This window comes from Meleagris gallopavo, chromosome 4, assembly GCF_905368555.1.
Source record: "Meleagris gallopavo chromosome 4, MGAL_WU_HG_1.1, whole genome shotgun sequence".
NCBI classification, from domain to species: Eukaryota; Metazoa; Chordata; class Aves; order Galliformes; family Phasianidae; genus Meleagris; species Meleagris gallopavo.
The window spans coordinates 997,668-1,069,756 of record NC_139407.1 but is presented as its reverse complement, the minus strand read 5'-3'; the positions used below and the strand labels follow the sequence as shown (position 1 = coordinate 1,069,756).

Sequence of the window (72,089 nt, the reverse complement as noted above, 5' to 3'; positions counted from 1 at the left end):
ACACCATTACAAACAGATCAATAGAATAAAATGTCACACGTATCTTTTTTTCCAGAATTTTCAATAACAAAACACTGACCTTTATAAAGAGGTACAGAGCTGTGAGAAATAATCTGATTCATTTTGTCTAATGCTATAAACCTAAAAGCATCAAAGAGAAAAGACAAGCCAAAAGATATTAGTCAGACTTTAAATAAGCTAAAGGCTTTCTGAAGCTAAAAGTTCTATGTTTTTGGAAGAGTATCAAAGACTCCTACAGTCTACATCAGGTAGTTCAAATTTTTCATAGTATGGCTAATCTGAAAATAAAATAAACAAACAAAAGTCAGAATTGCTCTTTCAATAGCATCAAATGTTTTATGAAAATCTGTTGGTCTGATGAAAGTTTTACCTTCTCATTATCACAGCCAAATTTTGATCAGAGTATGTGCCAGTCCTTAGACTAAGAATGTTCCTACAAATCTCAACTCATTTCTTTGTGTAAGGCAGAGGAATGGTTTGAGACTGTCCCATTTCTCAGCTGACTGGCATATCTGTCTCTCGGTGATACTGAGTTGGGAATCAGCCTTCTTCCTCCATGACCTCTAAAATGGAGAACCTTCAAAATTTCAAAACCTCCTAATCAAATTGTTATTTTCCAATCAACCCCACTGCTCTGGTAAGTCATGGGCTTAAGTAGCATGAGTAAGCTTCCAGCTTAATGTTTCACCACTGTAAAAATATTTAACAAAACACGTACAAGTATAGCAGGGAACAAAAGGACATTCCTCTGTTGTTGGGACAAGTGGTGTCCAGTATTGATTTCCTACTGTCATTTTTCTCTGTCTTTCTGCAGAATTCCATGAACCACAATAAGTGAGTGAGAAGAAGAAAAAAGAAGTCTCTTTATTTCTGCATGTGATTGCAGTGGTTCAATTGTAACCTCACACAGCTTTTTAAAGAAAAGCATATCTGGAGAATAACTGGAATTAGAAACTAATTTTAATCAAGCATATTGCTGCAAGATTTTGGGTTTGTTTTTGTGACTTCTTAGGGAGGAGGTTTATTCAGGCTAGCCTTTGGAATCTATTATTCATGTCACGAAGAGCCTCAGAGAACAGCTGATCCTCAGTCTAAAGTTGATATGCAAAGTTAGATTTCCATCTGTGCAGAAGTTTGATTGTTGAGATTTATAGTCATGGTACCTTACTTTGCTAAATGCTTTCTGTGAGGCTGTAATTCCACATGTTGTGGTACAGGACAGCAAAAGAAACCCTTTAAAGTACAACTGTGCAGCAACTGTGCAAAAAAGCAGCAATTTTAGCAAAAGTAGTAGCTGGATAAAGACAGGCTGTTTTATTGTGCAATATTTATAGCTTTGCAGAAAAAAAATGTAAAGGTGTTAAAAAATGCTACAGCTTTCTTTCTATTGTAATACTCTTATTTTTTTTATATTTTTGTTCAGATATGTACACTTCCTAGCCACAAGGCAACAGTATATGCTGAGAATAATATCTGTTGCTATAGCTTATACAAGAGGAAAGTGTTCTACCAATTCATCTTTTAGCTAGCCAACGCAGCCACATCATTTATGGATATCAACTGAAAGACTGAAAGCTTAAAGGATGCAGAGGCTTCTGATTTTCTGTAGCAATGTCTTTTTCCAGTCAGGAAAACCAACTCCCATAAGAAAGTCAGGTCTTATATTATCATAAGACCCAACGTATCCCATTTAGTGGGAAAAATGAATGCCCTAAATAGCCTTGCTGATGAGATTTTTTTCTTTTTTTTTTTTTTTTTTTTTTTTTTTGTTGTTTAAATGGAATTTCAGATTTACATGCCAAAGGAGATGGGCTGCTGATTAAATTTGTTTGATCACACGTCAGTAGACTGAAGACCTCCCACTGTCTTCTTTAACCACTCCCTCAATTTTTCAAATGCATGTCTTTATTATTTAGACATCATCCACAGCCTTGTTTAACAAAAATGAAATCATTTGTCTGGTATGTATTTATATCACTATGATACCAGCTCTCTGTTTTCAAAAATTGATTTTCAGTGTGCCATTTCCACGTATGTTACAGTATTGCACATTCCAAAGCTACACCAAAATAATTATGATGAGATGCTCATTCTAATATAGAACTGAAAGTACATTCCTAATTTGAAGCTGCTTTTTAGTATATATTCAGTGGAGGAATTTACTTTGAAAACAGGAACACAATGATGCATTTGGCTGAGACAATTGCAGTTCTTCTCAAAGAAGAAAGAGGATATTACTTTTGTAACTATATCGATCCTTGAAAAATGGCACAGTATATTATAAACTGCATAATGAAATAGTATCATACCTTTTTATCATGCATTATAAAAGTAATAGGAACATATGACAACTTTTTATTAAATGACAAGAGTGTTGCAAAGGTCAGACAGAAACTACTCCTTTCTTGAGGAGGCAAATGAAGATAGTAACAAAAAGATCAAGGTAACTTCATCCAAAATATCCTAATATTATATGCAAGAAAGCACGATTGTAGCTTGTATAGCTTAATTATAACTTACTCGCATGCACAGTTCTTAGGACTATATGAAAAGTCAAGTCAACATCTAACTGGTTTTTCAGCCTCACAGCAATCATGGCTGACAGGAGAGACAATAAATACGGGCACACATAATTTTGCTGCATAAACATAAGCCTGGGTTTCTTGCTGTACAGGACTGAGGTCATGTCTACACCAGAAAGTTATTCTGGCAGGACTTTGCCCTGATTACAGCTTGTACATATTGCGTTGGAAGGACAGATACGTACTTGCTGAGTTGCCTTTCCTAGTGCCAAGTGTCCTCCTCCTTGAAAACCCATTTTGGCAAACCATAGAATCATATATTATTCTATCACAGAATGGTATCATATGCACACTTCCTGTTGACCCCTGCAAGGTTGCTAAGCAGGGACACCCCAGGTGCCAGCCATGGCACAATATGCTGGCAGTCAGATAGATGCACAGCTGCCTTTTTTTTTCATATCCAAAATTGGACTCTGCCTGGCCAAAATTATTGACAAAGATTAATGAGTTTGAGGCTGGATAGCTCAGTCTGGGAAGAGAGTGTCAGTCAAGTGTGCTAGACAGTTGTAACAAACAGCAACAAGTGGATTTGAAAAAATGGGACACCTGAATTTGGAAAAGCACAGAAGAGTGGTGTCTAATTCAGTCTGGCTTGTGACATAGTGACTCCAAGCACACAGGAATACAGCAACAGCCACATTGGCTCAGTCTCAAGCAAGAGGTCTACTTAGCTTTGAGGTTTTTTTCTGACAGTAAACAGCAACAGATGCTGAGAGAAAACAGCAGACTAGATCTATGGCCACACTTCTCCAAAGCCTCAGGACTTTCTAGGTGCAAAGTTTTCACATTGTGTTTCACAGTATTTGATTAATTCATTTTCCAGCACTTTGCCCTGTTGTTTTTTGAAACTCTCTGCAGTTTTAGTATCCAAGACAAGCAGCAGTAATAAGTTCTACAGCTTTTAGGGAAATTGACTATGGAACTACGTTACTGAATTCTCTTAGAGCAGGTAACTAATTTCATTAGATGCTCATTGTATTTTATGCTGAAAGAAACAGCAAAAAAATTGCTCACTACTGCTCACCATTTCTTGTCCATTTCGGACTTCACAGTTTCCTACCACAGCACTCACACTCACGCAATGCAGATGTATCATGAGCAGTGCTCAGTAGTTGGAGAAGAGGCGTGATGCTGCAGCATCATTTACAAATACAAAATCTTTTCCAACAAAATCAATAAGAATACAAATCCTGGACTTGCATTTCTGGATTTAAAGAGCCAGTGCTCAATGGCTTTGTGGTTCCTTGGTTAAATAAGTTATACCACGAATAGCAGTAGAGGACTGTTTGCCTTTTTTAGGAACAGGGACAACAAAGCTGTTTAATAGGTGCCAAACAAGTGGAAGAATCCTGGCAGCAACTACTCATGGCTAGCCTGAGATGTAATAAGTATTCTTATTGTTGCTACTGCATGTTATAGTTTCCATATTTGTGGAGTGAAAACTATCTGGGTGGAGGAGTGAAGTTCAACAGTTGCTAATTTTGAACAACCTAGCACAACCAGAAGGGCTCAGCAAAGCTGTAAAGGGTCCTTTCAACACTAAATTAGAATTACACAACATACTGCTTTTGTGTAGTTGTTTCTATAACTGGCTTTTATTTGATTTGTCATAACAGAATACAGTAGAGGGTATGTCATAACTTGGAAATATTCATAAATATGATCTTCATACTCCTTAGCTAGGTGATGATTTGAAAACAAAGTTGTATCAAATTGTGATAAACAGCGTGCAAACAGCTGAACACTTCAGAGCTTACAAACTTGGACTCCAGCACTTTTTTTCTTAAATTTAACTGCACTAAAACATGTGTGATTTTTGGCACATCCTATTTTTTTGCCCACAGGGCAGTATATATTTAATTCCAGCAGTTTTTCTTACTTATGAAAGTTGCGTTATACGCTTCCCAGACCTCCTGCAGTTTTCAGCATTTTTCTAATATTTCTTTTGTACTTTTTGTGTTTCTTCAATCATGCTGTGCATTAACTCATCGTGCATCTCCCTGAACTCAAGTATGTTCAGAAAAACACTTGAGGGAGGAATCCTGCCAAGGATAGCTCTATCAACAAACAGCAACAATAACACATATGTTCTCACATGATTAGGATAATTGTCTTTATTTCTTAAAACACAGTTTGAGCTATTATTAACTGACAGGGTACACAGTCATGCTAAACTACACAACCCTTGTTAATCTGAATGTATCTTCTCAGTCTTTCCCAGATGTATAAACGTCTACCACAGTCCCACTGCAGTACATGCCTCATGTGCCTTGGTAGTCTTACAGTACTCCTCCCTTCAGCTTCTGATCTGCTACAGCTTCTCCTCTCCATTTCTGGTGTACTCCAACATTTGTCTGCCTCTTTTTAATGCAATCATCTGCTGCTTGCCCTTCTGCTCCTATTTTGCTTCTTGCTTGCTGATGCAGTGATTCATCACGAAGTCTAATCTTGACTTATAAGTGTTTTAGATAGCCCACAGTCAGGGAAATGAGGCAGTGAAAAGAACTGCCCTGGGAAATTAAATAAACTTGGAACGTATCCATCTTTAGAAATCTGGGAAAAGTTTCCTCATCTCTATCACCTAAAGGGCATTTATGGCAATGCTCCTTCTTCTCTTTGCCTGCCTATCTCTCTTTGGAAACCATGTAAAAATAAACACACGTAAAATAATAAAGTGAATAAAACTACCAGAAAAAAAGAAGGATACCACCAGACTTGAAGCAGAAATGGGCATTCTAGAAAGGAAGAGAAACACAAGCCCAATAGGAACTTCTCAATTAAAACGTGGTTTTATGAAAATCCGCACGATTGAGTTATAAACTCCCAAGAGGGGATAGGTACATGATGTGTGTACGTAAGATTTGAAAACAGAATGATGGTTGGCAGACAGAATAGAAAATATCAGAGCTTTCTTTAAATATTCTGGGCCAGACCCTGCATGAGCGCAAATAACTCTTGTTCCCTTGAATTTACTGGAATTATATGGAACCATAGAATCACTCAGGTTGGGAAAGACCTTAAAGATCATCAAGTCTAACCACAACCTAACCATACTACCCTAACTCCTAACTCCCTGGGGAGCCTTTTCCAGTGCTTAACAGCCCTTTCTGTAAAGAAGTGTTTCCTGATATCCAACCTAAACTTACCTTGGCGCAACTTGAGGCCATTTCCCCTCGTCCTGTCACCAGTGAGAAGAGACCAGCCCTGCTCTGCTGTAAGCACCTTTCAGGTACTGGAAGAGAGCAATACGGTCTCCCCTCAGCCTCCTTTTCCCCAGACTAAACAGCCCCAGTTCCTTCAGTCACTCCTCATAGGGCATATTCTCCAAGCCCTTCACCAGCCTTGTTGCCCTTCTTTGGTCCTTTTGTTTATAACAGCTTCCCATAAGCCCATCTGGCCTTTTTGCTGTAATTAGACAGCTAAGAAAAGAGTGAGGGGGCTGTTTGCTGGTAAAATTAAGCATGAGCCATATTTCTAGGAAAAGTCATATGGGACAATGCATATCTCTCTTCTGTGTGTCTACACAGAACTTTTCTCTGACCAATAAGTGGCATGTCAGTCTTTGTGAAAGGTGCTTCTAACCGTGCGTTACGTTGTAATGTGATTTTACCATAGGACAAAGAAAGCCCAATTAGTCTCCTTTCAAACTTGTGGCATGATCACACGTACAAACCAATTTTAACAAATCATTGCATAATCTATTTTTGGATCAAACAGTTCTAGGCTGTACTAACAGAGCTCTGACTTCAAAATAACCTGCACTCTATTTTCATTCTCATCACATAGTTACGCTTTATTTTTCATTCTTGTTTCGCATCAGCCTGTGACAAGAAGGTACAACATTCCAGCAGAGTTTGTTTTTATTTCCTTTCAAAATTTATATTTGGAAATTTTTTAAGAAGAGGAACTTAGTTTTACTTGTTTGCTTTGTGATTTAGGCTGACAACGGGGGACTTTAACATCCTTAGCACCCACATGCGTGTCTTCTGCTATGCGTCAGCATGCTTAAGTGACACAAGTGCACATTAAAATCCAGTCATTTGGAGTTCTTCCATCTTCTCCATATACAGAATACTACCTGTATATATGCTCTTCCCTCCCACAGAGAGATAAAGAAGTTTAATCTTCTCCTGGGCTCTGCATGATCTTCTTTTATCTCCTTAGCTGTGTTCCATATAATGAAAATGACATCATGGTAGCTTTTTGCCACTTTCCACGTTACTTTCAGACTAATTAATGTCTCCAGTTTAGAATGTTTAGAAGGATTTTAATTTTTATTTGTTCATTTTGGTTTTCATACATCATTTTTCTCTTTTTCTTGGCATATATATATTTTTAGATCAGTGACCTTTTGGATGTATGATTCATGCTGATTTAATTTTTTCCAGCTGGTACACTTTCATTTAACCTGATAGAAATGCAGTGAAATGGATACTTTTGCAATGAAACCAGCCATTACACACCTGTGCTCTCGGATTTTTTTTTTTAATGGAAATAAATAGATTTTCTTCTCTATTTTCTTCCCAACGTGTCAGTAATAAGCTTTTGTCAAAACAAAAACAAAAACAAAACAAAACCAAAAAACAACTATACCAATAAAAAGCACAAACACCTGTACACTAATGTTGGCTGTCACAGATCAGCAGCTATTCCAAATGAATACTAGTTAATTTATTGTGGAACTATCAAAAGCCAAGCACACTTTTTTATTTATTAAAGCAACTAAGTAGATTTAATATCTTGTACATCCAAAAGGCTGAAGAAATATTTCTATACATCCTTCAACTCTGCAAAAATGGTTCTGTGATACCAAGGGCTATGACCTGTATACATGCAGGTCTTTGGACCTACTCTCAAGATTATTAACAAGCATGTTCATCAGCAGCTGCGAATCCAAAAATGAAACATCACAGGATGTTATTTGCCCCTGTGAGGAACAAAACTGAACCTTTAGTGGATTTGATTCCCAGCAGGCATATGTACAGTGTGACAGCAAAGGCCACTTCCATGCTTTCATTCTTGTTTTATCAGGAAGAAAAAAACCCAACCATCTTCAACCCTGATCCCCTTCCTGAAATTCCTCTCTCTCCCTCCACAAAACACATGCTTGCCTCACTCACAATTGGAGAATCTCATTCATCGTCAACCTCAGAAGAAGGGAAACAATTCATTTCCACATCATTTTATACTCAGAAAATACTCTCTACTCCTACATTTTCTGTGTTTACAGGGAAAATTATAAACAGTAACCTAAAGAAAAAAAATAGAGACAGAAATAGAGAAACAAATAGAGAATGAAATAGAGAAAGAAATGGAAGGAAGGAAGGAAGAAAGGAAGAAAAGAAGAAAAGAAGAAAAGAAGAAAAGAAGAAAAGAAGGCAAGAAAAAGCTGTATCAAGACTCTGATAATGAAAGCTTTGGAGAAAAAACATGAAGCTCTTGATTCAAGTATTCAGGCAATATCAGTTGACATGACCATATTACATGTGAAAATGTTAGAAGTGAAAAACAGATGAGAGAGGTTTTAAATTTTGGCCCTCATTGTCTCCATAGTGTACTCTACAGCAAATAGCAAAATGCATAAGGCAGAAACAATCCATGTTACCAGTCAAAAAAACACAAAACCAACAGTCAGAGTAACACAGATACTGCTGATATAAACATATCTTGGAAACTGGCATTTAAATGGGCTTTAAACATCTCTGTTAAACAGAGATACAACAGTATTTTATTGACTGGCTTTTTTCTCATGTTCTCCCAAGAGACTACAATGTCCTTAATTGTTTTGAGTTTCTCATAAAGTTGTTGTCTGAAGAAGCTGACATGCTTGGATTTGTCCACCACTTCCTCTGTGTGATCCGTAAGCCCCATAAGAAGATTATAGTAATGACATCCATGGCAGCCGTGACATAAATTATGTGTCTCTTGGGAGGACAACAGTATTAAGTAGTTTTATTACAAAAAGTTCCAGATGTTGAGCTTATGGGGCAGTGTCTAAATGCACAAATAAATGTTGATCTTATTTTCTGTGAATTGGCACTGGAAATGCTTGGTTAAATAAATCAAAAACTATTCAAGACATGCTTTGTTAATACAATCAAAGGAATTAATTGGCCATTATTTCAGAGGATGGCATTATTTGTTTCTGGTGAAATATTTCTGAAAATGTTGCAAACTCTCTCAGATTTATATATATATATATATAGTCATGATAGTAATTCTTGAAGTACGCAATTACCTGTCATCAGGTATAATATCAGAGAAAATATAAATACACTCTTCTGGGGAGAAGAACCTGCTCCTTCTTATTTCAGTGACCACTCATATGCTATAAATAACAAGCAGCTGATATGTTTAATTTGCTAAGCCATCTACAGTCTGAATTTTTCTGAAAAAAAATTATTCAGCAACTACTTATAAATATTGAATACACACGTAGAAAATGAAATTAGTTTGCATCTATTAGAAATAAATGCTACTATTTCACAAACCTAGGAGGACAGATTCCACTATCATTCTTACTTAGGTCGGTGTTCATTTCTTCCACAAATTTTCTGCTTATCTGCTGGGTCACCTCCAAAGTGAACAGCTAACAGAAAAAGCATTTATTTTTAGTAGTGCAGAAGAGTTAGTGGAGAAAAAGGAGCCATCCTTTGTTAGAGTAATAATTGGTTTTCTGGCTCTGACTTTGATCTCATGCTATGCTGCACTGCAAAAATGCAATGCAGGTCATAATCCAAAGTCCTGGTAGCACCTTTTCCCTCCCAGCTGTCCCCCTGGTGCAGGGTGATAACTCATAGGACAGGTACAGTCTAGCAGGGAGGCTTTCAGGAATATATTTCCAGGCTGCTCTGAGGATAGCAGAGCAACACATTATTAACTATTACTTAATTGCAAGTTGATCAATAGCAATCTACATGACTGTGTTGATAAGGGATAGCATTTAGCTCTTAGAAGAGAATTTGTGGCCAGATTACAAGTTGTTCACATGAAGTTTCAAATGTTGTTTCAGAGGTATAAGTGAGAGATCAAAGCTTAGTTGTGCATCTGGTGTTCAGACTACACAAAATAGCTGCTCACAGCATTAAAAAAAGAAAAAAAGCTAACAGTGTGTTTCCAAAGGATAAAAATAAAATAACCACATTTGTCTCTACTGTAATTTAGTGATTTCCTTCGTGCTTCACATCCTTGCATTCCATGTGAAATGGTTTGGATGCTATTATTCTTGGATTATAGCAAGTAAGCAAGGATAGTTCACAACTGAGGAAGAGAAATACGTAACTTCTTATATCCAAAGTAAACAGAACTTATATCTAGTAAGAGAAAAAAATCTGCTTTCCATGTTCATGTGTAATTTTATACTGCAGTTCTGTTCATGGTCACATTAATATAGCATTTCTTCATGAGAAAAGTTTCAAATATATTTGAAAAACAATGGTGCTGATTTTTGTGACCTCAGTTTTCAGTTCTGTCAGGGGTCTCTATCTTCTGTTAGCAATCAGTTTGCTGGAGAGCTATTGAAATTCAGCTATGCAACAGTGAATTGCTTTCTGAGGTAGAAGAAAATTATTGGGAAGTGTCTGGATCACAGAGATTTTAATAATAATCTTAAAGTCTAACTTCCCTTTAATTTCTATGGGTGATCAGCAAGTGCTCCTCCTTTCCTAAACCTTACATTGTGGGTTCTTCCGTGGCTAGGAAAAGTGGACTCCACAAAAGTAGCAAAAAGAACTTTACAGATTAGTAGAAAGAAAATCCACTGAGGGCTATTAAATATAAATAGAAAGCCATTGCCCATAACTCAGGAATCTTCTGAGCTACAAATAACTATGGGGTGAGAAAGCATTCTGCGGAAATACCATCATATGGTTGCCATGTTCTTTGCCTTAAGAAAGTGCTGTTGGTGACTGCATGAGACAGGATGTTGAAGTAGATGGACCTTTGACATAATTTGATAGCTACTCACAAAATGTAATTGCCTCAGCTACATTAAATGACATGGACAATGATGAACAGTGTGCAGCTAGTGAAATACTAGAATTTATACGAGTATTTAAATCACAACTGAAGCCCATTGTCCCTTAACATACACAGAATCTCACTGTAAGGACTAAAACTGAAAATCAGGCCAAGATCCAATATTCAATTTTGCCAATATGAATAGATGGGAATTAAACTCATATTGCTAAAGGGATAGAATAGGTGGTTCAATTTCTCACACTCTATATCCAGGTTTGTTTTGCCTGCAAGTGTGTTTTTAGAGACTGACACATTTATTCCTTACAAGCCCAGCATGAATTTGTCAAAAAGGGCACTCTGGACAGATACAGCTTAGAAATGTACTGTATAGCGATTAACTCATGTGCCAACTGGATGGAAAGCCAATTGCCAAAAAAATGTTTGCCTTTAAGATATGAAGATGGTTTTTTGTGTGTGTTTCATTAATAAAGAGGCTGTAGTGTTGAGGGATTTGATTTTTAAAATCCAAATACAAGCTACAAACTTGTCATGAATTTGGAAAAGCAACAGCATCTAGCCAAATGTCTCTGATTATTTCTACCAAGGCGTGGCTTCTTTAAGCTCTATCAGAAGTTCAGTTCCCAGAAGAAAAGCAAAGCCTCACGGCAAAATCTTTGTAAGAAAAATATCTTGAGAAGGATATAGCTGGCTGAGACACCTAAAATTCTGCATGGAATAACAAAGCAACAGTGGACACATGAGCTAGTAATACACTCGGACATCCTGTGTTGTAGGAGCAGATGTCCAAATTTGCCAAAAACCACTAAGACAGCACGTTTCTGAACTTTACCAATAAGTAAGAAGATTCTATTATTTAACGCAGGTGCAGTTCCTGTGCATCAGCTGCTCCTTCTCAAAGGAATGCAGTTCTGATCCACAGCTCCTGTTTAAAACAGAAAACACTGAAGCCATTACAACTTGAATAAACATGGTTTCTCGGTGGACCACAGCCAATTAGCAGTAATGTGATGGTCAGCAGAGAGGATGTGCTTGTCAGAATCTTCCTTTATTACGGGTTATTTGGAAAACTGATGAAAAGATCCCTGTTGTGTTTTTAGTGCTTACTGCTTCCAAAGCCTTTGCTAAATCTCACAGAAAAATGACAGAACACCGGTCAGTGCTTAGAGGTTATTCCTCTAATTGAGATCTTTGTTTTCTGGGGATAACTTTGGAAACATACTGTTAGTATGGTTAATGAACAAATGAATGTTTGTTGAGGCCCTGGATATATTTTATAGCAGTTCTATAGCACTGCATTGTCTCTTTCATGTCAGGACAAAGGTTTTACAATTTGATTCCTTTTTTAACCTGGATTACTGTCTCTCATCTAGAAAAGAAAGGTACTATATATTACTAGGACTTCATCCTAGATTCTGGCAGAATGTTTACTTAGGCATGTGCCATAAAATTAAGGATAGCAGAATCCGTGTATTTTTAATTTGATTCTCCTCAGCATATGACAGTGTTTATGTCTGCCAAAATCTCAGCCCTTAAAAGTGTGTATATTCCATCTGCCCCCACTTAATATGCAGTGGATTTCATCATGGCCACAGTATAACTTTAGACACTGCAGACATCACAAGAGCCTTTAGCACGTCATTATATCTTTTCTCACTCCAATAAAAGACAAGAGAAAGAATACAGATATCTGAAACCTGGTTTCTAAGTGCAAATTTCTACCTTTCAAAAATACATTCTACTATTACAAATCTTTGTAAGCAAGTGAGAGTTACAAAGTAATAAAGAGTATAGGAAGAAAGACAAAGAAATTTAAAGTGATTTAAGTACTATAGCCAGGTTTGACATGCTTGGATGATTCCCTGTGGACCATGACATATTTTTTGTCCCATGTGAAAGCCTGCCAAAGCTAAATATAGAACAGAGCACTGAGCAAGCAAAGAAATCAAGCTTTTCAGTTCTGAATTTTCACATCTGCAAATTAACAACTATACATCTTTAGTTCAGTTTCTTCTGTTAGAAAGAAATGGTACTAAATGGAAGTATAGTTGTTTATTTTTAGGATAATGAGATGTAATTCAAAAATGCCTAACCAATCTGGTGGCCTTCTGTGACAGAGTGACAGCATTGGTGGACAAAGGGAAGGTGACCAATGTCATTTAGCTGGACTTGAGCAAGGCCTTTGATGTGGTCCCCCACCACATCCTTATCTCCAAATTGGAGGGATGTGGATTTGATGGGTGGACCACCTGATGGATAAGGAATTGGTTGAAAGGCTACAGACAGAGGGTGGTGATTAATGGCTCTGTGTCCAGGTGGAAGTCGGTAACGAGTGGCGTCCCCCAGGGCTCTGTCTTGGGACCGGTGCTCTGTAACATCTTTATCAATGACATCGATGATGGAATCGAGTGCACCCTCAGCAAGTTTGCTGACAACACCAGGCTGAGTAGTGTGGTTGATATGGTGGAAGGAAAAGATGCCATTCAGAGGGACCTCAACAGACTTGAAAGGTGATACTGGGTGAACATAATGAGGTTCGACACAGCAAAGTGCAAGGTTTGGCACTTGGGCCAGAGGAATTCCAGGTATTCATACACACTGGAAGGAGCGGTCCTTGAGAGCAGCCCTGCAGAGAAGGACCTGGGGGTCCTGGTGGATGAAAAGCTTAACGTGAGCCAGCAGTGTGCTCTTGCAGCTCAGAAAGCAAACGGTATCCTAGGCTTCATCAGAAGAAGGGAGGCCAGCAGGGACAGGGAGGTGATTGCCCCCCCCTTACTCTGCGCTTGTGAGGCCTCATCTGCAGCACTATGTCCAGGTCTGGAGCCCCCAGTACAAGAAAGACAGGGAGCTATTAGAGAGCACGCAGAGGAGAGCCACAAAGATGATCAGGGGACTGGAGCACCTCCCCTATGAAGACAGGCTGGGCTTGTTCAGCCTGGAGAAGAGAAGGCTGCGGGGTGACCTCATTGCAACCTTTCAGTACCTGAGGGAAACAGGAGGGCAATCAACTCTTTGAAAGGATAGATAACAGCAGGACAAGGGGAAATGGTTTGAAGTTGAAGAAAGGAAGATTTAGGTTGGATGTCAGGGGGAAGTTCTTTACTATGAGAGTGGTGAGGTGCTGGAACAGCTGCCCAGAGAGGCTGTGGATCCCTGGAGGTGTTCAAGGCCAGGTTGGATGGGGCCCTGGGCAGCCTGGGCTGGTATTAAATGTGGAGGTTGGTGGCCCTGCCAAGTGGCGGAGAGGTTGGAGATTCATGATCCTTGAGGTCCCTTCCAACCTGGGCCATTCTGTGATTCTGTGAAAAGGAAATGTACACTTCACAAAGATTCATTGCCATTAACTAATCTCCGCACATGGAACACAGTGACAAAACTCTTAGCCAACTTCAAGGAGAGCATTTATTCAGTACCTCATGCTGCACAAAATCCAACTCACAGAATCCATGTAAAACCTATATATATATACATATGATTCCTCCACTGGATATATAATCTCAAAATATTGAGACTGACATACATTATTATATCCTGTATATTGTATGTGTGATAAGGTGCATTCAGTTATTTGTATGCATAGGGGTCACAGATAAAAATAACATGGATAACTCGAGGTCCCTCCCAACCCCTACAATTCTGTGATTCTGTGATATATACATAAATACATGATAATGTGTGAGCGAGAAAGAAACAAAGACAGAGAAAAAGACTTCCAAACAGAAACTTTGCCAGAAGATAACACTAAAGTTTCCTTGTGACTGAAACAGAAAAATCTATATTCCCATTGCACACCCAAGAACCTATAAATGGAGCAGTCACCTTCATATCCTAGGTTGATCAACAAACTATCTGGACATTCAAATTAAAGGATTGGTTGAAACAATCATACTGGCCACCAGCTTGCACGGTTAATCCACCAGGAAAAAAATGGTGTACAACTATTTTATATATTTTTTTTCTGTTTGCCAACAGTTAGTACCTTCAGGAAGAAATGGAAACAACTCCAAGATCCAAAACCATCCAAATCTCTATAGAGAATGTTTTTGAGGCCAAATACTGTACTACACAATATAAATTTTAGTGTTTAATGCAGGACTCTGCCTTAACACTCATTTTCCCTGATTTAAAATGAAGATCGTATTTACTTATTGTTGATGTAACAGCAAATAATAAATCAGTTAATTGTAAATACCATTCATCAATAATTTTGAACACATTAATTTCTGTATGTCACAAGCAATTACAGGGACACATTATTAATTAATTATTAATTATTATTAAAGGCACAATTTGAAAAAGAAATGGAGTACAGTTACTTTCCCTCTCCCCAGTTTGTAGAACTGGAGCTCAATCCTAACTCTTCCTACTTTGTTCTTCATCTTTGCTTCTGTCTACTTGGATTGTTATCTCTGAAAAGTAAGCAGGGTGGCATAATAGCCTTGAGGGCTGATTCTTACTACAAGACATTGAAAGATTACAAACAAACGCATTTAGCTCCAAGCCAAAAGAAAACGAAAACAGAAAACAACCACCCCACTGCCCTATTTACATTCATACTCAGGAGCTTTATTTCATTGATTTACAAGTAAATCAGACACCTGAGTACCTTTCTGGAGTTGGACTTTTTCCTACATGTTGCATTTTACTGCAACACAGGATAGCTTTCTCTATCCAGCTTAGTTTCCAATATAGCAGAGGTCAGCTGCTAAATACATATGCATTTATCAAAAGGATTTGCACAATGCATAGAGAAGTCTCTGCATTCCTGATTTCATCAGTCTTTTTATCTGGCAAGATTAAAGCTAGCAAAGATAGCAGAGGAGGCACTGAATTGTGTAACCGTGCCATTTGACTCGGGAGCACCTGGCTGAGCTCACTTAGCAGCTTTGCTGTGCTACATCCAGACCTGGATAAAGCACCTCATTACACTGGACTAAGCCACAGATAAAAGTCTGGGACTCAATTCCTGAAGAGTGTATCCCCATGTAAACTAATACAGAGGAAAAGAGTCAGAAAAATCCTCAGCACTGCCCAAGCTCTGCCCCTTTATAGATCATTATAGTCCTGCTGCTAAAACCAATACTGTAGAATTAGGCCACCACTCAACACTTTAAATATCACAAATGCATGCATTAGCATATATGAAAGCCACTAGATCTTACTGCATTAAATACAGTTTGCATGTATAATGGACATAATATTAGTAGAGATTTTTCCTCTTTTTTGAATGAGATAGGTGGTGATAGATGAAAAAGGACCTTCTTCCAGTGTCTGGCTGCACAAAATAGGAAAAGAAGTAAGGAGAAAAAAATATTTTTGGTAGATCCCCACTTTTTTCTGAAGATCCCTTGGTGATTTTGGAGTGAAAATGAGACACAAAAAGTAGTACATAGCATGAGAGAAAATCCCATTTAATTCTGTAATAGCTACTGGGGTGCAGTAAGCCATCTGCATCTGTCACTGCTGCCACTGCTCAAAAGATAGTGTGAACTGAACTGTGCTTCTTCCTGGCATTGCCTGAGTGGCACAGCATTTCCCCAAATGATTTGGAGATACAGCTAGCATGTTTTGTTTGAATTATGAGGTAAATAACTATGTTTGAAAAAAGCAGCAGTACAGAACCCAAAGAGAAAGAGGCAACAATCTTGTCTAAGAAAAACAGTGCTCAATCCCTTTAGCACTTGACCGCAGTGCAAATAGGTCTCTTACATCATTAGCAAAAAAAAACTTTTTAATGAAACACTGCATATAAAAGATTAACATGCGATTACCACCTCCTCTTGATCTGCTTTCCATTATTCTTCTTCTACAGGAAAAACAATGTTTTGATACAATCCAAAATGCAGTTCCCAGCTGTATTTTGTCATTAAATGGCTCTCACAGTTAACAGCTTTACTAACAGGAATAGATTCTCAGCAGCTGGGTGAATAATTTCTGTTTCGTTGATGCTCCTTGTTAATATTGCATCTAAAGCTTGTCAGTGTCACAGAGCTATAAAGCTTCAGAAAATACCATTGGTGTGAAGTGCAGTTGCTATCCTATGGATAATTCATGGGTAAGAGATGAAAAGAATCACGCTGGTTTTTCTCTTGAAATATCTCAGGGTGTGCTTTCAACACAGAGAGCCCAGCAATTAAGCAGATTGGTGGGCAATCAGGCAGTTAGATAATACGATATGAATGTGCAAGTATGGGCTACATATGAATGTGTAAGATGGGCTTAGTTCCAGGTTGCAAGTAGTCTTAAAGCAACTTGTTTTAAATAGCAAGTTTTAACCTCGGGGAAAAGTAGCTTCAGCATCAGCCACTGTCACTTTAAAAGTGAAAGTATTGAAACTAAGAAAAAATAAAAAATGGTGATTAAACTTAGGTTGCAAATGGTCTTCCAGCTACAGCCTTCGGTTTCAGAATACCATTTGAGAGTATTAATCTTTGTTTGTAATGCTTCAGAGTGTTGGATTTGCACCCAGAGAGGTTTTCATGTACCTCAGACATTTTGAGCAGATCTTCATGGCATAAGGCACCACTGGGAAGAATGAGCAGTGTTACTACTGAACGAATTTACTTCAGAAAGGGAAATAGCACAGCTGTCAGCAAGAGCCTGGAGCACTAGAGCTGAACAGCTCTCCTCCCCACTTCGCTAAACAGTTTGGGCCAGCCTATGTGTCTGAAAACACAATTTGCACCAGCCAAACTGCATCTGGGCATGCATGAAATTGTACCCGTTTTCCTGAGGAGTTCACAGTCTGAAATACTCCAGCACGAAGAGCTCCTTTATCTCTTCCACAGCCCTTTGCTGTGCCCTGCCTGCCACCAGTGGCCCAGCTCCCCCCTGCACCAAGGAGGGAGCCTGTCTCTGCCCTATTCCCTTGTGCTCTCCAGGCTGTGGTGAGGCCTGGCCCTCAAAGCTCCCTGCCACATGCCCCTGCCACAGTCTTCCTGATTTCTGCTTTCTGCTCTGGCAGAACAGCTGGAAGAAGCCTGGCAGGGAGACTCAACCACTCTTTCGATAATCCCCCAAATGGAGGACAGACCAAATTGAGAAAGAAATAGGGAATAGAAAGAAAGCTCACTTGAAGTGCAGATTTGTACTGAGGATATCTGATGTTAAACTGAAGCTAAATAATCTTAGCAGCTGCACAATTTCAAGTCAGTTACAGGGGCTATAAACTCACCAGACGGAAGGAAGGAAATGTGGAGAACAAGAGAAGATGAACTGTTAAGCTTCTTTTGCAAATACAGAGTTTAATTTAATGTTCCAGATTACTAACTTGGACTATTTGACTCCAACTGCTAGGGATAATCAACGCTTTCCTTCAACATGTCCGAATGAAATGTTCTTTCCATAACCCTCGTAGAAATGACGAAGAAATAAAAGTACACAACAATATTAATATAGGGGAAGTCAATATAATCCTTGATCTGCGAGAAAAAATATAAAGTAGCATGGTCTCCATAGGAACTACACAAAATTGGGAGCTTATATTTTGCAGGTCTCTGGCATTAACGCTGTAGGGCTCAGCCTGCAGTCCCAGATGTGACCAGTGTGTGTGTGCGTTGGCTGTCCTGCAAAGGGGAAAGGCTGTGTGAGTGCCCTTCCTTCAAACAGCTCTCTTTTAAAGGTGCAGATGTCTGCAGCATGTGCAGAAAAAATGCCATTCAACATCTCCATTACTACTACTAATAAAACTAAATGAACATATGAAACAAACAAATAAATTGAAAAGAAAAAAAAACACCCACACAAAAGAAGGCTGTTTGCAAGCGCTGAAGCCTTATATCAAGCACTGAAACATCTTTAGATCTTTAGATCCTCCTGCTTCTTGTGCATCTCTGCCTCTGATAGGTACAAGAAATCACCTGATATCTTGTATTTTCTGAATTTTCTGAATTTTCTTCACTGATCAAGGGCATAAGTGAGTGAAAAATAGAAGTCTTAGAAACCTTCCAAAATTACAATACCTTAGAATTTTTGCATGCCTTTGGGTTGCTGACATAGGTCCTGAGTCTTATCTTACATCTTTAAAATGAGAATAATTCCTTCTCTCAGCAGTGTAGCAGAGAGATCTAATCATAGAATCAAAGAATTTTTCGAGGTGGAAGGACCTCTGAGGGCCATCTAGTCCAATTCCCCTGCAGTGAACAGGGGCACCACATCATGTTGCCCAGGGCCTTATCCAATCTCACCTTGAAAGTCTCCAGGGACAGGCCATATAACTCACTTGAAAACCAGTGAGGCTTATATAAGTATAGTGACAGACAGATCATGATATTCCAAAGATGAAAAGTTGTTCCCCTGCATCAATTACAAATTTAAAGAGTAAGAGGTGCCATATGGGCTCTTGATGGGCCTTAGTTTTGCTACACTTACTCAACTGAAGTGATTATACAGCCTTAATTTCTCAAGGTACTTGCACTGTAAGCAAGGAATGGTTGCAGAGTCAGACCTGGCAGCATTATTTTCCTTTAAATCTTCCTGTCCTACTGAACCATATTAGCACTGAAAGCTAAAAGGCAACAAGAGAGAATGATAGACATAAAAAGCATGAGCAGACATTATCATTGTCAGTGGGAATTAGTCAGTCAATCCTTCTGACCACAAAGCAATTTAATTTGGCCTTTTACTGCATCTCTTATCTCTGATTAATTTTAATGATATCAGACTTGTCATTCCTTGGGGCTGCAAGGCCGCAGGACATTGTCCAAGTCTTTAATCCAAGGTCTAGTGAGCCTGAGGGTAGAAACAGCTGAAGTCCTGACACTTCTCAAATGTGCAGGTGATAATATGACAGGTCTTCTTCCTGTTGCAGTGAAATCTGCCGTAACAGAAAAGGCCTGAGTTGCTCCTCAGCACTTAACAGCTGTTAGGTTTTTCTGTCAGCATTAATGCGTGGAGATGCTTCATGTGAGAGATGTTTAGTGAAACTACAAGTCTGTGAGCTTTCTATCAAAGATGTTTATTTAACCAGAGCACATCTGCAAGACTTTAAATGAAGAATTTACAGCAGATACCAGTAGCCTGAGTCATTTGCACACAAAATGACTCCACTTGACATGAAAAGATTCACATTTTCTGACTCCCCTTAACAGGAAGTGTAATCTGCCATCACTAACACATCCGAGCTCTGTCTGTTTGAAAAGTTCACTGTTTGTTACCATGACCAAGCCCAACAAACAGCTGTGTCTCACTTCTTCATTTCTCTGTGCCCCATTTGCATTTCCTTAAAATCACATCAAGTACTATCACACATACACACAAAGGACAAGCCAAAAAAATTAAGCTTAAAATAGCTTTCTTTTTCCCTTGATATCTACCTCCACCTGCTGCTTCTAAGTCAGATGTTCAGGCCTAAATTAACCAGTCAAGAGTATATCTTCCTCTATATACTACTATCTACATTAACTTTTTATCACCTCTATTTATTTGTTTTAACCACTTCTCTTTTGCTCCAGTTTTGCAGACACATACAATTTATCAAATTCAACTTTGAAGGTAATATTCCTGATGGCAATAAACAGCCAAGTGAAGCTGCCATACTTTCTTATCCTGACTGGTTCTTAAGCTACATGCAATTCAGGATCAAGATGTGAAAGCGAGAGGATGAATTTATACAAATGACAACGTGGATTTCCTACCTACAGCACATTTTATGGATGTTACTATGTTCTATGAATTAACAATGCGTTACAAACTTAGCTTTTCTCTTTTGGAAACAAGATGGGAAGCCATTGAATAAAAAAAGGAAAAAAAAGGAAATATTCCAGTAAAAAAAAGGAAATATTTTCTTTTCGTATCATTGAACTTTCTATGGGAATGAATAATGAAGAAAAGGTCAAGCCAAATTTTAAGCTAAAGTTTCAGTGTGACAGCTCTTCTTCCAGTTGGTCCCAGATGTGATTAAAAATGAAGTATTTTGCAATCTACTGGAATACAATTGCTTTTATCTGTGTAGTGGGGACGAAGCTGCTGTGTAAATCTGTGAAAAATGACAGTTTGTTTTAAGAAAAAGAAAAGTATATTTTTACACTGAAATAAGGTTTGACCATAAAGTAATGAATATTTCATTTCCATTGCATATTAAATAGTATATTTGTACAAAAGAAAAGATGGGGAAAAATACATTAGTATTGACAGTTTGGGTAAAAGACAAAAGTTTCTCACTTTTCTCTGCTTTAGCTCTTCAGGCTGAGCACTAGTTTAACCTCTTTAAAAAAAAAAAAAAAAAAAAAAAAGAATCTGTTATGAAATCTACCTGAGTCTATCTTTGCAGAAGAGTCACCAACAGGTACAAAAAGGCATTTCTGTAAGGAACCCCAGTTCTTCACTCATACAGAAGTAGCTGTGGAATAGTTCAGGGATACTTGTAGATAACTGCCAATAGGAGTTAAGTTAATTAAGGTGAGTTGTCAAATACCCTCCTGTGGATAGGAGATGGGAGACTCAAAATAATTATGGTGAGGAGAACAAAAGGCTGAAGTGCTGTTGTTCATTTCCCTGCTGTGCTGGCTGCTTTTGCAGTTACTCCAGAGCTGTTTAAAGCTTGTTTGGGTAGCTCTGGGCCTCAGAGTTCCTGCATGCGTTGCAGTTTACAACTCACCTATGAATCTTTAGAGGCTTTCCTGAGCTCTGCTGGTGCAGAATGTTTTCCCAGTGTAATAACTCTATTCTCACCACCTGAGGCAACAAAGGTCAAACCCAGCTCAGCCGTGTCTGATCTGGATGACTTGCAGATCTTCTCCAGCAGATCTAGCCCTGCAGGCTTAAGATACGACTGATTGTATTTCCAATTTTATTTTCAGACAATCAGAAAAAGCATGGTGTATTTTGACAAGTCGGGCATAGCTTTTCAAAATATGGCACATTGTAATAGATGATGTTGTATGAAGCAAGAGGAAACATTGTGGTGCTTGTCGCTGTATCATCTTGCCGACTAACCTACATTTGGGCAACAGAATTAAATAGTCCTTCTACGTTTATTTTAGCTGAATCAATGTAATTTCCGGATTTACTCAAAGTGTTGTTCTCCATGCTCCTCGTGTATGTGGGAGAAAAAGAGCATCTTCACCTTCTAGTGTACATCTTTTTGGTAACTTCATATTTGTGATATATTGAGCAGTTATTAATCAAGAAAAAATCGACACAGATGTAATGATCACTTTCAGGCCATAAAATCTTATTCTCGTTGATCCCAGTAAGCTGTCAGAATATTTAAGTGGACTCTCAAAAACCCCTGTAGTTACATCAGAAGCTTACGGTCTCAGTTAGGAATAAACTCCACTCATCTCAGTGGGTGTCAGTGGGATTTTATCATAGAATCATAGAACAGCCTGGGTTGAAAAGGACCATAATGACCATCCAGTCCCAAACCCCTGCTGTGTGCAGGTCGCCAACCAGCCGCCCAGGCTGCCCAGAGCCACATCCAGCCTGGCCTTGAATGCCTCCAGGGATGGGGCATCCACAGCCTCCTTGGACAACCTGTTCCAGTGCCTCACCACCCTCTGGGGGAAAAACTGCCTCCTAATATCCAACCTAAACCTCCCCTGGCTCATTTTAAAACCATTCCCCCTTGTTCTGTCACCATCCACCCTCACAAACATCCATTCCCCCTCCTGTTTATATGCTCCCTATGCTGTTTTGTCTGAGCTAAGACTGCCAGACGTAGCCCTGATTCTCATGTGTTCTGACAAAAAACATAAATAAGGTAATAATAAGATCCCTTCCGTTTAGAGCATGCAAAGCTGGAAAACTGTTTTAAATGAATGCAATGTCTTTCTAAAAGTGCCACATACATTATTATTAAGACGAAAGAAACCCAAATAATTCAAGTGGACACATCACAAATAAACCAGGTATTTTGTCTGAAAATATTTTGCTGCCACCTTCTGGAGTTTAATAAAATGAGCCCCTCAGATGTCGTCACTGGAGAGAATTTTGCCTTGCAGCAGCAGTCGCTCTTACGCTGCCACAGAGAAAGAACGCGCAGACTTCTTCTTTATTGCTTTTACGTTCTAATCGTGTCCTATTTCAGCTTCCTCCAGCAGGGCGTGCCTCGAACTCTCACCCGCCCCGCGCAGCCCGCCGAGCCCGCCCGCCCTGCCTCCTTTGTCTGCTCACAGAGCGCAGCGGAAGGGGCGGGCGGCAGCCGCCATGTCGGGGGACGGTGCCTCGGCTGAGGTGAGCCGGCGGCGGGGTGCGGAGGGTGTGGGCGCTGAGTTGGCTGTGAATCTTCTACGCGAAAGTTATTTGCAAAACTGTTTCAGAACTGCTACAAGAAGCAGTTGATGCTCTCGTATTAAAAGGGGCGCAAGTGTCGCGGCATGGAAAGGAAAAGAAACCAAAGCTAAGGGTGCGCAAGCCAAGAAAGCGCGTCGGTGTTGTTGCTGTAGTCCTACTGCTCAGCGGCTGGCTTAGGGGAGCGTCACTGACGGGGGTGGACGTGCCCCGAAGCCCTCCTCTGATCGCGTTTCTCGTGCCGTCTCCTTCTGCCTGGGGTTTTTCTGTTCTGCACTGTGCAGTGCAATCTTCCCTTTGTGTCTTCTCTAGTAGATAGAGGGAGTTAAGCAAGATGACAGAAAGGTTTCTTTGTGACAGTGAGATAAATGCTCTAATTTATGGTTATGGAAATAATTCTAACTGTCTTAGATGAGTTCTTACATGTAGTTTCAACATATGCACAGAGATAACAGTCAACAGAAAAGCAAAGTTTCTAGATCATCTGTTTAGTTGTTTAGTGATAATGTTAGAAACTTCCCTTAAACTTCCTCAAAAAATGCAAGTAAGTTTATATAGCTGTTTATATCCCCCCCCCCCCACCATGTTAAGATAGAATGTACTATTATTTAAATACTTATTTAACTGAAAATGGTTGAATCTATCTTCACAAAATAATCCAAACTAACATGTATTTAGTTAGATGCAAGTTAAACCATAGTAACCATTTTCATCTGAGAATGTCAATGTTCCTTCGCTAGGTGGCTGTTATAAAACATCAGCTCAACCAAGAAGTGTGTTGGGAAAAGTTGGTCACGCGAAGGACATTGAGCTTAGTAGGTCAGAAAGAAAAATAACTCCTAGAAATGTATTGTCTTCGTTTTGGACACCGTTGTCCGTAGCTACTCTGAATGCCAGAGCCTCACCCAAGAAAACTGTGCTTGCCAGAAACTCTGGTCCTGAAGTAGGAGTGCAAATGAAGAATGTACGTGCTTATTTTATTTTATTTTTACAATTTACATTGGAAGCTTTTGATAGTAACTTTCATTTAGCTATCAAAATTTTCTGAAAGAAAAATAAGAGTGGGGAGAAGTTTTTGCCGGTAGTATTCTTATGGTGAGGGCAAATAAGAGAACATCATTATTTTTATTTCTAACAAGAAACAGGATTCTGTGATATTTTGCAGCCTTTAAGAAATCTATTGATTGGTTTGATTTCTCTGAATATAAGACAGTACCAGGACTTAGAGAGTTCTGAAGAAACATTCTATCAGTGTATTTTGAACTCAAATAGTTCTCAATTGTTACGAATTGCCCACTTGTTTATTTGCCACTTTCTGATCTAAGGGTCCACATCTAGAAAGTACTTCACCATCATCTTCCTCTACTCCCCACAATGAGAGATCTGGAGACTCCAATTCATTACTGCGTGGAGAAACACCACCTGAAAAAGGTAGGACTTAAGTATGTAAAAACCAGATGGGTGTCATTGCTTATGCCTTAATAGCATCTAAGATTCCAATACAAGTCTTAAAATTGTCAGTTTTCTTAATTACCTTTCTACTCTCTTGCCCTTGTGTCTCCTTGTATTCTGCTTCTTTGAAGGGCCTGGCCTTATTCTTGTAGTTATGTCTAAGTCCAGTATTGTCCCAGGCATTTAGAAGCTGTGTTTGCAAAATATGGTAGAACTGTGTCTATGAAAGTGGTAGTTGATTAGATGTCAGAAGAGTTCTTAAGTGATTGAAGTGGCTCTTATTTTTTGATTGCTGCACTAGAAATGTCGTTGAGTGGAGAGAAAATTGGGAAATTTGGCTGTTCTGACTCTCTTACATTCTGTAACATTTGCTAAAGCTTTTATGTTGCCAGTCCAATCGTATGTTTCAGTGTAAATGATTGCTGTTGTCATTAGTCCATATTGTTCTTATGAGGATGTATACAGAAAATAAATTGTCCAAATGTTTTTAGTTTCTCAGTATTGTTATTTCTGTGCTACAGAATTTTGTTCATATGTTGTCTAAGTGAATGTGCCCACTTAATCTGTTTACTTCCGCTAGATGAGAAGAAAGATATCAACAGTGACATGAAACTGTCAGTGGAGGATAATAGCAAACCTGCTGCTGTGATAGTGGCAATGACCACCACAGTACACGAGAAAACAAAGTTAGAGAGGTCAACAGATGACAGCTCATACAAGGAGAGAATTGTGCAAGAGCCAGTAGTAACTGCTACAATACAAGAATTATCAGTAGATGGTCAGTCTAACTGTGGGGAGATGAAGAACACTTCAAAGGATTCTGGGCAGGTATTTTTTTGTGTGCATTTTTACCTTTGTTCAGATAAACGTCCTAGAAATGCAGTGAAAGGTTCTGTAAATGAATTTATTGTTGGTTCCTTCAGTGTTTAAAACTCTGCTTATAAAACTTCTGGACCCAAGGCTCACATAAATTATGTTTATTTTTAAGGAAGACGTAGGGAATACCTTTCTGAAGGAACACTTTTTGCACTATTAGTTTAAAAGTGTTAAAGTTAGTGAAATATGTGTTTTTAAGTCTGAGTTTAATAACCTTATTGAAGTAAAAATGTCAAATCTCTATTCTGAGTTGAAATGAGCAGCATATGTTGGCAGAGAATGGAATCCATTGCATGACTTGATTAACAAATAAGATACAAAGCACCTTAGGCCTTACTGTAAGAAAGAAAATGCATGGATGTCTGTAACTGCTGAAGCTAAATATTGAAAACAGTTAACTGTTGTTGTAGCAGGGAATCCTACTGCTCAGCCAGGTTGTTTTTATTCCTTTGTGTCTCTAAACTATACGTACTAAATACTGTTCCAAACATTCCAAAAGGTGTTTGGTTTTGTTTCTTTTTTTTAAAAAACTTTTGTAGCCTGTACTGTATCTGTGCTATTTTTGTGTATATATTTGGCATATTAACATATTTAACATGTTAGCCTTCAAAATCCGTGTCATCATACTCTAGTTCTGTTACCCGAGAGACTACAATTTTCCCTTTCTTTTTTGTTTCTTAGAAACAAAGTGGGACAATGAAAGCAGTTCTTCAGAGCTCAAAATCCTCGTCTTGCAAGTAAGAGGATTATACTACACATCACAGTTTGCAGGGCGTAGGGTATATGTAAGTAATATGACAGTATCACTTTGCACTCATCTTCTATCAGCAGTTTCTTAATTGCTAACAACCTCTGGCCATCTGTCGAGAGAAGATGAGGCATGTTATTGTAATTCTTGCTAAAATTAGACTTCAAGTTTTTTGCCACTGTCAATAAGGAGCTTGTGCTAATATCTTCACCAGTGAGTCCAGCCCATGGTATCTTGACAGGTTTTAAGCATTTTTTAATTTAATAGGTGAGAGTATAAGGAGCTTGTAAATGCTGTTGGTCTGAATATGTTGAGTAACGAATTGTTTTGTCAATAATAAGCTGTCCAAAGAAAACAGGCTTCCTTCTTTTCCTGTCCCCACACAAGTGCGGCTACAGCCACAGTAATTTCTGGTGGAAAAAAAGGAACATTACTTGCTATCAGTTACAATAAATAGAAGGGTCTTTATAATGTCTATGTCTTCATAGGTTTCTGCCTTCTGCACACTTAAAGGAAAAAGTGAAACCTGTTCCATCAGCTACAACTGTTCCACCTCACTATTTGGGAACGTTAAAGGTATTAGAGGAGAAACACTTGCAGAAGAACAATACAGAATTTGACAGAGCAGACAGTTTGCGAGCAGCTGTTTTCCAGGTAGATCTTAACAACAACAACAACAAAAACAAACAAAAAAAACCCCTATGCATATAAAGGTCTGGTTAGAGGATCCAGCAACGCTTACTTTTGTTAAGTCAGTCTTTCTAATGATGTTACTTGCATATGCTTACATATAATAATCCTTTTCTTCTGTTGATCACGTTTTCTCATCAAATTATGAACTAATAAACTAAATGAAAGGTATGCAGTGTTTTATAATTTATTGTTATGTCAGATTATTCTCAGATACATAAGATGATTTCCTTTATTTTTACTTTTTCTTGAGCAAAAGTAAGTAGTTTAAGATTCCTTTAAAAATAAAAACACATCTGCATTCTCTCTGGAACAGTAATCTATGTATTCTGTGTAGAATTTCATTTTATATTTTTAAAAGACTTTAAAGGTCCATAAGGTTTTTCTGTACTTGTAGCTATTATTGTAGATTCTTAAGCATTTTTGAACATGAAAAAAACATGTGCCAGAGGTGCTTAGATCAGTGTGATTTGAACCACAGCTTACTTTTTCCACATGGATTAATTACTGCAGCAGCAAGCAAAAGAATTGGAAGTCATTTTGGTGGTCATTATACTGGTACTGCTCTAATAATATTCAGTTGTTGCACATGGAACTTACTGAGTTACAGCTTAAAAACACTTCAAAATATATGTCTTCCAATGATTCTTACAGAACTGGATGGAAAAAAAAAGAGCCTTTCTACTGGAATTAAAGAGAACTGAAAAGAAAAAAGCTGAAGAGCTGAGGAATGATACTGAAAAGGTTTGTTTGCACTCCTGATTTAAGTGAAGCAGACAAACTATCATTATTTTTTTTAAAGTGTGTTGACTTTCTGCAAATTACATCACTCTCCTATTATAAGGTTACTGGTTTTCTCTAGAATAGACTGAGTTGAAACAAAGTGGCATAACAAACAAACAAAGTGGACATAACATGTCCTAGTTATGATTGTTCTAAAGAGTACTAGTGATTTCCTGCAGAAACGTACAAACATACGTGCTTCACACCAGTTCTATTAGAAGTGTTCAAGTTTGTTCACAAAGACCTCAGGGTGCTCATCCATTCTAGTGTTAAGTTCTAACATATCTTCTGTTGGAAAATGAGTTTGCTCAGTATCTCAAGGGATACTTTTCTACCTTTTGAATGTGTAGTTTGTGGATCTGTTTTTTCAGTATTAAACAGGCTTTCCTTTTGAGCATTTAATATGTATTTCATGTTCTTCCACACACTTTGCAGGAGTAGTTTATATAAGTTTATATAAATTTGAGTAAATTAAGTTAAAAATGAGCATAGAATTGTATAGTTCATACTTTATTTGGAGTGTTTTCTACAAATCTATTTCCATTTCTTTGTTTATTATATTAATTTGTACATGAGAATTAATTCAAAGCAAATGTTTTCAATTATAGTTGTATTTTATATTCAAATGAACTTAAATTGAGAATGGTATTTTTGATCTAGAAAGAAGCTGTTAAAAGAGAGGAAGCAAATGCATCTTTTAAATCCTGGAAAGCAATGAAAGCAAGAGAAGCAAAGAAGTTGAATGAAAAAAAGAAGCTTGAGAAACTTAAGGAAAAGGAAGCAGCAGAACAGAATGCAGAGAGAGCAGAAGCAGCACAGAAGGTAATGTGAAGTTTGTAGATAAACGTATTTCAGATGTGGTATAGGGAATTGAGGCTGAGGATAACTTGGTTAATCCAGCAAGAGATGGAAATGAAGTGAATTCCAAAATCTGAACATGGTTAGTCTTTGAATGGAGTACTGTGAGATTCTGTTCTGTTGAAAATATGCAGCTACTTCAGAAGGTCCCTGCAGCCCTGAGGTGGTGGTTTCCATACTATGAGGATTCAGAGGCAGTGTGTCCTCCTATAGACATCTGAGATGGGTGCAGGAGTAGAAACAGCTTCATTTTGGGGTTGGAACTAGATGATTTTTAAGATCCCTTCCTTAAGCAGTTCTGTCTTTTTTGCTGTATAACATTAATATGCAAACAGGCATTTTTTTGTATTTATATTCTGTCAGCTGAACATGAAATGAACTCCATATGTATACATAGGCAAAGGGGGAAAATAATTTACTCATTTTAGATAAAGTGAAATTCCCTTCTGAGCAATGCAGCAAGTAAATATTCCAAAATTTGAAAGTATAGATAAAAAAAATAATTCTGAATAAATGAAGAGTATTGACACAGAGATGAGGGATAAGATTGCTAATTAATCATTATTTTCTGTAGGCATTTGAAAAATGGAAAGAGAAAAAAATAGAATATTTGAGAGAGAAAGGCAGACAGGAAGAACAGTCTGAAAGAATCAGGAAGAAAAAAGAAGAGGAATTAGCTGCAGAAAAGAAGAGAGACAGCATATCAGCAGTTGAAAAATGGTACCTCCTTTTGGGTTTTGGTCTATCAGTGTCCAAAATTTTGCTTAACTGGTTGTCTGTAGTTAATAGTTTGATATGCTATTGACTGAGGAACAGTGGCATGGTTGGGAATGAGCTTTTCACTCAGAGCTAATAAGTACAGCTGTGAGAACAGCCTGTGGCTCTTTCATTTTTAGTGACTTAGACTCTTTCTTCCACAAAAGACAGCTGTCTCAGCCCTGGCAGAGATACAGCAACTGATAAGTAGGATTCACGTAGTGTTAAGTCTTATATGACTAACACTGTGCTTCATTACTAAGCAGTAGGAAGGGAGGTAGATCTTTCTTCAAGCTTTTGTAGCACAGTATATGAATGTAGGTGCATTTAAAAGCAAATAAGATCCATCTGCTGGAGAAATTCTTTGTTAGTTTTAGAAGCCAAGAGTCTTCAGAGACTTACGTGGGCAACTTACTATTACCTGCACAACTCTTATATTTTCATATGATAACATAAGAAAGAAAGTAGTATAGATGAGATGATATCATAATAGATAGAAGATTAAGTTCATGTATGAGGGCTGTTCCAAAAGTAGTGCCCCCCTATTTTGGTGTGTTGGCCAGCAAAGCCAGAAGTTGATGTTGGTGGTATGGCAGTAGAGTTTGAATGTTCCCACCAATATATCATTACATGTTGTTGCTGTGTGACAGATGGCAGCAGAGGGGCAGACTGACAAAATGGCATCTGACATGAAAGTGTGTATGAAGCAAAGGTATGTCACTGAATTCCTGCATGAGGAAAAAATGGCACCCAGTGACCAAACACTGGATGTGGGCACAGTGAGGGGTAGGTGGTGTGTTTCAGCCATGGCAACAGCATTGTAAAAGACAAGCCACGTTTCTGGACAACCGTGCACAGCTGTCACACCACAGAGCAAATAGCGTCTCAGTCAGCTCATCTGCACCAGTTGGCTATTGGTGGTGACTGTGTTACTAAATAGCATCCTGTAGCTGAGAATTTGCTGTATCAAATAGTGATTGTGCTTTTTTGTATCAGTTACAATTGGAAAGATTAATGCAGTAGAGGGTTGATACAGGAGTATAACAGCAAAGGGACTAGTGCAGATGGAATGGTGTTACAAAGGAGAAATAAAGGAGCTCACACATCTCCAAAGATCTAGGCTCGCAGGAAAGACTGCACAAGGGAGGGATCTCCAACCAGAGATCCTTCCCCAGTGGCAGTCAGCCCTTAAATGGGGTCTAAGAGAGGTGCAGCCAGGCTCCACCCCTTCCAGTTACACAGCCCTGAGCTCCCAGGGCTGACTGGGACCTTTCCCCAGGTGCTCAATCAGTGGTTCAGGCCATGACTCAACAGTAACTGCTGATTCTATGGAAATAAATAGGAGACACTACTTTCAGAGCAAGCTACATATATCTTGGTGATATCATGCATGAAGATGAGCATCAAAGATTTTACGCATACTTATTGTTAATCTGCTATTAAATGCATAAGATAGCTCTTTGAAATCAATTTAGTTAATCAGTCTATGGCAGATATGGCATTTAGATTGTTGAAAAATGGTTTCCTGTTCATCCTTTTCACAGGAATGATAAAAAGAAAGAATATATGAAACAGAAGAAGGCAGAAAAAGTCATAGAGAGAAGAAAAAAAGAAATACAACAGGCAGAGAAGGATGAAAAAGATAAAATGGCCAGAGAAGAATATGAAAGATGGCTGGTAATATATACATGTTTTACATGGTATAAAAATCAAAGAAATGAATGTAGTAATGAGTGTGAATACTTCGCATTTTAGTGTTCCTGGTTTTTTTTTGTAGTGTTACAGGGAGAGACCAGATGATGGCAGTACTACATAGCTAGTCCCCAAAACTTCTTAAACAAAATAATCAAGTATGATGTGCTGGAACTTTGGCATATATGAAAAATCTGTTTTCCCTACTTACGTGACTTGGAGTTTTGCATTCCATAGTATTTTCTTCTATTCTTTGTCAGGAGCAGCCACCTCTGAAGGGCTAGCTCACTACACCACACAACCAGCAAAACCTAGCAGCAGTACCAGTTGCAACAGTGTATACGTTCACATTTGAGAAAACATTTGAAGTGGAGAATTCTGTGCCACAAAATTGATAAAAGCCACTTTACTAAAGTTTGAGATTTTCATTGACTAGAAAGCATGAAACTAATGCTGCCATTTATGTTTTCCCTACAACAGCAAACTTTAGTCCAAGTTGTTAAGCTTTAAATTAATCTAGAGGTCTCATCCCCACATTAAGGAAATAGGGTTTTCCTTACACAAATTAGGAGAGTTTGCTGATAATCTTAGCATAAACTGTTTTCTTGACAGTTGTATGACTTGCTGGTTAAACAAATACCTGCTTTTTCCATGCCTACTCTATGACACAGACATTCAGCATGTTGACTTCTGAGGGTTTTTTTTTTTTTTTTTTGAAAGCATTTCTTGTGTTGTCTTTCTTCTTTGTGATTTGTGGCATACAGTCTATATGTAAGGGCACTGTTCTTCCCATTCATAAGAATGGAATCTTGCAGCTCAGCTGGTGTAAGATCCTTGCAGCAGCTTGCTTACACCATTGATAGCCTAAAAAGGAATCCTTTTCCAGAGTCTCAAGTAGGTTTTCACTTTTTTTCTTTTTTTAACTGGGCTTATTTAACAACTGAGACAGACTGCAGCTGTACAGGTGTGGGATACCTTTTAAAGGGTAATCATCTTTTATTTAGCTAACTCATAAATTCTCAGCTACATAAATAAACAGCAGCAGCCTACATGCTTTCCTGTTTATTTTCAGATCTTTTTAGTCTAAGTCTTGAGTCTTTTAAGATTATACTTGTCCTCATCCCCTGTTGGTGTACCTCTTGATTTCTGTAATCATTGGTTAGAAATGTTTTCTCTGGTTCCACTTGTATTATGCTTTCCAGCTTATTTTTATCCAGTGATTAGTATCCAGTGTTAGATTCTTTCTTAGTTAACCAATATTTCTGGTTCTAAAGGAAGGAAGTATTTTGTTTTCAGTAGAAGCTAGTGCTTTGTCAAGGTATGCTCTGTATACATAAACTATCCTCCACTAGTATAGCTGTAGGAATGCATGAATGTGGCCTCTCATTGTGTGCTTGACTTCTTTGCTGCCTGTAAGAATCTAGAAAAAAGCAAATATCCCAGATTTGTTATGTTCTCTGTTACACATGGTAAATGCTGACCTCGTTGTGTTGAAGGGCTGCTCTGTGCATTCTTTCAGATTAACAATTCTCAAAAATTAATACAGTAAGGTTACGTCCCCTACAAGAATAGGAAAATTAACCTTCACTTTTGGTTTGGAATTTTCATATGTGAATCTGTGTTGTAATATATGCTCATTAAAGAGTGCTTTATAAACATGAAATATGCACATTTCTCCTTAAGATCTGAATCCCCAAGCAATTGCCAGTACTGCTACAACAAGGCTTATTTTTTTTAGTGAGTTTCTATTTGCCTGTCTGAATGTATCTTTCAATGTCAAACATAGATCCAGATTCTATAATTGGTAGAATATGACAAAATTTTTGTGAAAATACATTTGCAGGATCCGTGAAAATACTCCCAAGAGAAACACGAATCATACAGCATAGTAATACAGAATACTCTTCTAAAGTCTATCTGAACTGCTTGCTCATATGTTGTCTTTGTTGTCTTTATTTTTGGTTTTATTAAATGTCATGGCTGGCATTACAGATTTCTTTTCCTTTAGGGAAGCTAATCAGTTCCCTCTAAGAATTCCTGAAAAAAATATCTTGAAATAATTTGAAAAACCAAAGGCAACACTAGTTACATGCAACCAAGGAAGATCTCTCTGAAAGGAGGAGGGAGGCAAAAGTTCAGGATGGTAGAAAAGAGTCAGAATCTTACAGTGCTCATTGAGTTTATCTTAGTTGTCTCTTATAGTCCAGGAAGATACAGTTCTACAGAGATAATATTATTTAATAGATTAATTGTTCTGTATTGCTAGTTTTACTAACTGATATTACTTCTTCATGCAAACCTGGCCTACTTGTGAAACTGATCAGTTTCACAAGTAATAACATGAAATAATTGTGTGCTGGTTTAGCCAGACCAGGTATTCTTAACTGAATGGGATCTTAAGATTTACATAAAAAAAAAAAACCTGGAGGTCACGGGTTAAAAGCACTAGCAACAGAGCTGATATTTCAGAATATTTTATACGTTTATTTTTTGTACATAACCCAAGTATAGCTAGTATTAGTAAGTTTTTAATGAAAGATTTCTCTCTAGCTCCCTCTTTCACAATAGCATGTCTACACCCATTTACCTATCTGTTCCTTCATCTCACTAATTGTCTTCTCAGTATGACTAACAGGAAAAAAAAAAAAAAAAAAAAAGCAGGTCACTTTCCTGTGCAGTCTGCTCTCGCTTTAACAGGGAGCTGGACTAGATGATCTCTAAAGATGTTTTCCAGCCTTTAAGAGTCTGTGATCTTAGGAATTTCCAGGAGTAATGATATAATGGGATAGAAAACAGAATGACAAAAGTATGGCTACAGCAAATGAGAATAAGCCCAAATGCAGCAGCTGCAAGAATACAAATAAAGAGCTGCTTACCTTTTGGAAAGCCTCAGGTAGGCAGGGATCTCCAGCAAGAGATGCCCTCACCTCCCTTCCAACCTCAAATGAGGTGTGGGAAGGGGTAGATCCTGTTTCCACCCCTTCCAGTCACTCAGGTGCATGCAGTGCACCTGAGCTCCCCTGGATTGGCCCAGCCTTCCCACCAGGTGCTCAATCACTGTTTCAAGCTGTGACTTAGCATTTCTGCTACACTCCAGCCTTTCACGGCAATGATTGAGCAGGAAGAAGGTAAGCCCTTTCCATTATGGTGATCCAATATGCCGCAGTGCTTTGTGCAATTCGCCTCTTACGGTGTGGATTGACAAAATATAAGATGATTGATGATTGATTCTTGATTGAGGTTCATGTTCCTAGTACTCAGTGGTTCTCCTGGTGGTGCATTGTTGCTTGGACCACAGAAGGTTCAGCTCACATTCCTTCATTCCCATATAGTCCACCACCAGGTGTCACACTGATCTTATAGTGAGACTGGAGCATCTTGGTGTCATGTTGCTCTTCTTGGTGATCCTGTGGACACAAAGAGACTCACAGGGAGTAGCATAGATGTTTCAGAGATACCAGAAGAGTAGGTCTGCCCTCCGCAGCAAGATATAGTCCCCATTTCTGTCCTGTGTCAGCACTTTGGCTTGTGCTGAGGCATGTCCCAGCCATCTGTACCCTTTGGCTTGATATCTGAGGATGCATACCTATATCAGGTACGAAGGGAGAAGTCCAGATTTGCCACAGAGACATGATTAAGGTTCCCTTACTGATGAAAACTGGAGGTTGAGCATGATATCTGCAGGCTGTGTAACCAGCGTGAGGTGTTCTCAGATGGTGAATTCTCAACCCATCAAATTCGGGCCAGTGTGTCAGCTTCATCATTTCCCTGTGACTGAAGGGGTTGGTGACCAGAAGTGTAGTAGACACATACAGTCTTGTGTTTAATCATGTGGCATATGTCAAACTACGTATCTCTGCTCCAGATTGATCAGGCATGGATAGTCCGTTCCTTGGTGGCCCACTGTGCAATCCAGAGAGTGAGCCCATGGCACACAGCCCAGCTATCTGTGCAGATATTCAGGATACCATCACCAGGTTCCTTGGATATAACCATCCACACAGCTTGCAGTTCTGCCCATTGGCTGCTCTGACCATCCCCCCGTCAAACCAGATTGTTTCAGTGCAGGGATGGTATGCCACTGATCTCCACTTGCTCGGGGTTGCCCTTGCTGGACCCATCCATATACCAGGCATCTTCAGGAATGGGATATTTCCCGTCCTGAATGGGACTCTTCTCTGGTGGAGTGACCAGTGTTTCTTTTAGTGCATCCCTGTGATACATCACTGGGCCTTGGATCTTCTGGAGTTGTTCTTTCAGTGGTGATGAAGACAGACTGCTCCTTGGGCTAAGATAGGCGACCCATTGTGCCAATGTTTGTTCTTGGGCCACCCCCGTCTTAGGAAGGTGGGTCAGATCTTTCACCTACCCCTGAACTGGCAGGGTGGTCTTAACTGTGACCTCAGCTGTTTGGGTTATTGGCTCTACCGCCTGTAGCGGTGTAAGTAGCCAGTAACTGTTTTTCAATCATACTGTACCTTTCTTCTGCTCAATGCCAAACCTGAGACCAGAACCCAACGGGTTCCAAAGGAATTTTGATGCTGCCATAGGCCCCTGCTGAACCCATCCTGAGTTGCATGGATGTCTAGTTTGACTGGAAGGGTGGAATCAAATATACCCAGTGCCTAGGCCTGTTTAACAGCTAGTTTTGCTTGCTGGAAAGCTAATTCTGTTCTCCCCCGTCCTATTTTTGCCCTTTCTTCATAAGTCAATACAAAGGCCTCAGCAGCTGCACTGGATGGGGTATAAAGGAACGCCAGTATCTTAATATACCCAAAAATTCATGCAACTGCCTTGGCATGGTGGGGACTTGAAATGCAAGAACCTTGTCTGTTATTTCACTAGGTAGTACTTTGGTCTTTCCTGACCAAACTACACCCAGAAATTTCAACGACAAGCCTGGTCCTTGCACTTTATGCGGATTTGTAGCCCACCCTTCCTTTTGCAAAGGAGTAGTCAATGAGTCTGCCACCTTTTCTAATGCCTCCAGTGAGTCAGATGTCAACAGGAGATCAGCAATATAGTGGTACAGTTTTATGTTGTTATGATTATTCCACTCTACTAGGTCATGTGCCACTAAGTTATGACAGTAGGTTGGTGAATGCACTTCCTTGCAGCAGGAAGTTGAGATTATAGGACCTGCGTGTAGCCTGCATAATTCTCCCATATGGCCAGTGTGAAAGTCAGATGGAACATGGAGAATGACAGTAGTTTACAGAGAATTAAATAAGGTCACACTGCCTGATCATGCTGCCATACCCCATATCTCCTCCTTAATGGACACATTGAGATAAAAACCAATCGCTGTGTCCTAGATTTGGCAAATGCATGCTTCAGTATTCCAATTGCTGAAGAATCACAAGACCAGTTTGCGTTTACATGGGGAGGCAGGCAGTGGACCTTTCAGGTCCTGTCACGGGTACGTGCATGCACCAACATATTGCCGTAATCTAGTGGTGTGTGACCTGGCTAATTGGGAAAAGCCTAATAATGTTAGTTTCTATCACTGTATTGATGATCTCTTGTTGACGTCTGACTCACTGGGGGCAGTAGGACAGGTGGCAGATACATTGACTGGAAGAAAGAGGATGGGCTCTAAATCCTCAGAAGGTGCAAGGTCCGGGCCTGTCTGTGAAATTCCTGGGGGCAGTTTGGTCAGGAAAAACCAAAGTACTGCCCAGTGCTTTAACAGATAAGGTTCAGGCATTCCCAGTCCCTACAACACCAAAGCAGCTGCAGGAGTTTTTAGGTATGTTGGGACATTGGTGTTCCTTTATACCTCACTTAGCACAGCTGCTGAGACCATTATACAGGTTCATGAAAAAGGGGCAACTGCGGGACTGGAGGAGAATGGAACACGAGGCTTTCCAACAGGTCAAACTGGCAGTTAAACAAGCCCTGGCATTGGGTGTATTTGATCTCACCCTTCCAGCCGAACTAGAAGTCCATGTAACTCAGGATGGGTTTGGCTGGGGCCTGTGGCAACGCCAGAGTTCTGTTTGGACCCCCACTGGGTTCTGGTCTCAGGTCTGGCATGGAGCAGAAGAAAGATACAGTATGATTGATTGAAAGCACTAGAGACGGCAGACTCAGTGCCCTGAAAATGCTACAGACTACATGGGCTTCCCTGCTTAGGATCCAAATTACGGGCACCGATGGTTGGATAAGACCCCAAATTGGCAATGAAAATAACCTGCTTCCTGTCCCTGACAATCTGGAACCAGGTACCCATAGAATGGCACCAACAGAATTGCCTTGGGAGGTGCAAATAAGACCAAAATGGTGTGGCCCATTTGCACCCTGGGGGAGATTATTGAGGTTGGGGAATCAGTCATTCACCTGGTAATAGGTGCATGGCCTGCAGTGGTTGTAGTCAACACCCTGGTCTTCATTGCTAAGGGGCCCCTCCTCATGTCTCTGTGGCAGATCAGGACCCCCTTTGGTGCCTGATACAGTTATGCAGCCACAGATATCTGGCCAAAGGGTGTGTACAGGTGGCTGGGACATGCCCCAGTGTAAGATGAAGTGTTGACCCAGGATAGGAATACAGCCTGTATTTTGCCCTGGAGGGCAGACCTTCCCCTCCTGGTACCTCTGAAACATCTGTACTACTCTCTGTGAGTCTTTGAGTCTCTAGGATCACCGGAAGGAGTGAAATGCCACTGAAGTGCTCCAGCATCGCTGTGAGGTCAAGAATAACACCTGGTGATAGCTTATGTGGGACTGATGGGACATAGGATGGACCTGCAGCAAACAACTGCATGCCTCCAGTAACACCATCAAGCACTGGCCCACGAGAGAACATGAACCTCAACCACAAACCAATCATCACCTGTCTTACATTGAGTCAACCTGCATCGCGATGGGCAACTGTGTGTTAGGGTATGTTGGATCCCTGCAGTAGGGAAGGCTCACCCTCCAGCTGGCTCAGTCATTGGTTCATGCTGTGAAGGGGTGGAGTGTATGGGAACTGTTGAGGCACAGCCTGAACCACTGATTGAGCACCTGGGAAAGGACTGGGTCAGCCCTGGGAGCTCAGGTGAAGGCAATTCAGCTGTGTGACTGGAAGGGGTGGAGCCTGGCTGCACCTCTCTTAGACCTCATCTAAGGGCTGACTGCCACTGGGAAGGATCTCTTTCTGAAGATCGTTTGTTAGTTAAGCTTTTCCCTGCAAACCTAGAATCTTCTGATACAGTTGAGAAGTCTCCTTCCTTTATAGCACCTCTCTGTTGTGCCTTTTGTTATCACACCTTTGTTGTAATGCCTTTCCTATTGTACTGATCTGTCCAATTGCCACAATTCAAGACAGACGTAGTACTTAATTCACCAGGTCTTCTCTTGTGTTTTTAGTTTAGAAGGCACACAAAGCCATCTCATCCATGAGACTGTCACTTCACCTGCAGATAACATCACATGTTACAATGCCTCTGTGTTTCATTGTGCAGTGTGCATGGCTGAATCCTTAGAGGGATGTGTGAAGCTCCAAATGGCAAATCTCTATTGTGTTTTAACTTCATGTGAAAGATGCAGCAATAATTCTGACTTTTCAGTTGCTAGAGTTCTTTTATTTGACATAATGTTTTGTTCTCAGGGAAACATGTTGAGGAAAGAGCAAATTCAGAAGAAGCAGAAGAATCTCCATGCTGTGCATAGGAATGAAGTGCCTTTTCCATGGATCCCACCTGGCAAAGTCACCTATACAAAGAACTACTGAGCAACCTATTGTCCTCTGTAGGAAAAGATGATCTGCTTATGCTCTCAAGATTAGTCTGTTATTTCAGTAACAGCTGTTTTTTACTGAATCCATGATAGATGTTGTATCCTTTCTTTTTAATTTATTTGATCTCTGGAGTTGAAGTAGGTTAGTTGTCCTATTCCATGATATTAACAAATGCACTAATTTTTGTAATTCTGCATTTAACTTAGTTTTGTTAAATGTTGTGTTACTCCATTCCGTCTTGGTGAAAGTGTATAATCAAGAGATGTGAGGCTAGACTCTGTTGTTGTTTTTTTTTGTTTTTTTTTTACCCAGTGAGTGGCAGCTTACTTAGCAGAACAATTATGCTTACATTACTAGAATGTATTACTATTCAGCAGTAGTAATGACAATTGTTACTCAAAATGAGTGGTCACTTGCAACTAGATGCTTTCAGAATCAGGAAAAAATGAAAACGCTTCCATGTCCATTCAGAAAATGTGAGTCTCAATCTATTTATAAACAATTAAATGATGATAAACAGATAATAAACACAGTATTCAAGAAAAGGGAAAGTACAGGCCAGGGAGCCTACCTATGTGTGCAAGATGCAAGGATGTTAATGCCTGATGACGTGCTTGTATTGCTTCTCTTCCTTCATCTGCAAAACCCATTTTGAGTGAGTAGTTGAGAGATGGTTCACGTGTGGTAGGTGAGAATGGTGTTTGTGATCAGGAATGATTCTGCCACAAGGAAGATGAGACTGGGGGATTAAGTCTGGAAGAGCTGCTGAGTGAAACAGGGAGGATGGGGAGATGATGTTGACTGTCTTGCAAAACAGAGGTATGAGGCTAAACCAGGAGTATGGCGTAAGAATGTTGTTTTCATGCATGAAGATACAAACTACAGAGAGCACGATTAATTTTTAGATTATTGTAGAATCATAGATTGGCCTGGGTTGAAAAGGACCACAATGATCATGTAGTTTCAACCCCCCCCACTGGGTGCAGGGTCACCAATCACCAGACCAGGCTGCCCAGAGCCACATCCAGCCTGGCCTTGAATGCCTCCAGGGATGGGGCATCCACAACCTCCTTGGGCAACCTGTTCCAGTGCCTCACCACCCTCTGGGGGAAAAACTCCTCCTAATATCCAACCTAAACCTCCCCTGTCTCAGTTTAAGACTATTTCCCCTTGTCCTATCATTGTCCTATCACTATCCACCCTTGTAAACAGCCATTCCCTCTCTGGTTCACGTGCTCCCTTCAAGTACTGGCAGGCCACAATGAGGTCTCCCTGGATCCTTGTCTTCTCTAAGCTAAACAAGCCCAGTTCTCTCAATCTTTCCTCATAGGAGTGGTGCTCCAGCCCTCTGATCATCTTAGTGGCTGATTCATGTCCAGCTTCTGGTCCACCAGGACCCCCAAGTCCTTCTCCGCAGGGCTTCTCTCGAGGAGATCTTCCCCCAGTCTGTAGAAATACCTGGCATTGCCCCGACCCAACTGAAACACCCTGCACTTGGTCCTGTTGAACCTCATTAGGTTCACATGGGCCCACTTCTCCATCCTGTCCTGGTCCCTCTGGATGGCTTTCCTTCCCTCCAATGCATCGACTGCACCGCTCAGCTTGGTGTCACCTGCAAACTTGCTGAGGGTGCACTCGATGCCATCATCTGTCATTGATGAAGATGTTGAAGAGCACCGGTCCCAAGACCGACCCCTGAGGGACACCGCTTGTGACCGGCCTGCACCCTGACACAGAACCATTGATCACAACCCTGTGGCTGTGTCCAGCCAACATCCACTGAAAAGTTCATCCTTCAAATCCACACCTCTCCAATTTAGAGAGAAGGATGTGCTGAGGGACCATGTCAAAGGCTTTGCAGAAGTCCAGGTAGATGACATCCATTGCCCTTCCCCCATCCACTGATGCTGTCACTCCATCACAGAAGGCCACTAGATTGGTCAGGCACGACCTGCCCTTGGTGAAGCTGTGCTGACTGTCTCGGATCACCTCTTTGTCTCATATGTGCCTTAACATAGCTTCTGCATGATCTTCCCATGCACAGAGGTGAGGCTCACCGACCTGTAGTTCCCCAGGTCTTCCTTTCTCCCTTTCTTAAAAATGAGAGTAATCTTTTTCCTTTTCCCTGTCACAGGGGACTTTACCAGACAGCCATGATTTTTCAAATATGATGGAGAGGGGCTCAGCAACTACACCAGCCATGTCTCTCAGAACCCTAGGATGGATATCATCCAGCCCCATGGACTTATATACATTCTGTTTCATGAGGAGGGCTCAGACTTGTTCTCCTGTTACAGTGGGATGGAATCTGCTCCTCTCACGCACATCTACAGCTTCAGGGTCCTATTACACTGTGGTAATTTAGAAAAATAACTTTTAATTTAAAGCTACATTGTGTAGAAACTGCTTTTCATGAGGCCAAAAGCAGGTAGCTGTGGTGTAGAAGAACTAACTGGAACCGATGCAGTGTGCTTAAGACTGTCGGTGTTGATTATATTTCAGGTATTTGCATATATTCCAAGAATTTCCCATTTCCTACTGGAAATGCTTTTTTAATACCATGTTTTGCAATTCATACAAAATCTTACATAGAAACTTCAGTGCAGAACAGTGGTAGTCTTATGAGGCAGTCTTAGGCACTGAAATGACTTATCTGGAACTGAATTAAGACTTCAGTGGTTGTTTTTTCATAATCAAATCCCTCCCAGACTCATTTTAATCATCGCTATTGAGCCTAGTAACTTGTTAAAATTCTTTTTTTTGTTGTTGTTGTTTTGTTTGTTTTTTATTGCTGCTTGCCTCACTATTTTGGAAACAATGGGAAGACTGAGGATCTTCAGAGCTCTTCAAATCACTTCTTTACTGCTATCCAAATGGAAGCTGTTATCTAGGTATCTTCTTATGTGAATTTCAATAATCACTCCAGATCTGTTCCTTAAGTGAGTATTAACATAAAAATCAGGGAAGAAGAAAAAAAAAAGCAACCACCCAAGTTCCTATCTGTAAGATGTATTTTCTTAAATGAGAATCTTACTCCTGTTAAGACTGACAGTCTCCTTGGGAAGTGATAGGACCATTTGAGAAGGTGGCTTTCCCTTTTTCATTCAAACTTGTGTTGTTTATAAATTACTGAGATGCTCACTAATTCTGTATTTCATGTAATACTGCAGCATCTCCTGACAAAAAAAGCACAAGACTGTCAAACAAAGGAATCTCTTTAGTTCCAGAGGTTTCTTGCTTGTTTGTTATGTTTTAGTGAGAGGCACTGAGGATTTATTTTCTCCATAACAGTTTCTATTGGCATAATGCTATACAGGTGACAATTGGGATGTAAAAGTGAAATTAGAAGGATATTTCATTTCCTTATTGTTGAATGTGGTTCTGTTCATCATTCCTTGAATTCGTATTTCAAGCTTTGTCAAAGTTTGACAGAAGCAGGTAGGATGTTAGAACGGTAGGTAGACTCATGTATGTAACCCTGCTCTGTATTGGAACATTTCAGCAGGTCTCTGCTGGTCCTGTCTCTTGCTTCCAGGTCGTCTTCTTCCTCAAAGAATAATTGTATTTGACTTGGCTCTTATGCTTTTATTTGTTCCTCACCTCCTGTTATCAGACTGCTCACCCTAACATATTGTGGCTGGAACAGTTTTTGTTCTACTAAGGAATTTATAGCGGAAATAGGAGGCTTTGTGACACCATCCTTTGGTTATATGCTGATAACACAGACAAGTGAATACAGGATTTTCATAAACTCTGGCCCTGGCTATGACTGGACTACCTGTTACAAGTCAGCAGTCAGATATTTTTTCCAGCAGTAGTGATATGACAGTGACAATATTGATAGCCAGAGAGAAAGCAGAAGTTTACTGCCTGCAGAAACTCTGAAGAAGTTGAGAGCAACTTCAGTGGACAACCCAAGAAGCAGGATAAAATTACATATACCAGCAGGAGAGTAACAGAACTACAGCACAAGCAAAATCCAAGTGAAATGCCAGCTCGGAATTAACCCACACAAATTTTATGGGGAAAAAGATAAAGAATGAATTCATGCCTCTAGGCTACAGCAGTGATGTGCATCATTGTCTGCTAGGCTTCTGGCACTACTAGAAGCCTGAAGTTCAGGTTTAGTGAGTCAGGAAACTATATAGCTGTATAATTTCATGGGAAGATAAAAATGTATAGCAGACAGCAGAGTTTGTTGTACAGCTGCCCTCAGGAGAGACTGAGGCAAAGTGTGCAGCCTGTGTGAAAGTTGGGTTGCACGATCACCTAGATCTTTATTTTTGCAGTGTCTAGCCAGAGCAAGTAAGATAGGTCTCTGTACTCACAGCCTTGCAGCTGAGAGATGCAAATGAAAAAACATTAGAGGTAATGGCAAGTCTGGAATAGGGTTTCTCATATGCCTGTTGCCAAGCTGAATACTGTGCTTTACTGCTTATAAGCCTTTTGCTGATTGGATGGAAAAATTTTGTCAGAAGGTATAAGTGGGAAGATGTAGGTGACATGCTTCATAGCAGTGATGTACTCCAAACCCACAGAAATTCACAGCTTCTCAGTGAGGAAAAAATGCTCAAGATTTGTAGATGCACAGAAGAAGTTGATAGAATTCCATGTTTGTCCTTTGTAATAAGATGTTCCAATCTTAGTCTAATTTTCAGACACGTTATAGGAAGATTTAGGAAAACGTGGAGCTCAGGTGTACAGGTGTGTACAGTAATTTATAAAAAATGTTTCTGTGCAAATCCTATTTAACTTGTTAATTGATAATGGGAAAATTATTTTGTTATTTATTAATAAAGTATATTTTAATATAATGAGGTCAATGTGTTCATCTGGTTTGTGGATGTAACAGTTTACTTAAACCTTTTCTACGTGTAAGGGAACTGGGCAATATCCCTAAGCACAGCCTCTGCTTTTATCATTGTTAATACAAGAGATAGCCTTGGACATGTATCCTATGCAGGTGACAGCTTCTAACACAGCACCCTCTCCTCCAGCTCACTGATCCTCACTGTGTGCTGCCACACCAGTGCAAAAAAATACACTTAGGGGATGCCAGTGTTTTGAAATAATGGCATTGGTGACTCTCATTTTCTCATTTTTTCCCCAATTGTTTTATTCAGCCATTAAATTGTTGCACTGGCACACTAAAGGGACAGATTGTTGGTCTAATTAAGCCAAAAAAAAAAAAAAAAGGTTTTATGTGGTGCAGACCTGCCAAAACCTGAAACATTTATTCACCAAGAGCAGTCCAGACAAAATGCAGACACGTGATGAAATGCCTTACCCCTTTCTCAGAAACTATCCCTGCAGGGGGACATTTATATAAATCAGCTGAACTAAGAAATAGGATTACATTAAAGATCCTTGTTCTGGATTAGAAGGGCTGTGCACTGGTCTCTGTGATACCTTTTGTTTCATATTCACAGAACAGAAAACCATTAGATCCTCTTACCTCGTTTGTGTATGCAGAACTGGTACATTCCATGCAGTTATTTCCATGTTGAACTGACTCACCTGAGTCTAAAACATTCTTTTTCAGTGCCTTATTAAGGAGGAACTTCAGCCCTTCCAGTATACCATGATTTTGGAGGACAACTCTTGCACTGAAGACCGAAGCTGCAGTTCTACCATTTGTCCTGTTCACTTCCTGCAGGACTGAAAACTTTGCAATCTCATTGCAACCACGGCTGCCATCGGATTCCATGACCCGAGCTTCTTCATCTCTGTAACCATGCAAAAGCTCTGCTCTAGTTGTAAGCACCTTTAGGTGACCAACACTTTCAAGCACTACTTATACTTCCACCATCCGATTCCCACCGAACTGCTGGTCATAAAAAACAATTTCTAAAATACTAATGAGATTTATTGGTTAGACTTCAGTGGATAATAAGCAATTGCGAAATTCTTACCTCACTGTTCCAGCCTGAGCTGTGAACAAGTCTCTTCATATTATCAGGCTGTACTCAGTTAAGCGTGCTTTCAACATAACACGTAATTTTAGCACCTACACTCATAACAGATGAAAAGTGCCAATAAAAGCCCTTAATATTGCAAAGTATTTTGCTTGTCTACTACTCATTAGTTTATGAATAGCCCTTTTCAGTGATTGTTTTATTTCTAAGTAAATTCTGACTCAAACAGTGGAAAGTTTTTCCATCAATTCTTCATTTAAGGAACAAGCAAATGATCCCTTTGTAGGTTAATCATTTTCTCATTAAGAGAAGTATAAAATGAGTATATATTCATTTTCATAAACTGGGATGCCCCATCCTTGATGATAAAAAATGATACAAGGCTAACATTGTTTTCAAGCATCATTAACTCTCAAGAAGTGAAGTAGGATGTTCCACTGTTTAACTGTTTCAGTACCCAGTGCGTATGACAGTAATACCCTGGTTGGTTTAAATCTTCCTTTGCACATTTTAACCAGCTGAACAACCCTCCCCATATATGCTGTTTTACAGCAAATGAATTAAGGAACAATGGGGAAAAGAAATCTAGAGGATGGAAAATTATTCAAACTGTTATCAATTCACTTTCTTGAATAAACATCTGAACGATTTGGGAGGATAAATGACATAGTGGGGAAAAAAAGCCTTTTTTATCTCATCTGAATTTCTATCAGTTTTTTGTGCTTATACTGAATTGTACTGAGGATGTACAGATTTAGCACCTAGTCTACCACCCTGGTCACACAGCCCTGCAGGTATGCAGAACTGCTCCCGTGAGGAGCTCTTGTGTACTCTGGGCATTGCCAGTTCTGCTCCCTGCACGTGCAGGATGGAGCATCTACTATTCCCTCCTGTGCCAGAAACATCTTTCCACTGACAGCTGTAGGCAAAAGGTGAGCTGCACTTGCCTCAGCCAAGGTTAAACCATTGAAGATAGCTTTCTCACCTTCCCAGGTTTACCTTTTTCCTAAGTGGAGCCTTGTTGATACAACTGTTATTGTTTGGATCACCTACAACTGAAGGCGAGAATATCATCCTCAACTGAGATGGGGGTGAGAAAAACTTACATTGTGAAAGGTTGAGAGAGAAACTTATTTTTAGCTGTCAGGCTAAAAGAGAGGATACCAATGAGAAAATAAAAGCAACCGGTGCTGTCATCATTAAATTCATCATTTGTAGAAACACTGGTGGTTATGAACATGGTGCTGAGTACTGCACAAGCCAAATGGAAAGCAGACTTGTCACAGAACACTCCTCATCCCAAAAAACAGGTAAGAGTCATTTAGGCAAAAGCTCAAGCAGGAAGAGGATGGCTATGGGCAGGCACTGAGGCTTCCAGACCAGCAGCTGTGGTGCAGCGGCATCCACAGCTCCTGGCAGTCTGGTTTCACACTGTGTCAGTTACTGCCCTTTATCACTGTCTTCCTTTCAGCAGCCAAAGGCAGTGTGCTCATTTTTTCTGTTCACTTTTCTGCTGACTGTGTTGTCAAGCATCCTTTGGCTTCCTTTCTCCAACATAACATGATTTCCTGTCTTTCCTGCTTAAGATACTAAATAATTCTGTCCATTTTTGCTGCCACGCAGCACCTCCAGAAGAGATCAATCTGCTCGAAGAGCAACTGTCTTCAGTACTGGCACACAGTGTAAAGTACTATTATAGAATTATGCCCTAACATCAACATGATACTTATTTTTTTCCCTTAAACAGATGGTACAGCATCAAGCTGTTAACTTTCACCACAGCAGAGATGTCATTCTGCCTAAAGTTTCTATTCCTCATGTGAATCAATAAAATGTAGGAAGACTGTGTTAGAGAAATGCTTTTTGCAAATGGCTCTGTGTATTAGTAGCTTATACAGTGCAAGGGCACGTGATAATGACACCTGATTTTCAAGGGCAACGCTTTTCTGGCTTACTGAGTATCACTTGAGAGAGGTTATGTGCAAATGGCATAAGTGCAATGGGAGCTGATAACAGCAGGAATAATAAATAGCTCTGGGCTTCATGTACCGACCAACCATGCTTTGCAAAGACTATCTGGTGATTTGCAAATTAAATATCCTTTACTCTATGCTCCTTATAGTTCCTTTCACCTTTTCTTATGCAGATAGTTGCTTTAAATAATCAATTCTATTTCTTAAAGCAGTCATAAGAGAAAGAGTGGGGAGAATTTAACTCTGTGTAGGAGAGTCCTTGCTCTTCCGCCTCTCCATGATGGGGTAAAACAGAGCAAGGATGTAAGGACAAGACAGGCCAGTGGAGTTTTGTATAGGTCTCTCTCTTCACTGTAGGCTGAATGAAACTTTCCCAATCTGCCACAAGTTGGGCAAATTCCTCTGCTCATGCTGGATCGGGATTTGCTGTGAGCAGGACCTGCTGCAGTCACAGCTGGCACTGTTTAAATATTTGCTCTTTAGAAAGTGGGTGATCTTTCACCACAGTCCAATGCTCCAATGCAGTAACTGAGTATTGCTCATCTTCAGCAAAGCATGCAGCCAAGAATTAGTGCACGCATCTTCACTGCTCCAGCAAGAGGCCTAGATTGCCCCTGAAAGGTAGTGAAAATACTTCAGCAAAAAAGCAAAGATTGTTGTCATGGCCACACTTGAAATTTCCACAACTCAAGGACAGATCCACCATGACTACTGAATACTGAACTCCATCTCTGTAAAGCAAATATTTCAGCTGCTAAGCACCTGAACTTTGCAAAGGTTTCACATGTATGTATGTCCAGCCATACAAGAAATAATCAGAGCAATGGGTATTCACATACAGCGTGACACATTTGATCCTCTCACATAAGAATTATTATCCTCTATGTCAGACAGATGTGGTTTTCAGTCAAATCAGAAGTTAGAAAACACTTTCAGTTCCCGAATATGCATTGTGATAGCATTACTTCTATTTTTACAGGGTTTTAATTGTGCAGAGATCATCGCCAAGGCTTCAGGTTCCACCACCTTAACTTTCTGCTCCCCACACCAGTCTGTGCTTAACAAGGAGAATGGTATCTGGCCTTTCAGTTGTTTATACTACAAACTACACTACTGTGTTTTGAAGAGTTGCACAGAGATACTGAATGGAGCTCAGCAGACAAACTGAGGGAACCTGAAAGATGCTGAGCCCTGACTTGTAGAATTGGTGTCAGTATGCAGCACCTCCCTGAGCTAGGCCGTACCCTGTGCCTGCATAGCACCACTGTGCCAGCCCCACATAGCATGCATCTGCCTGCCAAGAACCTTAAAAGCATTTATAGATATTTATAACTACCCCCCACTGCCTTAAAAAGCCGTCAGCTTGCAGCCACAGCACAGCAGCACAGCAGGGATGGAGCAAAAAGAGTGGGAGCAATTGGAGCAGCTGAATGCAATTGGAAAAAATAACAAATTAACAACCAGTATGCTTTATTTCATCCCTGATGTGGTCTTCAGCCTTTTGCTCTTTCCTAGGAGCCAGACCCTTGTCTCTGGGGAGACTCACTGTGGCCTTCCAGTACTCGAAGGGAGCATATAAACAGGAGGGTGAATGGCTGTTTCCATGGATTGATAGCATAGGACAAGGGTGAATGGTCTTAAACTGAGATAGGGGAGATTTAGGTTAGATACTAGGAGGAAGCAGCAGAACTAACAGCATCTCAGCTGTGTGAACTGAGGCAGCACCAGGAGAAGCGTTTTCCAGCTATGTATTCAGGTGTACCTGAATTTTGCTCTTGATGGTGGGAGTTTTGTGGTGCGGATCCAGATTCTCTTGGGCTGTCTTCACTCAGGCTTTCCTTGTTGGCTCAGGACATCGGTATGCTGCCTGATGTGAGTGCTGAGGGAGGCTGGGAACAGAAAGAAGTGCATGGGCAATGCCCAGGAATGTAGTTGAAGCAAATGCTTTCTACAGGGGATGAGAAATGGGCACCAGCAGAAAGGGGCTATGGAGGAGTGAAGTCAGTGACATCAGTGAAAAGGACTGAGTAGAGGTGCAAGTCCTTACTGTTCAATCCCATCCAATTTCTTTTCTGCTTCAGCCCCTCCTACACCTGTATATTTGTCCCTGTACCTAACAGCAGCCTTGCTTTTCTGTATAGGTTTCCCTGATGGGAAATACATGTTCGTATATTAGTTCAGAGGGGCAGGGAGTCTAGAGTTCTTGAGTTGTTCCCCTGCTTATACACCATGCAGTCAATATATTTCCAGTGTGATTTCTGTGCTTCAAGAAGGAAGCAGATAAGCAGGAGGGAGACAGGCATGGGTAAAAGCTAGGCAGTGCTGGGCAGGAAATGTGATGGAGTAAATATCCCGTGCTTGCCATGAAAGCACGGAATCTAATAGGAAAAGTAAAAAGGATGTTTTTAATTAAATGAAAGTATAGGAATAGGAAGTACCTTAAAAATAAAAAAATGAAGAAAGCATTAAAACAAAAAAAAAAAAGTTTGATATAATTAAAATGCTTGATGACAGAAAAAGGATTAAGCATGGTTAAGCTGGAGTTGTCTGCACAACAAAAAGCCACAGGGAAGACACAATGTGTCTGTGATTGCTGGAGTCTGAGTTTTAATGCCTGTCTCCAAAAATGACATTATTGTAAGGGTGCTTCTGCTAATCGTATAACGTCACATCATCTGTTGCTTGATAGACATGGCACAGCAACTACAAGGATGTCAGGCAATCATGACTTGATTGTGATCTTTAAATGTTCTCTCAAGTGTGGTTGTTTGAGTGTGTAACAGCAAGCACAGATTAACTGTAATGAAGTCACCTGGAAAAAGCTGTTGAAACCACTAAAAGCAAGCGTTAAAATTCAAGCTACTACTTGGAGCAACTAAATTAAAGCACAGCATCCTGGAAGCTGCGCTACCACTTGAAAGTAGGATTCTCACTTGCTGAAATGTTGTTGAATAGAAAGCTTTAAAACCAGAAGGTTAGAAAATCTTCAGAGACCAGAGAAGATTTGTGTGTCAGTGTCAAGTAAACACAGAGAGACAAGTGTTCTCTTTTGAGGCTGCTTTTTATTCCAGTGAGTAACATCAAAGGCAGGGCCATCCTAATGCGAGAAGAAGGAAATTGTCAGGATCTCCTTCAGAGATGTGCTCTGGATCTCAGATTCACCACACCTAGCTATGGAGGAGTGTTAAAAGACATTAAGAAGTGTGCTGTTTTTTTTTCCCTCCTTGCTATCAATGGTTTTTGTTTTATTTCTTTGGCTCGTACTGTGCTACTCTTTGCATAGTGTAAGTGTGAGGTCATTGGGAGGTTAATTTATTTCTTGTAAAGATGCACCCTTAGCAGAACTCCACTGACACAGAGGAACAGATGTAACTCCCACTACTACTGCAGCAATCCCCTGGATGGAACAACAGATTATTTCTTTCTTTGGGGCAGAATATCCGAGTGAATCTGAATACTGGTGTAGAGGAAAATGCAAGTCATGTCTTGAAGCAGTGATTTGCACACCTAGTACGAAGGCAGGGCCAACCCAGGGGAGCTCATGCAGTGCACCTGAGTGACTGGAAGGGATGAAGCCAGGATCCACTCCTCCCCAGACCTCATTGAAGGGCTGGCGCTGAAGGCAAGAGTATCTCTCTGGAGATCCCCTCCTACCTGAGGCCCTCTGAAAGTAAGCAGCTTCTTTCCTTTCTTTCTCTGCCTGTGATTGTTGCATTTGTGCAAGTCTTCACTTGCTGCAGCCTAGAACTTTGTCACTGCTGTGCTTTCCATTGTGTTACAGCGTTACAACTGGTTATCATTTGATCTTTTGTACAATAGAGCTTTGTACCTGGATGGACGCTCTGAATCAATACATCTGAGTCAATGTACCTGAATCATTAACAGCGAGCCAGTTTCTAAGCTTGTGTCCCAGCTGCTGGGCCCTCTCCTTTCGGGTGTGTTACCTTCTCCAGCCCAGACACTAGCAGGCTCTTGGCAGTATCTGGATGTTGTTCTAGGATGATGTGCAACACTTCATTGCTAGGAAGTGATGCACACCTAGCCCAGACACTGCTGCCTGCATTTGAGTAACAGGAAGACTGAGAATGAGTCTGGTTATGTGATCAGCCACACACTGATCTTTAGATGTTAACCTAAGTTGATCCTAATGGCACAGGAAAATTTCTCCGTGCAGATCCTTTGCCAGCTGTTGTCATCTGAAGTTGTTTTTGTTCAGGAGCAACAGAGATCTTACTGCAGGTGGAAAGGCACAAGACTCAGTATATGTTATTGTGTCCTGTTCTGATGTTAAAATTTCAATTTAGGTGATGATTTTCAGTTAGATGAGCAAAGTGAGTTATCTACAAATCTCTGCCAGTGACCTCAAGTCAGACAAATTTGAATGCTTCCTCTCAGCTCTGTCACCCTACAACCTCCAGCTGCATGTAGTTACAAGCTGGTTGCTGGTCCTGCTGTTAGGTGTAAAATAAGAAACTTGGATATGGCCATACATCAGTTTCTTAGTACTCAGGTCATTTAAGTTAAAGCAGTAGGAAACTGAGTGAATATAACTAACAGTTACCAACACAGCATAGGTGGGTAAGTGATGTCATTACCCAATGGCACAGCACTGTGTTTCTGGCACCCTCCCCATGGTTTTACTTGTTATTGTATTAAAATCAAAGGTATAAGTAACATGTAAGTAAACTATTAAAAATATTTCAAATAGGGTAATTGAGGGCACTGAATGCACAAGTTTGGAGCAGAGCCCAGGACACCTTATTTACCTGTTTCAAATTCACCTGTTCGATTTGAGAGAGAATGGCCTCAAGTTGTGCCAGGGGAGATTCAGATTGGGTGTTAGGAAGAAATTCTGCTCCAAAAGGTGGTGGCTATTTTTCCATGAGCTATTCTGGGATAATACTGGCACCAAAAGTAAACTTCAAACAGCAAGGTTCCGAAAGTATAGCACTTACTAAAACAAAGCACAAAACAGTTACAACGTTGTTCAGAATGTTTTGTTATGATTCCCTAGGAGGGCAAAATGAACATAAATGGAATTTTTAAAACAAACACCAAAAACTGGAGGCACCTGGAAAAGCACAACTCCTGTTCACGTAGAAGTGCAGGCAAATGAATGCTTTGGTTAGCTGGAGTAATGTGTGAGCTTGTCATGTTTGGAATTGTTAGATGCCTTATTGTTGTAGGTGTTGTAGTCTATAAAATAACAATGGTACTTTATTCCACTAAGTGCCACAAGAAACTTCAAGACATACCTGTCTGTAAACATTTCCAGCTAAGGTAATCAGTAGTTTTCATCTGGATGACCTTATAGGAAGAAAACAGGAATCTTGCAAGCTGGAATTCCCAGGTGCGTCCAGGTGTCTCATTCATTTGTGTGATCATTCCTACAAGAAGCTCCTGCCAGCACACGCACATTATAGCAAATGAAGCAAAAATAGAAGAGGAATAATTGTGTCCAATTTTCTGACAGCAAAGAGCTGCCCACGTATTTCTATGCAGTGTAACCAAATAATTTAATTTCTCATTGAATTTGATGGTTAAATGATCCAGAACGAGTCTTTTGTCCAAACATGTCTCTTCTCCTCAGTTCTCTGTTAGGGAGGCTCAGATGTGATGTGCTGTCTGGGATATATTTATAAACCAGCAGCTCTATGCTTGAGCTTGGCTGTTGTCAGCTGACAAAGAACAGAAGTTCTTGCTTTGCAGCTCATGCTCTATTTGCTCCTAAACGCTCGAACAAAACAAGATTTAAGGGGCAGTAAAATTGTAAGTTTTATGGAAAGCTGTTTTGAGTAACACTGTTCAAGCTGCAATAGTAGAAATAGTGAAGAATCTGCATTGTAGGGAGGGAGTAAAAATGTGGGGAAATAAAGTGGGGATGCTCTTTCTACAGTTTAGCTGTGCTTTGATTTTTCTACCCTTTAGAATAGCATCTACACTTTTAAAATTCTTTTAAGAGGGGAAGAAAAAGGCAGAATGGGAGGTGCTGGAGCCTCACTGATGAAGAATATTTCATTAAACTGCTAATGCCTATTTTATCACAAAGCTGTCTTTCTAATTGCTGTAGGAAGTGAAAAGCTGCTGAGGGTCCTCAGATTGATAGATGGTAATAATGAGCCTGTGCTGACTGCAAGACACATTCTCCATGTTTTTTGCCTTGCTTTTTCTCATTAGGCAGTGTCTGAAGCTGGAGAGATTCTTGAATCCTGTTTTCAATCAGCAGGGAACTGGGTTCTTTAAATTTACCTGAGGATTAGAGATCATTGCTCTCCAGGTCAGGTCATTTGCAATCCTGGCACTTGCAGATATGCACTGCAGTGCTGATCACGTTGACAAGTGATCAGCTGCATTTGAGAGCATCTGCAGGGCCTATGGCACAGCACAATGAGTACTACACAGACAGACTCCACTCAGTTGCTAATGATGGAGTATTCTATCAATTCTCTTCTTCAATTTTTTTGGAGCACTTTCTGTCTCAGACCTTGGTTCTGCAGAGTTATTTTGGCAGAGATGACACACTGTAAATAATTTATACTCTGGCTCTCAGCCAGGGGATTTTGCCAGTATATGCTGCTCTGTTCACAGTCAGATTTTGACTGAGAGCAGTGAGGTATCTACAGGTGATATCTCCCAGAGCAGAGCCTTGTTCTGCATTGCTGCTAATTCTTCACATCCTTGTCAAAACTTAGACTGTGTAATATGGCAACGATTTCAGCAAAGAACCCCAGTTTCTTTTGTTCTGGTTCTGCTACACCTGTTTGCTTGTCTGCGATTTTTTCTTCCCTTTCATTGCATCTTTTCTGGAGTTTTTTACGTCAGCAGTTCATATTATTATTTTTCCCCAGTTATCAGCAACTAAAGCTGTGGGTGTCTGGACAGTTAATGCTTACACTAATGCTTTTCTTGGGCTTAAGAATATTTTTTTAATGAGCAAGGAAGATTTCAGCCCCCCCCCCCCTCCCTCCAGTCATTTTTCAATGTATTTGTAGGAAAGTAGAGGTGTAATATGTTATAACTGAACCATATCTGGAATTTTGTCTTTACAAAGGTTTTCAATTGCATTTGTCTTAGTTGAGCAAGTCATGAACATTTCCTGGGGTGAAGGGATGATCTCAAAACATCTGCTCCAATCCAAGAAGCCTTTGTTCATAGCAGCCTTCCAGGACACATCATCTCTGCACTTGGCTGCTGAGCAAACTGCAGTCATTTTCAATGCATCTTTCAGTTACAAAGAGAGCCACAGAAAATGAATCATGAAGTTAAAATCGATGCCATCAGTTAGACGAAGGAAGGGCAAAGCTTGCCCTCTGCTAAGTAGTAGAATCTAAGTTTCTGCTGCAAACGGTGAAGGGCTGTGGGGCCGTGTGGTGCTTGCCTTCTCTCTTTGTGTGTCTTCTTCCTGCCCCTCTGCAGCAGGGCAAGAATTTCACGTGCTCCATGGGGCTTTGCAGAGCCCTGGTGGAGATGTGGGAGAAGGAATGGAGGTTGAGGACCAGAAGGTGTTCCTGTTGTAGTGGTGCTGCCCCTCACCTCTTTCTTTAAGGGACCTGTTGTTACGTGTCATTGAGCCCCATGCGTGTGGCTGTTGTAGGTTTCAATGATTTTTCCCCAACATATCCTGTGAGAACATGCCTTGCCATCTCATATGATGTACGTGGCAGAAGCAAAGGAAAGTGTTCTAGCTCATCTTTGTTATTTTCAAGGAAATATCTCTTTCCTTCTGAATAAAATAAGTCTAAATTCTCTATGAAAAAAAAAAGCAACAAAAAACACCTTCATGCTCAGAATAATAATGTGATGCTTCATGGGTGTTCAAACTTAATGGAATTTAACCACCTTCTTTTTGATGGAGGAGGGGGAATTTTTTGTTTTGTGATAAAATGTAGCAGTACAAAAGGAGTACAAATTCTGAATATCAGGATAAATCAACAGTTATCCTTATTCACAGTCCTATGATGATTGCGTAAAATTATGTTGAATAGCACATTCATTATGAAAGAGTATAATAGTTAAGAAATCCTTTAAAGAAGAAATGCTTCTTTCTGTGGAAGAAAAAAAAACTCTTCGTCAGAAAAATAATGAAATCTAATGTGAGTCTTTGGAAATCACTCTGCATGCTTTTACTGCATGTGAAAGTCATGTTTCCAAGCCTCTGATGAATGATCCCTTTTGACCTTCCAAAATGCCTCTGTTTTGAATGAACACTTGAAACTGCAGGTCATTTGTGAGAATTAGAGTACACTTATCAGTATTTAAATGATCTCTGCAAAATGATTTGCCATGCATTTGACTTGTGTGGGAGTAAGTAAATGGTTCTGTGCACTGATAATGAGACTACATTACATTTCAGCAGTATGCCAGCCTCATTTGCTTTCTCTAAAGCATCTCACACTGATGGTCTAGAGAGAGATCCTAGGTATTTTAAATCTGTATTTCCTATGGCCTATCAGAATGCCTGAATCTCTTACATAGAAATAAGTATATGATTGCATCTTTGCAATTTTTTAAAAATTTGGATTTTCTGGGCTATGGATCCTAAATGAATGGATGTGATTAACTGTATTCCCAAGCTGTCAATGGTTTATGGGCTGATTTGGTCCAGTTCTGTGACCAGTGGGATGGAGGGACCCGTGGGTCCACACCCTGGAAGAGGGAAGCAGGAAAAAAAGGGGAAAAAGGGTAGAGAGATGGGCTTAAATACAACAACAAACAAAAAACAGCAGCAACAATCTGAGGAGAAACAAACTAATTTACTAAATAATATATCAGAATGCAAATTAGCACACTATAATACAATATAAATAGAATTGCAGCTAATAAATCAAATTAAATGAGAGTGTCCAAAAACTGAAGGCCTTACTCTAATGCTGAGGTGAGATGTGCAGTCGGGGTGAGTAGAAGGGAAGAGACCCTGATCCTGTGATTTGCCAGGGATTTTATCTCCTCTCTGAACACAAGTATGCTGGGGTATGTAGTTCTTCTCTTCTGGGACAGGTACGTGGAACTGGAGCATTAACTGTACTACATGATGTTATGATGTGGAATACCAATAACCAAAAGTCATAAAACCATGACACAAGCCTTTGAAAGAGAGACGTGTTTTGGGGTATGATCATATCCTCTGGCTAATCACGAGTGCTGTCACCCAGGGCTCAGTACTGGGGCTGCTTCTATTTAACATCTTCATTTATGATCTTGATGTGGGGATTGAGTGCACCCTCAGTAAGTTTGCAGATGACACCAAGTTGGGAGGGAGTGCTGATCTGCCAGAGGGGAGAAAGGCACTACAGAGGGATCTGGATAGACTGGATTGATGGGCTAATCTGTATGAGTTAGGGCCAAGTGTCGGGTCCTGCATTTTGGTCGCAACAACTCCAGGCAACTCTACAGGCTTGGGGAGGAGTGGCTGGAAAGCTGCCTGATGGAAAGGGACCTTGGTGTTCTGATGGACAGTGGGCTGAGTGTGAGCCAGCAGTGTGCCCAGGTGGCCAAGAAGGCCAATGGCATCCTGGCTTGGATCAGGAATGGAGTGGTGAGCAGGACCAGGGAAGTCATCCTGCCCTGTACTTGGCACTGGTGAGGCCTCACCTCGAGTGCTGTGTTCAGTTTTGGGCACCTCAGTGCAGAAAGGACTTGGAGGTACTGGAGCAGGGCCAAAGAAGGGCAGCAAGGCTGGAGAAGGGCTTGGAGAATATGGCCTATGAGGAGAGACTGAAGGAACTGGGGCTGTTTAGTCTGGGCAAAAGGAAGTTGAGGGGAGACCTTATTGCTCTCTTCCAATATCTGAAAGGTGACTGCAGCAATGGTGGGGTTGGTCTCCTCTCACTGGTGACAGGTGACAGGACAAGAGGAAATGGCCTCAAGTTGTGCTAGAGGAGGTTTAGGTTGGATGTCAGGAAACACTTCTTTACAAAAAGGGTTGTTAAGCACTGGAATAGGCTCCCAGGGAGGTGTTTGGATGTGGTGCTCAGGGCCATGATTTAGCGGAGGGTTGTTAGAGTTAGGATAGTATGGTTAGTTTGTGGTTGGACTTGATGATCTTGAAGGTCTTCTCCAACCTGAACAATTCTATGATTCTGTGATCCTCAGCATTTCTTCATCTTTAGGTGATAATTAGCATGGTATGTGAGGAGAATCCCAGTATGAGATGCTAGCTTACCTTCAGATATCATGTATCTACTACCGATTTCAAGTCCCATTTCATTAATTGTGTGGCTGAACATTAGATATTAGTTACATTAGACACTAGTGACTCACAGTCTGTGCAAAGACTGAACTTTCTCCATCTTGATAAATTATCTTCTGTAATATCATTGGGGAGTACGGTTTGCTTAGCTCAGTGGTCATGGGAAACTTAAAGCTGTGTTTATTATCTAGATACAGACAAGAGTGAACAAGAGTAGAAAGTTCATATACACCCTTTTTTCTTTTTTTTTTTTTTTTAGTGTAGAAATAATTTGTCATATAACAAGTTTGCCTGATTTCTCTATTATGACTGCACATCCAAATTGTAGGTATGATGAAAACAGTTTGGGAAACTTAACTGAATCCTTAACTGAATCTTAAACGTTGTATGGTCATCTAGCCTTCCAGCCATTATATCTTACAGAGAGAAAGTAGAGTGCACAGTAAGTCTGAGACAAAAATATGGAACAGAATAAGAGACCAACCAGAGAATAATATCTTCTCATATCTCAGTCCTGCAATTCTGGACTCTTCACAGATAGCAGCTATAATGTTTCTGAGCATGTGTGAATAGAAAGTAGATATTTGCTGAGAGACATGGTGGGTTTCGGACTCAACACCTCTGTACATAACATAATGTCCTCCATCCTGACCTCATATCATACCAACTTCCAGGCTGCAAGTTTCATATGTGTCTTGAGTGCTCCCTTTCTCGGGCATCTGAGGGGCTGTTTTGGGTCCTGAATACCCTGTGACCACTTGAGCCCCTCATGCTTGAGTGGTCACAAGAATGGAAGCCTCACTGTTCTTCTGCTTCTGGAAATGACCTTAATGTTAGCTGATGAACGTAAAAATAATGACTTCTTCAACAAGCCCTGCAGAGCAATGCAGTTTCAGGGCATACAGGAAGATAAACATGTATCTCTATTTATACTTCATATTTTGCAAGAAATCTCTATTTCTATTTACTGTGATCTCTGCAGATATATTGATATAGATTAGGTATTTAGCCAAAATTCCTACCCTGTGTAGTGCTTTATCTGAGGAATCTTGAGTTTAGCTATCTTGTACCTGAGAAGGATCTTGAGTTAGCTATCCAGACTCCTAAATTCTTCTTCTTATGGGATCTTTTCATTAACTTTTGGCCAAGATTGTTGTAATTTGACCACTTTTGACATCAACTCTCCCTCCTGACTAAAAGACTGAACAAGATGGTTTTAAGAAATGCTACATTGTCGTTGGCTGTTGTTTTTTTTTGTTTTTTTGTCTTTTGGTTTTGTTTTTTTTTTTTTTTTTTTTGGCATAAGTAGAAACAGCCATGTTCTTTCAAGAAAGCAAATTGGGCTTGTTCATGCTCTGATAATTAACTGTTTATAATCAAGTAGTTACCTTAATATAGGGAAAATACTCTCCTTCAGTTGATAGTTTGGCTCTGAAGTATTACGCCATTTTTTTGTTTGCACCAATTCTTTGTAGTTGTCTAGCAGTTTTATTTAAACACAGAATTAACACCATCCTTCTGAAGTGCAAAAGAATAATGAGTGGGAGGCATTGCTGGCTGCTGCTAACGACAGTCAATGAAGGTAAGCATATGCTCTGTGATAAGAGTGCAGTTGCACTGCTTGGTTGCTCAAGTAAGGTTTGAGGGATTGCCATAGAATATTTAAACAAGACCAGAAACTTTCATGGCAGATTGAATCCAGTGTCATGTATCAGCTAGTACACAATGTGCCAGAGAAACTTATAATGTAATATGATTGGAGAATAATGTACCTTCTGAATTACTTGCTAGATTTATAATAGCAGTAAGATTGAAAAATGGAGGAAAAGAGTTGAAAGATACTACAGAGAAAATTGAAGTAAAATGCAAGTCTTTAGCTGATACGTGTAGCTTGTTCTTTTCTTAAAAATAAAAGATAATCAGAAACTGTTTAGAAATTACATTTTTCTCATGTTCTGTTCTTCTTGCAGCATTCAGAGCTGTGCTCTATGTTGCTGTAATATCTAGCACCTGTAATAAATCAAATCCTTAAGATTTATTACTGCTTTCTAACTTCTAACATGTGGAGTGTTTCCATTTCTTGAAAAGTGATTTCAGTGTTATCATATCACACAGCTGTGTGATCATAGGAGGTATGAAATTAAATAGAATGCATTTGTTGACTTCTCCAACAGAATTTTTAGAGCTTTGCACAGAGCAGATAACATAATGTTGTCTTTTGATATATGAAAAAAAATTTAGAATTCCAATTTTACATTCATTTCTGGAGACGTACAGTGGCTGATCCGTCAAATGGAGCTTCAGAGGAACCCTCAGACGTTTGGAACAGTCCAGATTCTTTGTCCATCACTCAACCAGAGTTAGGCAAATAAGACAGATGTGATGTATGTGTTAGACAAGGTAGTAACAAAAAATGCAAATGATGTCACAGGATATATGCAATCCGTACATTGAAGTTTGTGCAAAGTAAGGCACTTCTTCACTGTTTTTGAGACTAGTTTCCTCAAGGCTGAGTGTGGCAACATATCTGTAGCTGATATTAAATGGAAGTTGATCTCTTTTCGGTGGAGTTAGACTGCAGTGTTCTATAGTTTGGATCTGGTATTTCAGAAGAGAAGCTATTGAAAAAGGGAAGTTGACAAGGTTTGTTAAAACAGATGTTTGTTGGCTGTAAAATGGCTCTGGTATATATGACAGAACCTTCTGCTGCAACCCGTCTCAGCCATATTCTTATATCCATCTTCTGTCAGCATTTTCGTATATTAAAAAAAAATGCAGGTAAGTCAGTTGTTGACAACACTAATAGATACAAAAATGGGGAAGCTGACCACTAGGAAGTTGTTAGCAAAATCCATCTAAGATGACATCTGGAGTATAATTACTTGTATACTTATTACTCTCACTGCAGAAGCACATTTGCCTCAAAGAAATAGAGAACTGAATTATTTTTCTTCAGAACTTCTCCTTCATCTCTTTAATTCCTGCTTATGTTGCCACAGTGCTGTTTGTCTGAGAAGCTGTCTGCTAACTCATGAAGAGGGATTCAGTGCAGCAGGTTCTGATGATCTTATCCTTTCATGTAATGAGACGAGAAGCCTTTTGAGAATAAATATTGACAGACAGCAGCCATAGCCATATCTTTAACTAACCATGCGGTCTAATTAATGAGTTCCCAAATAAAAGAATGATTAAGGCATCAGATTCGTATGCAGAAAACATAGAATAGAATTAGCACAGATGCTATGCTGAAATGTAGCCCTCTGTTCTCAGCCTGAAGAAAATGCTAAGATATTCAGGGATGTGCATGTATTCCTATGTATGACAGCTCTATATTTAACTTGTTCAGTCTTCACAGTTTTCTTAGACAGGAATATGTGCACCGAAACAATTTAGTTTCAAATAATTCTAGTAGTCAGAGCTAACAGTGCTTTTTAAATAAAATATTATTTAAATCTATCTATCTATCTATATATGTTGTAGGCATTGAAGACATTGAAGTCATTGTAACTGTTACTCCAAACCAGACTGGAACGCCGTCCTGTACAGATCTCATCTGTTTAGCCCATGCAAATGAGTGGCAAGCTTAACACAGGTGGGAAAATCAATGACTAGAACAAGGAGCAACACTTACCACAGGAAAGTTATTCAGTGTACCTGCTAGACTGGTTCTTAGATTACGCATATGAATCTAGTACAATGTATGCTCCATGTGGAAAAAGGAGAGGTTGCAAATTTCATTAACTAAAGGTAGCAAAACATTGCATTTTAAAATACACAAAAGGGCAAGAGTTGCGATTTTTTTTTATATTGAATGAGTAGGTTAGTGATGGTTTACACTACACAGTCTCAATTTGGCTGGACTTGATGAAATGTACGCTTGAAGTAATAGACAAATTGCTTTAGTTAATTGTAACTGCTCGTGATGCCTGTGGAGGAAGCTGTTCAAAATCTCTCTCCTGAGCTTAACTTGGAAAAGACAATGGAAAAAGAACAACCAAAGAGTTATGTAGCTATCAATGCAACTGGATTCTGGAAAAATATCAGCATGCTCAAACAAGTGATTTTTAAGCACCTAGAAAATGATCAAGAGATGGGTAAAAACTATCACGAATGTAATGGTAACAAGGCATATGAAGTTAATTTAATTTTCTTCCATGGCAGAGTGAATAAGAGAAAAGCAGGAGGAAACAAATCATTTGACTTCTACAAACCTACAAAGGCTATCTCAAGTAGAATTCTTCAGTGATTTTTTCCAAGTCTATTTTCTTTCAAATATTCATGCAGTGTTTCCATCAGTGATTTGGATAAGCATTGGAAAAATCACTTGAGAAGAAAATGTAGATCAGAGAGACAAGACTGCCTGGACTGCAGAACTCCAGGAGGTGACCTTGGAGGTCTTTTCCAACTTTGATAGTTCTATGATTTAAGCTCTGTAGAGGACTGCAAACTAGATATGACTCAACGGTGCCGTACTGTTGGAGGTAGGCACACCTGAAGCAAGCTCTTGAGATAGAAGTATCTTTCTTGTTCAGCACTGTCTTCTGCAGATCAGGAAGGTCAAAAGTCAAATGTCAGAGTTGAAAATGTTGAAGCCAGTCAGTGATCTAAAAGCATCCTACCAGTATAGAATGAGATGAAATACTAACTTTAAATTTAAATGAGAAAGCTAAAGAGACCTACGCCTTCAGTTACCTTGAAGGGTGCAGTGAACAGAATTAAATTCCCCTCCACCTGCTGCAGATGGGACAAGTAGTTATAGACTTAAACAATAGCAAGCAGGCTTAGGTAAGTCACTAGGAAAAGTAGTTTAGCTCCAATAATGTCTGGGTACTGATGAGATTACAGTGTTTCCATCCTTGGAGGCTGGCTTAAAAGCAGATTCAAGAAATACTAGGGATGGCAGTTCTCCCTCTGAGCCAGTTGATAAACTAGCTGATACTGCAATGTTCATTTCTGCTCTTAAAATTTCTATTCCTGTGAGGACTTTTCTGTGGTAAGATGGGTGAAAATATTATCTAACAATGTGAGCAACCTGTGTACTAGTTCCACAAACTTGTTTCCTAGACTGCTGATAAAAGGGAAAGAAAGCAGAAGTAAATTGCAAAAGCTGGACATGAAAGCAGGAGAAATGTTGCAAGAGCCAAATGCCAAAGGGAAGGCAATGCTGGAAGAGCATCAGCTCACCACCATGTTGATGGCAAAGTCTACCTGAAGGTTTAAACTCTGGCAGCTAGGTGTGTATCATTATGAATATTCAAGCAACCTTTTTTTCCTAAATACGCACGTATTGCATCAAGGTCAAATAGCTTGATCAATGTGATATGTATTGCCCGGTTCTCACTAATACTTTATCTGCACGCTCTATTTCTGTAGGAAAAACTAGGCCATTCTGCAAATCTGAAGAAATCTCTCTAGGTTGCTAAATACTTCTCATCCAGATTTCTGTACCCTTACCCTTTGGCCAGCATAGGTGGCAGTGAAATAGTGGCTTGTTTTTTCTAACAAAGTTTTCTAACAAATTTTTCTAATAAAGTGTCAGTTGGTCAAACATGTTGCAAAGCACTGTCCTGGAGAGAGAGAGTTAAGTAGGTGGTGATTTACTAATATTGTCACTGTGGTTATGATTTCTTTAATTCAGGGGAACCAAAAATATTTCATGAAATATCCCCAAAACAATGGGAAGATTTCTACTGGCTCAAGTGATGTAGGTGAGCAGTCCAGTGGCATGATAAATATTTGCTTAGTGACTGATTAATAGAGGATATTATTAATAAAGAAAATATGTAGAACATTATGGATATAATTTCTAGACCTTAAGAACACTGATAAATTTCACAAAGCTAACACAATATGAAAAGGGTAGAGAAAGGTATCTTTGATCAGATTTCTGTGAATAAACATTACTTTGAAGTCTTTCAGATGCATGTATTTGTTCAGTACAGTGTTGATTTTTTCTTACTTATCCCATAAACAATCCTTTCATATGAATTTGGATTGAAAAAACAACAGCTGTAAAGACCAAAACGAAGTGCCATGTAAAACAGCAAGGCTTTTTTTGTCATACATGAGTGAATAGAACAAAATTGATAGCAGCCTCTCTTCTAGCAATCTGAAGCATACTTGTTCTTGTGCAATCTCAAAGTAACCACTGGTTAAATGGATGTGCACAGTAAAAGATGTGCAGCTACCTGACCCTTCCGAGATGTAACTGACTCTGCTTTTTCTTACTGTGTTATATGGACATACAACAGTCACAGGTTTGTCTAATCCTGCTCTTTGAATGTGGGTTTGGATATCCAGGTTTATTAGTAATCCATGCATTTGTACTGAATTCACTGTAAAAATAAATAAGATCAAAGCCTTATCTTATCATGAGCAAGGTTTGATAGAAATAAGACATTTCACTCTGAAATCTGATGAAAATCTGAGCTTCCAGCATTGGACCAAAAAGGTAGATAGCACTGAAAATCTGTGGAATTTTCTTTCTTGATGAAAGCACCAGTGGTTAATGATAGCAGAACTCATCTTGCAGAAGTCCCAGTGGCTGGTCAAATATTCTTCCTTTTTAAGAATAATAAAAAATGCCAAATGTTACATTACAATGCAGGCTGGTCATTGTGGCATAACTATTGTAACTAAAAGAGTAGTTACAACTAGAGTTGGCCAGGTTCCTAGCTGAGATTCCTAACTGTTATTTCATGCTTAACTACATTTGAAGATTACAGTTTTAAAACCTAAGTACATTCCTAAAAAGTTCCAGTGTCAGATACCAAGTTCTTGCTCATGAGTTCACAACTTCAGTATTCGGTGGTGATTCAAACACTTTTTACTGTACCAAAGCAGAGTAATGGGCTTATACTATATGGGTATTGCACTTGGGTTGAGGTGATCCCAGGTATGTATACAAGCTGGGAGAAGAAATCCTTGAGAGCAGCCTATTAAAAAGGACTTAGGGATCCTTGATGAAAAACTGAACATGAGCCAGCAGTATGCACTTGCAGCCAGGAAGGCCAATGGTATTTTGGGCTCCATCAGAAGAGGGTGGCCAGCAGGCTGAGAGAGGTGGTTTTCCTCCTCTCTCCTGCTTTCATGAGGCTCCAGTGCTGTGGAGTACTGTGTCCAGGAAGAATGTGGGCCTTTTGGAGAGGGTCCAGAGGAGCGCTGCAAGGATGATCCAGGGGCTGGAGCAACTCTCCTAAGAAGATAGGCTGAAGGAACTGGACTTGTTCAGCATGGAAAAGAAAAGGCTGTCAGGAGACCTCATTGCAGCCTTCCAATATTTAAAGGAAGTTTGTAAGCAGGAGGGAAATCAACTTTTTACCTGGGTAGATAGTGATAGGACAAGGGGAAATGATTTTAAACTAAAGTAAGGGAGGTTTAGATTAGGTGTCAAGGGGAAGTTCGTTACTGAGAGAGTACTGAAGTGCTGGAACAGGTTGTCCAGAGAGGTTGTGCATGCCCTGTCCCTGGAGTTGCTTAAGGCCAGGTTGAATGGAGCCCTGGGCAATCTGATCTAGTACTGGGACAGAGCTGGCAACCCTGCCAGTGGCAGGGGGGTTGGAACTTTTAATCCTTGAGGGCCTTTCTTAACCCAATCCATTCTTTTGTACTAGGGAATGTCATTGAATTTCAAAATCAAAATGCACGAGCAGTTGAAATATTGGCAGTATGGCAGATCTGCAGTTGCAAAGGTTATTATGATCTGACCATGCTATCAGAACTAATACCAATGTGCAAATAGCTGTTCTGGCTTTAGGTGTCTTCCAGGGTCAAGTCAGAATTGACAAGTGTATGGGCTGTGCTTTGATAATTAACAGAAGAATTTTTTTTTCTTCCCAGTATATGTGTAGCTTTAAAAAAAAAAAAACACAAACTTCTTCGTGTTCTTCCTATTATTCAAGAGGAGCATCTGGGGTTCCCTGCTGTTATACACTCCTATAGGAGTTATTAACAATTTATTACTAAGGAACAACAGGAATTCTTGAGAACCTTGAATAGGCAAAACCTGGGGTTAAAGATGCAAGAAAGACAACTGTGTTTCTTTCTATTGGAAGAATGTAACAGTCAATGTTGCAAATATGGACAAAGGAGGTGGAAAGTAGGCATGAACGTAAAAGTGAGGTACAGCAGTAAGCTACCTGAAGTTTTGATAAGAAGCTGAACACTTTTGATTGTTTGATCAAAATAAAGTTACCTTAAAGAAAATGTATATAAATATTTTCAGGAAAAAAAAAAAAAAAAAAAGTGAGCTAAAGGCCAGGATGCTCGTGGGCCTTATTCTGATGATGATGCATTCTAGATGTACTTCTAGAACTCATTAGATTTTAATTAAAAAGTCAAATGCTTTTTTGCTGGCCTTTTGGCATTAAAAATAATGATTTGAACTCTGGATTTTTTTTCCTCTGTGTAGTTCTCTTTAGCCATGGTCTTAATAGAGAGTGATATTGCCCAATGGTGAGCCCCTGGTGAACAGTCCATTGAGTTTTAACTTCATGTACGTCGCTATCTTGCAGGAAATCTTTCAGCTCAGTACCCAGGACTAGAGTGAGAGCCAGTTACTGTAAGCACAGGCTGTTTGCCATCATGACTGTATAGAGGGCTGGGCAGTCAAAGAGAGAACAGAATTTATACAGAGAGCCTAAGGCTTACTGACTGAAGCTTTATCATAGTAATTGCCTATCTGTACAACCTCATATTTTTCAACATGAGGAGTCAGTCTGTACATAAACTGCGGTCTGGTGCACTAAGTAAACAAACCAAAAAAAAAGAACACTAATCACCTTTCTCTAATCACTTTTCTGTTCAGTCATCTTGGATTCCATTTGTAACAATGAAAGATACAGTACTTACAGACACCATGCTTTAAATAATTTAGAACAGTGCATTTGTGCGTGCAAGGTCAAATTTTTTTTGGCACCGTGTTAATAGTACTTGAATTATGAGGTCAAATAGTGAACAGTCATGATATTTTGGAAGTGTATGATCCTTACTTGACTTCTATAGTTCTCTTCTTAAGAGGTGAAAAAGCGGGAATTTGTTTATGATGAAATGATTGAGGATGACAAAGAATGGTTCTTGATCCCCAGTCATATGCTATTTGCTTTTAATACCTCCCCAAAAATATTTTGTACTGAGACTAAAGTCAGACACTGTAGTACTGTTGAAGCTGTTTTTGGTTTAATGTACTACATATGCACAGCTGAGCTGCGCTGTGCCCTACATCTGTCCATCTGTCCATATAGATGCACACACTGCACAGAAACAGTCGGATGCTTCTGCTGGAGCTCTATCACTCCAGTATAAAGCAATCTGCTTTATACTTTCAGGCAAGCACAGCTGTGATGTCCTCAGGCATAACTTTATTACTCAAACATCAAGATATTTATTGTAAACTGTATGAGAAAATGCTTACTAAGGTTTAGTGAGTAGATGTAATAGTGTACTGTAACATACACATTGAAGCAGCAGATAGTTGGTAACTGCTGATGATCATCCATGTAGTAATGGGGTAAACCATGAAAAGCCACTGTGTAAATTAGTAGTGTTGGATTAGATAGTTAGTCTTTGTCTAATTTGACATATATGTTAATTGCAATAGGACAAACTACAACTTCCAATCTATTTGTTGACCTGGCTCTGCAGAGAGGACCTGGGCTGTGGTCTAGACTAGGATCTTTGGTTACTCACACAAAAAAAAAAAAAAAAAAAAATTGTGAATACTGAACTGCCTGTAGGCCTTCTCATGTGTCTTGATAGGCTGGAGACAGAACTATGGGAGAAGTTCCTAATTCTGTATAAAGGACAGAGGCTTACAGAACTTGCAGGTTAAAAATACATGTAACTCTGGTAGGATGAAGTGATCAAGCAGTTCAACATCACGGCTCGGCTGACAGTACTGCTTTTTAGTGCTTGGAAGGCACATCTTGATGAATGACTGTGCAGTGGAGTCACACTCCAAGGTATATCTAAAGACTTATATCTAAGTCACTTATTCACAGCTGTGTGGAAATACAGAATGACTTTATGAGAGTTCTACTCACAAATGCACATCAGGTTATAGAAAATGATAAAGTTGATCTGTTTTTAGGTGTGGAAGTTGTGATGGGTGACATCAAGATTCTCCAGCTGGAAAGCGAAGACAGGCTTGTCACTATATGCCACTGTATTTTATGATTGACAGAAGAACACCTGAAATCCCATCAGCGTGTCTTCAAAGGTATCAGTTTTTCTGATAAAATATTTCCTTTTCCCACGTATTTCATCTTGCTCTTTTCATACCAGACTTTTCTGCACTGTCAGTGATCTTGGCAGATAACTTTAAAAATGTTAAAATAAGACTGTTCACTCAGACTTGCTGCCTTTAGAGCTGTAGATCTCATCTCCATTAGGAAATCACTGTATCTTCAGATACCTTTGTTGTTTGTAGTATGTTAACTGGTATGAAATAGTGATTCCACTGAAAATTATACTTGGAAATACATTACTAGTACCAGTTAACGAGTCAGCTAGAATAAATACATCAGCTGTAATGGAAATGCTAAGTCATGGCCTAAAACAGCAATTGAGCACCTGGTGGGAAGGCAGGGCCAACTCAGGGAAGCTCACTGCGTGCAGTGCACCTGAGTGACCAAAGGGGGTGGAAATAGGATCCACTCCTTCCCAGACCTCATTTAAGGGTTGGCAGTGGACACAAGGGTATCTTGCCAGAGATCACTGTATATCCAAGGCCTTCTGCAGATAAGAACTTTCTTTCCCTTATTTCTGTGCCCAAGGCTGTTGCATTTGAGCACATCCTTATTTGCTGTAGCCTAGGTCCTTGCTGCTCTGCTGTCACTGCTGCGCTTTCTGTTGCATTACATCAGCTAATGGGAGAATGTTATTAATGGTTTCTGTCAAAAATGTAAGAATTCAACCAGTTCCATGATCCTCGCAGTCTTTATCTTGAGACTTCAGCTTACTGTTGGTATTACATTGTCCCTAAATAAACTAAATACCTTGTTTAGGTTTAAGTAAAAACATTGAAGTCATTGTTCAATGCAGTAAATTGTTTTGCTTTTTCAGTAGTTCTAAAGATGTCGTTTTTTGACTTGATGTTAAATTATTTTTTTTTAGATGTCTGTTTTCTTAGATCACTAAATGGGAGAAAAAAAGTCCATGTGCTCAGAAAAAAGTTAGTGCTATAAATCAGACAGAAAAGGCTGTTTCCAGGAAGTGTCTGCAAGGAGTAACCAATTTCATTCACAAACAATTGGACATTCATGTCCAAGGAAAAATATGGAACACAAAAAAAACAACAACAAAAAAATGCAAAGTTCAACCAAATTTAATGTAGCTGTAAAAAAAAAAAAAAAAAAAAAAAAAAAAAAAAAAAGCAAAAAAAATCGAGAACCAGCAGAAGCTGATCTGTAAAAATTTCTATTCCAGAAACACTGGATGAACTTTTCAAATTAAAAAGCCTGAGGTATTTCTTTATATAAATGACTTTTATTTACTTTGGTTAAGCCAATGGTTTATCAATTACACCATAAAACGATGGAGATGAAGCACGTATTCCTATCCCATGTGAAGAAATGTACATTTCATATGTTTGTTTGTTTGTTTTTATTTAATCAACAATGATGTTGCCTAGGTTGCTTCAGGTTGTTTCTCAATAAAATTAAAGCTATTAATACTTCGGGATGTTTTTTTGATCTTGTGTCAATGGTTTATAGGCTGGTTTGGCCTGGTTCCATGACTAGCAGGGTGAGGGACCTGCAAATCTGCACCCCAGAAAAGGAACAGGGAAAAAGGTAGAGAGATGGGCTCAAAAACAAAACAGCGGCAATGATGTGAGGAGAAACAAACTGATTTACTAAATAAGGTATCAGAATGCAAGATAACACACTATAATACAATCTAATTAGAATTGAAGCTAATAAATATAACGAGAGAGAGTGTCTGAAAACTGAAGGCCTTACACTAACTCTGTGATGAGTTGAGCAACAGAGGTGAGCATGAGGATTGGAAACAAAAGGGCCATCAGGTGACCTATCAAGGCCTTTTATCTTTTCTCCCTGAGTAGAAATGATAACTGAACAGCAGTTCTCTGGGGAATGTAGTAGTTCTTCTTTTCTGGGACATGAACCTGGACCTGGAGCATTAACTCTTTAATTCCCAGTGCACTACATGATGTTATGATGAATACTGATAATCAAACATCATAAAACTATGACACCTTGAAAGTCATGTTTAATCTGTGTTGCCTAGAAACTTTGTATTTAGATAACGTGTGCCTAATGTCTTGACTACAGGTAGACGTACAGGTAGAAATGGAAAGGATTCTTATGTTTTCCCTAACTGTCTTTTTCCACTGAAGGAAACATGGAGATGTAACAGCTGTTATGAAAATTAGTGCATATACACTTCTACGCATGTTTTGATTAATATGAACTTCTACTAAGTGTTAACAGCTTCTCTGATATCCTGTATTGCCCAAGGATGCTGACTGGTAGGAACATAAATTATATGCTGTATGGAACATAAATTAAATGCTGTAGATCATAATGACTTTTACTTTAGCCATTTACAAGACAAGTCAAAGAAATAAATCTGAAAAACATTAAAATCAAAGAAAAGGAGGTCACTGAAAATTGGTTCTGTAAAGTAAAAATGGAATACAAGTTTTCAGTTGCTTATAGAAACTCAACTGTATTAAGGGTCTCATTGAAGTACTTACAGATCTTGGATATGTACTATAGCAGAACATATGCTATAAATAAATTTCAAGAAAACAAGAAGATAAAGGTCATGCAAACACATTACATTGCACTTCAGCTGCAGTGAAAGACACAGTTTTCACACAGCTTGCTTTCACACATTTCCATTCTTAAAATGTGGAGGATCAGTGTCTTGTCAATGAACCATTGTAGAAGAAGGAAGTCATTCCTCCACTTCCCTCCCTTTGAAATATATGTGATGTGATGGTGCCATGATCCCTATGCATGTGCAAGGAACACAGGAAGGAGAGTGATAACTCCACGTGCCACTTAGAAAAACTATTTCTTTCACTTGCATCAGTGAGGAAGGAGTGAGATTTAGGGATGCATCTTATGCATCACAGCCACAATGAGACTGGTAGATACAAAGTGCGGGGATCATAGAATCATGGAATTGCTCAGGTTAGAGAAGACCTTCAAGATCATCAAGTCCAACCACAAACTAACCATACTATCCTAACTCTAACAACCCTCTGCTAAATCATGGCCCTGAGCACCACATCCAAATGGTTGTTAAACACACCCAGGGATGGTGACTCAAACACCTCCCTGGGCAGCCTATTCCAGTGCTTAACAACCCTTTTTGTAAAGAAGTGTTTCCTGATATCCAACCTACACCTCCCCTGGCACAACTTGAGGCCATTTCTTCTTGTCCTGTCACCTGTTGCCAGTGAGAGGAGACCAACCCCACCATTGCTGCAGTCACCTTTCAGATATTGGAAGAGAGCAATAAGGTCTCCCCTCAACTTCCTTTTGCCCAGACTAAACAGCCCCAGTTCCTTCAGTCTCTCCTCATAGGCCATATTCTCCAAGCCCTTCCCCAGCCCTGTTGCCCATCTTTGGACCTGCTCCAGCATCTCCATGTCCTTTCTGTACTGAGGTGCCCAAAACTGAACACAGCACTTGAGGCTATGGACGTAGGTGTGTGCATCTGTTTTCTGAACATTTAGGTACTCTGCTCAGGATTCATCTCTAGCACAAAGGTAATATATATATATTTTTTCACGTTTGATGATATATTGCTTTCTGACTGAGAAGCAAAGTTTTGTTTCTGATCAATAAGTACTGAAGATATGAGAAACTCAAAGCTGGGGGTCAGCCAGGCTGCAATTACCTTTAAGTGAGTTTTAGTTGAAGCTGCAAATTTACACAAGGAACTATCTTTTAGTGATGTGAAAACAATCAAATCTCTCTGTGGTTTGGCAGAGTACCTAGTGAAAAGAGGCTGTTCCAGTTTGTTGCCTCCAACTACTATTTTTCTTTATTGAAATTCTCATATTCTGGAGAGCATGGCTTAAAAAAAAACAAAACAAAAAAAAAAAAAAAACCCTGCTGCATTCTGTTCTTTTTGTTTCTAGGAGAAATCTAGCTTAGAAAATCACAGAGTTTTGGATGGAGATGGAGATACTCTCGGACACTAAAAGTGAGATGAAAATTAAATGCTTCTGATTTCTGAAATAGAATGTGAAAATGAAAAGTTGCATCCCTCTATAGCACTTCAAGTGTATCTATGACTTTTACTGAGTAGTACTTACTGAATCTATAAAATCTGTAGGTTTTCCAAGGTATGGAAGTATTTCTGGTCCCTCAGCATGTCGGGTAACCTAATGCTATAAATCAGACCTCATGTCAATAAACTTGTTGCTGGAAGTTCCTGATATTGACCTTCTAAATTACTTTGAATGAGGAAGCTGGTAGTTGTTTTAACAGTAAATTCTATAAATCTTTTGATTGCTGATGTTCAGAAGTTCTATCTGTAGTAATTCAAGGGTTGTTGGGTTGTTTAGTTGTTGGTTTTTTGTTTTTGTTTTTTTTTTCCAGAGTTCCTAAATCAATACAAACATCTAACAGTGTAAACTTATTTTCAGCGATCTGATTTTTGCTCACAGCCTTCCAAGTTAAAGTTGTGAACAGCCTGTGGAATTGAAAATATCTTCACATGCAATTGAAGACTGTTTCAATTTCATGTGCTCTGTTTCCTGCTGGTCCCTGATCATTCTGTTCTGAATTGTTTTCTGACCAGGAAGTGAATGTCAATTAACCTTTCAGTTCGTGTGGCAGAATATTGACTAATGTTGTGTACAGCCTTATAGGAAACTTCCGAAGTGTAGCTTCTCAATTTCTGACTGTCTTTCCTAACCGTTTAAAATAAGTTTCTGTAAGGTATGCTGATAGCATTTATAATGTGCAGCTTAAAACAACAGTTTCATATTTATGCTAAAACTGTACCTCCAAGGAATATTCTGAATTTTATGCAGTCACCCTTCTTTTTTCTGAACCGTGTAGGTTTAATTCAAGTCCAGGTTCACCAAATTCTTCCTCTTTCAAAGTGCTCTTACAGCTACTCAAGAGCTAAAAAGGAACAATATTCTTGTAATCATTTATATTACATGAAAATACTTTAATGCATACTTCGTAAAAGACATTTTAAATTCCTCAGGCACTTTCTTCACATAAATTTCAAGAATATACTTTATCTTTTTTGTCAGCCCAAAGTACGTGAAGTACTCTATTTCAAGGAAATAGAATTCTGAAATTGGGGCTTATTAGCAAATTCACCATTATCTTATAAAAATTACCTTTTATGATACTGGAAAAACTCATAAATACAGGAAAGGACAACGGTGTGTAAGGGCAAATTCAGCAAGGCCAAAACTAGGGCTTGGGAGAAGTAATGCAACCAATGCATTTGATTGGAATTCAGCCTGTTACTGTGCCTGGTCATTCATGTGTTAGATAATGATGGAAATGGACCCCCATAGGCCACCCATCTCAGCTGTAGTAGCACAAACCATCTTGGATGGACAGGGACTTCCAGATGTTTTCCAAGCAAGTGAACAAGTCTTCCTGTCTCACCAGTCTTCTGTAAAA

At 39.6% G+C, this 72,089-nt stretch overlaps 1 protein-coding gene across 5 annotated transcripts; it reads left to right on the top strand.

Annotated features, from left to right (window-relative positions):
• The first annotated feature begins 22,618 nt into the window (after nucleotides 1-22,618).
• Nucleotides 22,619-44,447, top strand: MAP9 (microtubule associated protein 9). 5 transcript variants are annotated; one of them, XR_014882800.1, is made up of 11 exons: nucleotides 22,619-22,754; nucleotides 24,137-24,242; nucleotides 24,844-25,091; nucleotides 25,821-25,876; nucleotides 26,376-26,541; nucleotides 27,232-27,321; nucleotides 28,021-28,182; nucleotides 28,793-28,938; nucleotides 30,519-30,651; nucleotides 38,258-40,432; nucleotides 40,521-43,200. XR_014882800.1 is itself a non-coding variant. In XM_085221981.1 (10 exons), exons 1-10 carry the CDS (start codon nucleotides 22,728-22,730, stop codon nucleotides 44,046-44,048), a joined length of 1,254 nt encoding a protein of 417 aa, XP_085078107.1. In that variant the 5' UTR covers nucleotides 22,619-22,727; the 3' UTR covers nucleotides 44,049-44,447. The 5 variants fall into 5 exon arrangements, 4 of the variants coding, with proteins under 4 accessions (XP_085078107.1, XP_031408856.2, XP_085078109.1 ...); XM_085221981.1 differs by lacking the exons at nucleotides 38,258-40,432; nucleotides 40,521-43,200 and adding an exon at nucleotides 43,929-44,447; XM_031552996.2 differs by having other exon boundaries at nucleotides 38,258-43,200.
• Nucleotides 44,448-72,089: the final 27,642 nt, after the last annotated feature.

Bases quoted from the DNA above. Each gene is read 5' to 3' on its own strand.
- MAP9 (XM_031552996.2), top strand. From the start codon at position 22,728: ATGTCGGGGGACGGTGCCTCGGCTGAG. The intron at 22,755-24,136 runs GTGAGCCGGCGG...TTCTGATCTAAG, and splicing joins GGGACGGTGCCTCGGCTGAG to GGTCCACATCTAGAAAGTAC. The intron at 27,322-28,020 runs GTTTGTTTGCAC...TTTTTGATCTAG, and splicing joins TGAGGAATGATACTGAAAAG to AAAGAAGCTGTTAAAAGAGA.